Source organism: Miscanthus floridulus, chromosome 19, assembly GCF_019320115.1.
Source record: "Miscanthus floridulus cultivar M001 chromosome 19, ASM1932011v1, whole genome shotgun sequence".
Taxonomy (NCBI): Eukaryota; Viridiplantae; Streptophyta; class Magnoliopsida; order Poales; family Poaceae; genus Miscanthus; species Miscanthus floridulus.
The window spans coordinates 3,821,630-3,893,718 of NC_089598.1; the positions used below are offsets into that span (position 1 = coordinate 3,821,630).

The following is a 72,089-nucleotide window of genomic DNA, read 5'->3' on the forward strand; positions in this document are numbered from 1 at the left end:
ACCAAAACTCGTTCATGTTTATCCAGGGATGTTGTTGGATTCTTGCAAGGAAAAGGAATCAGGAGAATAATCGGTGCTCAACTGCTGCGTCCACACCAAACTATCAAACCATGCCCACTGACAAGACGACCGGAGCTCGACAACCGATATAAATAATATACATACCCAAAAAAAACTCAGGTAAGAATTATGGTCAGTAGTACAATTCTCGGTGGTTTTTTTCCCGTGAACTGAGATACGAAAAGTTTACGGAGAACAAAAAAAAATTCACAAAACCGATTACGGAACCTAGAGAAGTTCCAAGACGCCTACAAAATTCAACCTAGCATATATGCACATTTGCCTCGACTAACAATAACTAATGGTTGCCTTGCTCTTCTGTGGCAAATGTTTATCACAGAAGAGATCCTCAGCTGTAGCAAGGCGCCAAGGCCATGTGTCCCATGCTACGTGTGCAGAGCAGTGAATCAACGAGTGCAATCTAGCAGGGTACACGTAGCAGAGCGAGGTCCCCTCTCGCGTCGAGGTGGGGAGGCGTGTCGTGTGAATGATTGGCGAGGGGGTGAAAATGACACGCGCAATTGGCGAATGCCCCCACGGAATCACCTGCTGCCGTGCTCGCAAGCAAGTTGCACCCAATGGCCGGCCGGGCTGGGGAATATCTTGGTGGTACACGCCTAGACCCCAGCTTACGTCTCGTGGCTTCCATTGCTGGTGGTGTGTCATTCTTTATTCGATTCTTGCACGGCCGTGCACGGCTGCCCAGCTAGTGTCTTGTTGATACATCAGCACACGTGGCAACGCCGCCACGTGGGTCCCATGTACTGGACGATAGAAAGATTTACCGAGATGATGGATTAGTAGTGTAGCGGTATAGCTCTCTTCGGCGTGTCTTCAATCATCTCTTCTTCCAGTCCCAGATTAGATGGCAGTTAATTGTAGTGGCGATCTCACCGTTGTGGATAAGGGAAAGAGTGTAGTCATCCCCCTCCCCCCCCCCCCCCCCCCCCTCCTTTTTATTTTTTGTTCTCTTGTTTTTTCCAAAGAAATACTCTGAGCACTACGCCACAACTTGCATTCACCGCTGGTTCCAAACCAGTTTTTACTCGTAGTGGGTAAATGGCGACGATAGCACTTTCTCTGCCGGATTTTGAAGTGGCCAGTTATAGTCCTGACGTTTCACTATTGGATGTCCACCAGTAGTGATGCCCATTTTCAAAAGGAAAAGAAAAACACCAGCGCGCTCTCGCTGGGGACTCTATCCATCCATATAGGCAGTGGGTGCATATGAGCAAGCAACGAATCGAAAAGCAATGGATCCATACAAAACAATAAACAAATCCATCCATACAAATATTGGAACCACACTAGAAATAAAAGCACGAGTACGTCCATCCACTGATCAAGAAGTGGATCCATAAAAGTAAGCAACGAATTGAGTACCTCTTCAATTTTGAACTACGGAAAACAAGCAAGCAGTTTTTGAACTACAATGACGAATCCATGCGTGCCACCGCTACAAGCCCTTCGCCGACGAGCTGCCAGCTAGGGCTCAAGTGGAGGCCGCTAGGCACTCATGTCGCCGTCGCTGCCAGGCGCTGCACGAGAGAGGCAAGGGATCGAGAGAAGGGAGGAGTGACATGGGAAAGAGAAGGGAAAATAGAGGGCACCAGAATTGACAGCGGTCGGACTTAACCAGTTTGGAGGGCTGGACTTAAGGTCCGAGTAAACTATATTTGGTTTATGTTTCGGTCCGAAGGCAACATCACTGCCGGTTTGGGTTAAACCCCGTCAGGTACTAACAATGTCCACTTTCAACACCAACCTGCCGGTTGACTTCTTCTTCTGTGTGTCCTCCGATAATGGAGCGTACTGTGATAACCTATTTTCGAACCGAGGATTTCTCCATTTCTATTACCAAATACCAGATAACGGAAATACAGCAGAGAGTATAGACACTTTAGAAAGCAAAAGATCGGCCAGACAAGCCGTCAAAGTTAACTGAAGATTAAACTGCCCGCGCGCTCATGAAACCTACCACACAGACAAACTGGAGCCATCTACAACACTGTGTACTGTAATAACCTGAACACTTGTTTTCGATGATGATTTCGATAACCTATACTTGAGTCGCCGCTGGATTAATACAACAGGTCGTAGACGGCCGCCAGAAACTGCAGCGTTTGACAGCTCGAAGTCAAGGGGTTCGCGCTGGAATCCTGTGTGCCTGCAAGACCGATCGACAACACATTGCATGCATGTTTTCGTCGGTCTTCGAGGCACTTTATTTGACGGCTGCGCGCGCGCGTTTTTTTCAAAGCCGGCGGCCAACCGATTCGCCGCCGGACTGGCGACGATAGCGACGGCTGCAGCCGGTCGGCCGGCCATCTGCCAGCACGTCGTCCCGCCGAGGATTTCAGAGGCGTCGGCGATATGATCAATCGGCTGCGGCGTTCGCCTGCTACCTGCTTGCATTGCATGGGCTGCGCGGACAGGCAGCGGTCCTACATGCCGTGTCCCAAGTCGGCAGCAGCTTGGCATGCATGGGGATTATTCGTGCCACAAGTGTGTCACTGGCACATGGTCTGGGAGTCCGTTTCGTCCGGACGCACGTTAGTGAGCCTCGACACCCGTTTAAATGGCCCAACGCTGCCATCCGCACGGACACATCCATCTCACGTTGCTTAAAATAAAAAAAAAATCTCCCTCGAAACGTCGCTGCGCGCACATCCATTCTCAAACCCACTCTCGAATCGTCGGCGTGCCCGCACTGTCACGGCATGCTCCAACACGACCGCGCTGCCAGCGGCCGAAACGCGGCGGCTTGCTGCAGCGTGCCCAAGCGCCGTCGCCTGCCTTCCTATCTCCCCACCGCCACTCACCACTCGTCGTCGAGTTCTTTGAGCCGACGCACAGCGAGGTCCACGACGACTGCTGCGGCGCGGCGTTCTTCACCGTGCCCAGCCGCTTGTCTGTCGCCATCCTCCCTCTCCACTGCACCCGAGCGTCACTTGCTGCCTACCGCAGTTCCCCACCAGGTAGGCCGCGGCTATAGTCGATGGTGTGTTTCAAGTGTTTTCAGGTGTTTTAGAAGTATGTTTTCAAGTATTTTATCTCAATATTGCCTATGTTGCAATGGCTATATGCGCATGTTGCGAGTATATGTTTCAAGTGTTTCAGTTGTTTCAGACGTATGTTTGAAGTGTTTAATCTGGATGTTGCAGAAGTATATCTGTGTGTTGCATAACATGCATGTTGCAAGTGTATGTTTCAAGTGTTTTAGGTGTCTCATATGTATGTTGCAAGTATTTTTCTGTATGTTGCAAAAGTAGATATGGATGTTGCATGTGTTTGCAATGACTTTCAAATGTTTTCGGGTGTTTTGTAACTATTTCAGACGTATGTTGCAAGTGTTTCAATTGTTTCGAACGTATGTTGCAAGTATTTCATTTGAATGTTGCAAAAGTTGATCTGAGGTTGCACATGTTGCAATAAGGCCACCTGTCGCAGCCGCCTGCTGTAGTTGTTGAGGCGCCATCGAGCGGGCGTAGAATGTCCTCACCCACATGCACATGGAAAGCGTACGAGGCACGAGCAGTCTCCACGTGTTGTAAATCGGGTGGGTGGCACGGGCCCGCATGGGCGTACCGGGGTGCAGGTGCGGGAAACAGGATGTTGGCACCGACGTCCGGGGGCAGGCATCCGTGCGCTAGGAATCCCCTTATTTGATGGCCGCGCGTGTTTTTTTCAAAGCCGGCTACCAACCTATTCGCCGCCGGATTGGCGATGATAGCGACGGCTGCAGCCGGTCGGCCGGCCATCCATCCAGCACTTCGTCCCGCCGAGGATTTCAGAGCGTCGTCGATATGATCAATCGGCTGCAGCGTTCGCCTTGCTTGGATTGCATGGGCTGCGCGGACAGGCAGCGGTCCTATATGCCGTGTCCCAAGTCGGCAGCAGCTTGGCATGCATGGGGATTATTCGTGCCACAAGTGTGTCACTGGCACATGGTTTTTGCATGGGCCAGCAGCTAGCAGCTGAGATCCGATCCGAGGGTGCAATTGCATTGCATGCGCCATACTGGTAGCTAGGACGAGGTATGGGAGGAGACGCCACTCTGGTTACCTAGAGTTTCAGAACATGGCAATATTACGTACTCCATGTCTCGTCGGTGTGAGCGAATCGATATATACACCATATATATACAGCGTTTTTCTAAACGTTAAATTGTAAATAATCGGTCATCTACCATTTTGCTATTATTCAGGCTAAACAGCATTTAATCTAGCAAAATGATTCATTAAACATTACAAACGACTGATTAAACAGAAACAGTACGTATACTACTGTGTAGCATTCGGACAATATTTAAATGGGAAAAAACACTACAAATTAAGCTGCTTAAAAAGTATAATAAAAGTTGACAGATTACAAAAGTTTATGACCACTAGTACAGAGACGGGCTTTACTCCCGGTGGGGAACCCCCTCTAGTCCCGGTTCCCCACCCGGGAGCAAGCATCCGGGACTAAAGGGGGGGTCCTTTAGTCCCGGGTGAGGAACCGGGACTAAAGGAGGACCTTTAGTCCCGGTGGGTAACACCAACCGGGACTAAAGGTGCCTCCTGACATGCCACGATGGCCGGCACCTTTAGTCCCGGTTGGTAATACGAACCGGGACTAAAGGTTTTTTTCTTTTTTCTTTTCTTTTCATTTTTTTGTTTTCTTTTCAAAATAGGTTTTCGAAGTCGTATTGTACGCTGCTAATTATACATTTATACGCGCATATAGTATGTTTCGGTTCAAGCACAATGAACGTATTAAATCACACAATTCAAGCATAGAAATATATATATATATATATATGCATGCATGCATCATATATATATTTACATGCATGCATGCATATGTGTATTTTACATTATATTATTTCATGTGCATATATTACAAAAGATTGCATTATAGTTGTTGTGACATAACAAGTTTCTTCTCATCCTCTAGCTTGGCTTCAATGGCAGTGTTGGGTCGAAGTAGAACTCGCCCTTGGAATCGATGACCTGCTCATTAAAAAATCCGGCTATAGACTCTTGAATTGCTTTGATTTGGTCTTGCCGTATGACCTTTTCCTCCAACCATCGAGTCTACAGGTTTGAATTAAAGGAAAATAAATTAATATATGTACATATATATATATATATAAAGACATAGTAACACAATCAATAATAATAATTAAATGAATATATAGTGTATTTTTAACGTACTTTGAGTCTCTCTGTAGGAGTTCTTTGGGAGACCACCTTGATAAACTTGCAAACATAGTAACCACAGTAGTTGTTCCCCTGTTCCTGCCTCAGACACCACTTTACGAGAAAAAGATTTGTCATCCAATCTGGTGATCCGGTGAAAGCTATATGTTTAATTAATAAAGATGATGCGATTCAGGGGACTTACTTTCAATGGGATTACATTCAGTGGCGCTTTGCATTTTTCCATGTGTTGCTTCTCAATAAAGGTTTTCCAAACACTGCCCAATAAAAAATTTGCCACGTCATCAGATATAGTTAATCATCATGTTTGTGTGTATATATAGTTGCTAGAGATCCCGAAATTACCTCTGGATAATATCTATCATATCTTGGTAGTCTTGTTGTGGTTTTCTCATCGAGTCATAGATTATCAAGTGACTTTTCACCAGATCGATGTCCATCAATATCCAGTGATTGCTGCATGTGTTTATAGGATATAACGCATAACACTCATTAATTAACTAGAATCAACATATGAGCCATTAAGGCTATGATCGACATGATTAACACTCACTTGAAGTTATAGGGAAAGAGTATATCCTTCTTGTGGCGTTGGTTCACTAAGAAGTTCATGAGGTTACTCTCTGACTCAGACTTCCAATTAGTCATTGGAGTAATTGGGTCTTTGAATACTATATGGGGATCAACAAAACCAATTTCATTGCAGCCTTCCTTTCTGAGCTCTGTCATTGTAAATCTGCATATATATAGTACTTGTTAGGATAATTTATATGCATATACACACATATGATGAGTTTAATAATAGATCGAAAGAATTATTACTTACAGGCAATAGCAGCTAATGATAACTTTGTCCAGAGAGGTCAGGTGGCATAGTTGATGAAATTCTGCAAAGTCAACATACATAACATCATCGCCACGGAACCAATGTTCGTCTCTAATTCTGACACCAACGCAGAAGTCTCCACTGGTAGACGCCTGCATGTACCACTTGTTTAGCAGGTACATTTGCGTCCCCAGATCAGATAAGGCTTGAGGGTTGTATAGACTCTGGCCTAGTACAAATTTTTTCTTCCAAATATCAACCTCCGCCGCACTCTCAATGTTTCCATCACCAAACATCTGGTAAAGGTCGAGACCAGTCTCATCAAGAAATTCACCAAGGTGATCCAAATCGACATCCGGAGGTATGTTTGCCTGATGCATTAATCCTAAATTCGAACCATATTCATTACCAACAACTAGCGGGGGGATTGATTGGTGCGCTTGTTGTCCGAGTTGGGCAACTCCTTTCCCTGCCCGCTTCTTTTTCTGTGCCGCCTCAATTGACTTGGTGAGAGTGCGGTCATAGTCTGATAACGTTGATTTGGACGGCTTACGAGATTCCCGCTGTTGTTGCTGGTAAGAAGTCACCTTTTTTCTTAAAATATCCGGAGCTACGAAGAAGTACGGTTTCTCTGGGTTTCTCCTTGCTTCTTGATTCATTTTAAGTTTGTCATAGAATCTAGACATGTCTTTTTTATATGCATCAGTACCTTCTTCCTTCTCTTCAGATATTATTTTGGGAATAGCCCTTGGTTTCACGGTGGCTTTCTTTGCAGGCGGGGACTGGTTCTTCGTTTGAGGGGCTAGCCTCTTGCTAGGCTTCTTGGTAGGCGGGGGGCGGGGGAGGCGTTGGAGACCTCCTTGGAGGTGTTGACAGCGGCGTTGGAGACCTCCTTGGAGGTGGCAGCTGCGGCGTTGGAGACCTCCTTGGAGAGGGTGTGGATGCAGCCTCGTCTTCCAACACAATGTCATCGTACAGAGCACTATGATGATCTGGCGATTGAACAATTGGATTTAGGTTGGGGGAGGATCTGCTACAAAAAAAGGAATGACATATTATTATGAGCAGATTGTTAATTATTTAAGCCAATACAAATTAATGATGTAGTGTTTTCATCCGCACGTACCTATGGTGAGGTAGTTCAGGAGGAGGTGGAGCCGACATCCCTGGAATGATGATGTAGCGCTTGCGCCATAGAATGAATGTCTTCTCCGCTTCTCCTAGAGTCTTCTCGCCATCACCTCCAGGAATGTCAAGAGGCAAATCACTAAAACCTTTTTCAACTTTATCTACCGAGATGGTGGCATATCCTTCTTGGATTATATTCCCATGAATCCTTGGTGTCTTGGTTCGGTCGATAGGATTAACAAGACCGATAGCCACCTTGATTGTGGAATTCTCCTTCGGAATGTGTAGCTCACACGTTGTACAAGGTTCAGTGACGTCATCCACAGGGAAGCGCAGTCCTGTGTCCCCTTGATTTGGTATCTCCGTGGAAGCGCAGCTGCTTTTCAACTGAACAGATTGGCTAATGTTGATTCCTGGCTCTGATGCCTGCTTGCTTGCACTCACTGCTATTTGCACTTGCCTTTTGATTTCCTCCTGCATTCTCGCTTCAAGGTTTTTTTCCCGCTCCTGTGCTTCACGCACCGCTTCCTCCAACCTCTGGAGCCGTTGTGCCTCTTCTTCCTTCTTTCTCTGGCGACTTCTGTAGGAAGGTCTGTCCTGAGGGAATCCATGCTCCCACGAGACACTTCCTTTGCCTCTAGTTCGGCCACCATGTTCAATAGTCCCGATGGCGTATATCAGCTCATCCTTCTCTCTGTTGGGCCTGAACGCACCACTAGCAGTAGCTCTCTGAGCATAAAACAATCTTTCTGCTGCTTCTTGCAGTCTTGCGCCATAAACGCACTTCCCTGTCTCCTGGTCTAGTGTTCCCCCATGAGCGAAAAACCAATTCTTTGCACGTTCTCCCCACTCGAGTGATTCTGGTCTGATACCCTTGGCAAGAAGGTCTGCTTCCATTTTGTTCCACTTCTTAATGGCAGTCGGGTAGCCACCTGATCCCAAGGTATGGTGGTATGTCTTCTGTTGGGCATTATGTTGGTTCTTTATCACCCGACTCACACCCTCTTCCGAAGTCTTGTACTGTACAAACTCATCCCAATAGGACCTCTGCTTTGAGATCGGGCCTGGGACAGTAAAATCTGGTGCTATGTTCTTCTTGACATACGTCGTGTATAGGTGTTTCTTCCAAGTCTGAAACTGGGTGGCCATCTTCTTCATTGCCCAATCCCTAACTCGCTCCTTCAATTCATCACCATCTATTATATCATCATAATCATCTGTTTGGAGCGTGAAATGTACCAAGACATCATTCCAAATTAACGCCTTGTCACGATCGGAGACAAAACTGATATGAGGAGCATTGGTCTTCTTCTTCCATTCACGGGTACTAATCGGGAGCCGGTCCCGTACAAGGTAACCACAATGGTGCACAAATTTTATTTTATTCGGCCCCCCCGGTTCTCCTGTATCCACATTGAACTCCGAGATGATGAAGCGACCCTCCAATGGCTTTTTGGGACCTCGAACATTTTTACTCTTCGTTGTAGTTGTTGATGTCGATCCAGAGGGCTACAAAACATAAACATTATTTTTAATGTCATGAGCACACATAAGACATATGATAATATATATATATATAGCTAATAATAAAAAATATATACTTGGCCAATATGTTGTTGCTCATTTTGTTCAAGAGCTAAGTACTGACTCCCGTCATCTACATCCTCTTGCACGTTATTTTTAGCACCATCATCGCCGGCAACTTGAGTGCCAGTGTTGATCAAATTCATCATCAACTCCTCCTCATCCATATTTCTCGGGTCGGCCATCTAGCTTCAAAAAACAAAACCAATATATAGTACGTCAAATCTTTGCTTATTACATGCGTAAAATCTACAAACAATATGCATTATTAAATCTTGCCCCTCGATCACAGACGCAATTCGCCACACTAGGACGAACTACGTCGGTACTAGGGCGAATTAGGGCACGAGAAAGGGCGGTGTGACAAGAGTGGCGGTGCTCCACTCCGCCGTATATATGTCTGTACACATGGGTGAACGAGGGCGGCGGTGCTCCGCCGTATACATAGAAACGCATGGACGAAATGCATATGAATACAAATGACGTATATATACGTGTCGACGCGGTGGCCGATGTGCTGACGACGACGACGTGAGGCGGGCCGGCGTGCTGACGACGACGACGACGTGAGGCGGGCCGGGGCGGTGTCGGTGCGTGATGTTGTGATCCTATGTACCATGTGATCAACCATGTAGTCATTCATCATATGAGAAAATTCTATGTTAATAATATAAGTATAAGTCATTATGAAATGTAAGTATATGTGTCTTATTACTCATATAACCATTACTATTTCCGAAATGATAAGAATTTATTTTCTTCTTCTACAGGCGATCTCTGATGCTATGATATAAAGTTTGAAGATAGTCTTCCCGGAAAAAAATATGTAATGCTCATATTACTTTAGCAACATTAATATATTATATCTGTATATTCAAAGTTCACAAATGAAGAAACATGTGATATTTTTGATAAACTAAAAAACGCTTAGTTTACAAACTGGGTATCAAAATTGAGTTCCTATTTGACCATTATATATCCTACAACAAATCCTTCAAAAAAAAAAGACCCTACATGAATATATTTGGATAAAATTTCGTTAACAAACATTGATATATGAAGATAGAAAAAATTCTTCTATTGAAACTGCATCTTGAAATAATGGCATATCATATAGTGATGAATATATGGCGGTTGATGGGCTGGATCATTAGCGGATGGTTCGTAGCGTTGTTTCCAAATAATATATAGCGTGTTTATTATACAAGCCATGGATTTACATCGATCTAATTAATTTCTAAAGTAATTTCATTGGTGATCCTAAATTATACTTGTCATTTAGAGTTCCAAATATTCAAAACTTGCCTTAAGATATGTTTTTATTTAAAATCATTTAGAGTTCCAAATATTCATTTTTAGTTTCTAGATTTTGTGATTCAAAATTTGGAATTTTCAATCGACCTCGACCGTTGACATGGCTTACACCAAAGTTGTAGTTTTCGACGTGATCTATAACTCGGCAGTGGAGGGCTCGGACGAATGTACAAAGAGATCGACGAATATATCACCTCGAAGCTCGGCAGTGTACGTACTGGAGGGCCTCGGGCCGGCGCGGTGGGGCAACGCGCGGTGGAGGGCCTCGGGCGCGGAAGAGGGCGCGGTGGAGAGCCACGGGCAAGCGCGGAGGAGGGGCACGGGCGCGCGCGGTGGAGGCCGCACGAGGAAGAAGACGGCGGCGCCGGTGTCACGGAAGACGAACGGACGCGGCGCGAGGAAGAAGGGCGGCGGTGTTCGACGAGGAAGAAGACGAGCGGATCGATCTGCCAGGCGCTGGAGGTTATATAGCAGAGGAGAATTACTCCCGGTGCCAGCCACCAACCGGGAGTAAAAACCCTTTACTCCCGGTGCGTATTACCAACCGGGAGTAAAGGTACCTTTACTCCCGGTGCGTGTTACCAACCGGGAGTAAAGGTATACCTTTACTCCCGGTTGGTAACACGCACCGGGAGTAAAGGATTTTTTTTGGCGGGCCACGAAACTGCAGCCCACCTTTACTCCCGGGTGGGCTTCCCACCCGGGAGTAAAGGTGTCCTGCAGTTTCGTTTCCCGCCTGTTTTAAGCAATAGTCTTGTTAAATACAATAGAAATGCAATAGTTTTTATTAAATACATAGTAAATTAAATAAAAGGCATAAAATTATTTTGTTAAAAATATGAATTTTATTTTTGTTTATTGCACATAGGAAAAATCGATAACCTAACTTTTTTTATTTTTTGTTAGAATTATAAAACATAATGTAACTAATATTTATTATTTCGTTAATGCAAAAATGTAGTGTTTAATTAAAATTATTAAAATTATTGGTTTTGGACAGGAAATTTGTTTTCACATCATTTTAACGTTAATATTTTAATATTTCATCACTCAGTATCCTAATTTACCTTTTTGAGAGAGAAATCCCACCAAATCAAACATTGATTTAATTTGAAATATGACATAATAAACATCTGAATTCACAATTATTACATAATATCTCAAACACACACTATATTAAATCACTATATCATCAAGTGGGCACAGCAGTGAACTTCTTCTTTACGTATGTCCCTTGGTTATGATCGCTTCGTAACCATGGAGTGTCCTCATCATTTATCAAGATGCTAGGGTCTTTGTTCACTTTGAAGGGCGGAATTCGGTCATCCTTTTCATATTCTTCTGACATGTCCGACTTGTCCTCAATTCCCACGATGACTCTTTTCCCTGAAAGAACTATGTGGCGCTTTGGCTCTTTGGTTGAGTCATTATCGTTTTTCCCTCTTTTTGGTTTGGTAGACATATCGTTTTTCCCAACTTTTTCTGCCCTGCATCACAAGTTGGGTACAACAATTTCTTGTGATCTTCTAGCATCCGCTCGAACTTGATCTTCTCCTTTTCACTTTCACATTCTCTTTGTGCATCACGAATAACCTGACAAAGATCATCAGCCGGCTCATCTTCTGCGGCTACCTCTTCTTCAGCTTCTCCCATTGCAGTATCATTGAAGCACGCACCATCAGGAATAATATCATTGTCGTCCCATTGTTCTTCTTCATCTTCTTCCATTACAACACCGGTTTCTCCGTGCTTTGTCCAACAAATATAGTTTGGCATGAAACCCGACTTGAACAAGTGTGAATGAAGAGTCCTTGAGCAAGGATATTCCACCGTATTCTTACATATGGCACATGGGTAGCACATGAAACCGTCGCGTTTGTTTGTCTCGGCCGCACGTAATAAAGAATGCACGCCGTCAATGAACTCTTGTGAGCGGCGATCAGCATTATACATCCAATGACGGCTCATCTGCATTACATGACATAAATATCATATTAAAACCTAGATCATAATTAATTATTTATACAACATGCGTGCCACCACAAAAGATACAAATTTATGAAAGCATCGCTACAATGTAGATAATCCCAACTACCACTAAAAGAACTAAAGCTAAAATACATTTCAGGAGCACAAGGATTTCGCGACCAATCTCAACTAAAACAGACAGATCCCCCGATTGTGCAACATCTTTGGGCTTCTTCGGCTGGATCACTGCCTCATTAGCCGCCGTATCTGCCTGTTGTGCAAGATATTTTTGCACGAGTTCAACATACTCTTCCTCCCAGTAGAAGCCTGAACATCGTCCACTGCCATCCCACTGAAATTAAAACAAAAAATTAGAACTTTAATCACAACCATCATGAAAATAGGTATAAACTAACCATAATCATTAAATACGATAAAATAACTCACATTGCGATCCGGACACTTGTAGAAGATACGATCCTTGTTGGGACCCTCCTTCTTCACTCGGTACTCCATCACAATCTTCGTCTCATCACGACACTTGCCGCATGGAATGAGAGGAAGGCCCGGCCTAAGTCGCTTTGGAAACCCATGAGAGGCCGAGGACCCGGAAGCAGTTGCCATCTACTCTCTATACTCATTTTTTAATACACTATAAATTTCTTCTTTTATAAACAAATAAAATTAACAAACTATAAAATTATCTAGATCTCTAAACAATGATATTTTTAATGGTCATTGTGTTCTCGTCTTTTACTGCGGCAGGTAAGTAATTCATATGATATTTCCGCAAATTAACAGAAGAATGGGAATGTACACACATAACAGACTACTACGACGATATCGGGACGTGTGAATAAATAACCATCCGTACTAGTTGACCTTGCTTACGTGATCATCTCGGCGAGCATTTCTCCACCGGACAGCACCGTACTTGGTCAAGGAAGAGCTCCGATTCTATGAGGAAGGGAACACGGTCTCCCACGACCGTTGTCGCTCTCCCTCGTAGAATCAAAGCTCCTCCTTGATGTCCGTTACCGCTCGACAGAGAACATGCTTGCCGAGTTGAACACGGTCCGCAAGTTCAACTAGTACGGATTTTCTATAATTTTCTAACTATTTTCTAAGTTTTTATTTATATATACTACGTTTAGGTACGGTGATTGACAGACTACTACGACGATATCGGGACATGTGAATAAATAACCATCCGTACTAGTTGACCTTGCTTACGTGATCAGCTCGGCGAGGATTTCTTCACCGGACGGCACCGTACTTGGTCAAGGAAGAGCTCCGATTCTACGAGGAAGGGAACACGGTCTTCCACGACCGTTATCGCTCTCCCTCGTAGAATCAAAGCTCCTCCTTGACGTCCGTTACCGCTCGGCAGAGAACATCCTCGCCGACCTGAACACGGTCCGCAAGTTCAACTAGTAAGGATTTGCTATAATTTTCTAACTATTTTCTAACTTTATATTTATATATACTTTAACCTTCTTTCATGTAAATATGCAAGCTTAAAGTGATTTTGAGCTCAAATTGCTTACAAATGAAAAAAAAACCACAATAAAGAACCATAAATATATATAGTGAATAAAATGGCATAAGAAAATGGTAAAAAATGAGAGTATGAGATTGGTAACCTTTACAACTGAAGAATCGACGGAGGAATCGAAGAATGGATGGAGGAACAATGGAGGGAGGGGGGAAGCAAGAACACTACTGCAGTGAGCTTCAAAATATGCTGAGCTCGGGTTCGGGGAGGAAGGAGGAGACGGCCGATTTATAAAGGGAGAACATTTAGTCCCGGTTGATAGATCCAACCGGGACTAAAGGTAACTTTCCAACCCCGGGCGCAGCCACGGCCCGGGAGTAGACCTTTACTCCCGGTTGGAGCCACCAACCGGGAGTAAAAGTATACCTTTAGTCCCGGTTGGTGGCTCCAACCGGGACTAAAGGTCCCTGCCACCTCTGTCTGGCGCAGTAGCCGTTGGGCAGGGACCTTTAGTTCCGGTTGGAGCCACCAACCGGGACTAAAGGTATTTCTAGTCCCGGGCGCAAAAAATTCCAGGACTAGAGCCCATTTTAGCCGAGGATCAAAGGTCTGTTCTCTACTAGTGAACTAATTTAGCTAAGTGAACAGCCCTGGCCCAAGACAGTTTATGGATCCGCCGCCACTGGTGGCGGGCATATGTAATCATTTCGCACAAACCACGATTAATTAATGATTGCACCATGAGACCGTGGCCCGTATTTCCATGGAGTGGACTACGACAGGAGTCCCCGGTGCATGGATTCATCACCAAAAGTGTAAAACCATATGCTGCTAAAGGTTAAATAAATTAGGAGCAAACGCACTTCAGCATTGCAGCTCAAAGGAACATTTGAATTGACAACCACATTGAGGCTCAATTATATGATCATGCATGCATATGACATTAATTATCACATTAATATTGTAATTTGGTGACATCTGAATGAACGAAGAGGGTCCAAATCCTTGATCTGGCCGTGATGTTACAACCTGTTTCGTTTATGTTTCGTTTATGGAGTGATGACATCCGGAATGAGTCGATGCGGAACGAGGTGGTCCGGTAGTCTTTTACAAATGAGTCGGTGACGGACTTGCGCACGAAAATAGACTTACTCGACGAGGGACGGGTTCAACCCATGACAGAAACCAAACGTTGTGGCTAGCTTTCATATCTAAGATCGGATCACTCCACATCGGTACGTGAGAAGATCTTCTTCTTAAGCCGGAATACCCGAGGCTATCTAGCCACCACGGATCAACTTTTTTTTTAACCAAACACGCTGAGAATGTCCAAAGTCCAATCGTCGAAAAATTAAACTTAATTTGGTCGATCGTACACGCCATCTGCCCGGGATAATAAACAATAAAAGCTGGTGCTACTCAAGCTTTTGACGTAGTACCTGAATTTCCACGCGTGGAGCGCATCCGATGAATTTCGCCAAACCTCATTCAAACACAGATTAATTAGTTAGTTCATTCATTTCTTCACCACAAATGTGGACACACAATATAGTGATTGAAAGGGAATAATAAAGGAAGAGATGCATATGGGCCGTAAAGTCATTTTCTCTTGCCAGCCCAGCACGGACGAGCTCGGGTGCTAACAGATGGATTCCACGCTCCGGCCTGGACCGGCTCGCGTGATCCCTACGTGGAGGTGGGCCCTTCGTTGCCACGTGAAACCTTCCATGTCTAGACCAATGTAGCAAAAAATGATTACAGCGAGCTCTTAAGTTTAATTAAGTCATGTTAAGCACCTTCGGAATATTTTTTGTTCTCTATTGTATATTGAGTTCCTCTAGAGGTGTTTAATGACGTGATACTTTTTCTCTCTTTATCATTAAGCATCTCTATAAAAAAACCTATGTATTGTACATACATACCGTAACACATAAATCACAGGTGAAGAATATTACCTTGGGTACAATTTGCCTGTCAGAATGACAACCAAACAAGAGCGAGGTAGCAAAATCAATAGAAAAAAATCAATTAGGCGTAACTTAATTTAGTCATTAACAACATAATCAGCAAAAACCATTTAATCTTGGAGTAACAACATGCAAGAGGGACAAAATGCACTCCATGACTTTCCTATCTGGCTGGCCTACGAATTTGCGCCACGACAACCAACTACAATACTACTTTCGTCCTGAAACATAGTGCATTGTGACTTCTAAAATATGTATTGAAATATAGTGCATCCTACAGGTGTCAATGCCTAGATTTGGCAAAGTTTATTAAAAACGAAACCATAATTTGAAGAGAAACACCTTAATTGGTATTAATCTATGGGTACATACGTTATTTGAGGATTCCTCTTAAATTTTTTGGAATACGCTATATTACAGGACAGATGGAGTACTGTATAGACGAGTGAGGAACGGCCTCACAATAGAAAATCTAGGATCCTTGAGCTATAATTAATTAAATTAAGGAGGTCTATCATTTGTACTCGACACACAGTTGAATGAGTTTCCATCTTCTCCTCACTCTCATTAGTAGAGCTAGGTTAAGGTAGTTAGGATCGGAGTTCAGAGCTAGGTGCCTAGGTTTATGTAGTTAGGATTGGAGGTTCTAGTCAAGCCGAGTCAAGTGTTGCCTTGAGGTTCCAGAGTTTGTCTTTAGGAAGTTATGGTATAATATCTTCTATTATATTATATCCTTTCCTTTTGAAAGAGTTGGAGGCTTGGAGCATTTCAATTCAAGTGTCGTAATCCTTTATTTTGGGTTAAGATTTTATCTTGCATTTACTTTATTCTACTTGCGAAATATTCTAGCCATTCCAAATTATATAATTCACTTTAGGTTTGTTCTAAGTCAAACTCATCTAACTTATTAGATCAAGTTTATACCAAAAAATGCATTGACGTCTACAACATTAAATTAGTTTCATTTGTTTAAAAATTCAAAAATTTAATTTTTTAGTGACTAATAGACCTAAGAAAACTCGGCCTACCCTGAGCCTGACGGGATTGGCCTGACCCGTTCACCTTACTGAACAAGGTATATATCGCTGTCCAGAAACATTTTTCTTGGACCAAAAAAATATTTTCATTTTTTTATACTAAAAACTCACATGTAGCTTGCCTGGGACGGGTCAGGCTCGAACCTTCTAGACCCAAAATCAGTAGGGCTTTTTGCAGGCCTGCGGCTTGGCCTGACTTTTGCTCAGGTCTAGTGACTATCACACGAGCTAGAAATTAGGGTGCTATAGACTAGCCACTTATTGGAAACTCGTAGTCGAATTCACTAGTCTTGGGGCCGGTGAACGAGAGTTCTAAAATCTTCATCAATTTGTGCCTGACTTCCGTCTTCCCAAGTGTTGTTGATGTGTAACATTTCTTCTTTTGCCATGCAGTCTAACCATGTCATTCTGCTATTCTTGTTCATGGCTCTAGGGTTCCATGTCATACTTAAAACTTCTTCGTATCCTTCCCAAATGCTTCACTACACCACAACACCGCTTCACCGTCAGACATCTGACGCTAAAAATTATATTTGGCGATAGATGATCTGACGCTAAAGATAACTCAGAGACCATCTGACGCTAAATCCTCATTTAGAGATTTGTTGTCTGTCGCTATAGATGTTCATGTTTAGCGTTAGCCCGTCTGTCGCTAAAACCAGATATAGCGTTGATCTGTCTGACGCTAAAAAAAATGGGCCCCACGCCCAGCTCACGCGCCCTGTCTCCACAAGCAGTTCATGCGCAAATTTTTGCCTGGCCCACAGTACAGTGACAAACCCTAGACTCTTCCCCAAGAACCCAAATCCAAGAGCGCCGCCGCCTGTTCTTTACCCTCTCCCGTGGGCCGCCGCCCAATCTTTTTCACTCTCCCGCCGTGCTCCGCTCTCTCCCTGTCCTTTAGATTCCAATTCGTGCCGCCAGTCTTCATCCAGCTTGATCGACCGCGCGCCTATCCCTCCCAAATCCGTCGACACCCACCCAAATCCCCTCGCGCCTGCCCCGCCCCCCAGTCCCCACGCCGCTCGCCCTCACTGCTCCCCGCACTGCCCTCACAGCACCGCCCAGCCCTCCGCCCCGACAGCGCCTCGCGCACTCCCAAATCCCCCGCCCCAGCTCGCCCCGCCCTCTAGCTCCCGCTCGCAATCTCCTGTAGCTCGCCCGCTCCGCCCACCTCCTGTTTCACTGCGGCCTGGGCGCACCGGCTAGCGGCTTCGCTGGCGCGGACCCCGCGCGGTGGCACGCCAATTACTGCCTGGTCAGTCCCATGCCCACGCCGTCCTTCCCCTCCGTCCGGTGCCGATGGGTCGAGAATCCCCGTCCCTAGAGTACTCGACGGTGGACAACGCCGCCCCCTAGAGCACGCCACCCCCAAAGCTGACCATGCCACCTGGAGCACGCAAGCAGGAGCGCTTCGACGGTGGAGCGACAGCGCCCACAGGCAGTGCGCCGACGCTTGGTTCAAGATTAGAGGCAACAAGTAAGTCCCAGTCCATGAAACTCTCGGTGATTCAGTCGGATTCAATTAGTTCATTAGGAGCAATGTGCAAATTCATCATTTTCTTTTCCTTCTGAAATTGCCCTCCTAATTTCTAAGTAGGAGATACACAATGCAGACGTAATACATTAAGCGCACGCTAACCAATGCCCACCAGCCCTGCCGGCCTACACCCTACGAACGCAACACAGATTTTCAGGGTTTACTGACGGCAGATATAGGATTTATCTAAAAGGTAATGCTTTTGGTGGTGCATGAACACATGGTTAAGGAATCTTAGCAGGTGGCGGTTGTTTTCGTTCGCTTTAGGTGGCCAAAGGTAAAGGCAGCAGATGGGGGAGGAAAAGGCTAAGTAAATGATTAATTAGTAGGCTTGTAGGATTCCGGAATGTTGAGTTGTTGAAAAGGATAAAGTTAGCATTTATTCTTTCAGTCTGCTTTCTCACAGATTATGTGCATTATCTGTTTGCTCTTGGAGTGCTCTATTTTTTCTTTAAAAATCTGTAGAGCTTATAGAGTGTTGTGTTGACCAAGTGTGCTCTTGATAGATTGACGTGGTCTGGTTTGAGTACTTGTGACATGGGTTTTTTGTTTGGTGCCATAGGGGTAGTGTAGTTGTGTCACTTTGTACTATAGAAGGTATATGCTTTCATAAAATTGTTGTGGGCAGCAGTCAGCAGTCAGCAATCATAAAGTGTCGCTAAGTGCTGAAAAATAAGCTTCTTTAATTTCTTTTGGTGGTGATTGGTGATTCTGTGCAGCGGTTATGTTCGTAACTATTTATTAGAGATTGTTAGTTCTGAATGTATGTATGTATGGTAGCAATTCTGAGGCTGCATCACACGTGCAGCTATGTGCAGCTTTGGCTAGAATCAGTAGCTAGTTTGTGTGTTCTTTTGTTAAAAAATTCTTGTTGAAAACATAATGATCACCAACTTTAGTTGGCTGCTATCTATTTCTGTCAAGTTCAGTTCGGTCACTCTATGCAGCCAAAGTCAAGAGTCAGACATGAGTTTTGTTACTTTGTCCTTCATTGCTGAGACTATTCTCTTCCTATGTGTTGTTTGAGCTATCCTTACATGGTTTTCAGTTTATGCTAATGTTGAGTTATGCTTCCGCTTTCCAATGCAGGTGGCATGGAGTTTTTCGCTGCCAATGCTGTCGACCTTGACCTGAACTCAGAAGCTCCTGATTACCCACACCTATAAACCTACCAAGACATTACTCAGAAGCTGTTGACCTTCTGAATTTTTAGCAAGTCTTGATCTGAATTATACTAGTCTGTATTTTTACAAAGTCATTTTTTTAGTACTGAAAATTAGCAAACTTGTCTCGGTTTTGCATAATCATTTAATTACAAGATAGACCTTACAAGATATACCTTTGTTACATATCGGCCACCATTAATTCCATAATCATTTAATTAATACTAGCTGTTTATTTTGAACTCATGTTGCTTGTCTCGGTTTTGCATTGAATTGGCTTCTTTGTTGGTAGCAGTATGTTCTTTTGCATATGCAGTCTGTATGCACACATGAGTATTTAATTCACTGAAATTTTATAAACCTGACACATGCTTGGATCTGAAATTTTATAAACCCCAAGTGGAGGCTAGTTTTTCATACTGTGAGGTAATTGCATGTCCTCAGCCCTCCCTTGAAGCCTCCCCTTTCTTCTTGCGTGGATCTTTCTTCTTGCATGGATCTGATGACCTCCCCTTTGGCTAAATCAACATACTTTTTAGTGATTAAATAGGAAACCTGAAAAGAGAAGGCTGTGAAGGTATAATTAGTGTTGCTCTTGGGTTTATTTTTCCACATGTTAACTAGCTTTCATTAGCTAGTTAATTAGTTAGCGTTCATTTCCTTAGCTATCAGAAGATTAGCACTAGTCCTTTCATTAGCTTACCAACATGTTTATGCTTCCTTCAGTGATTAAAAGGCTTACAGTGTTCAGTCTCTAAACCATGTGAGCTGTAACTGAACATTATTAGTGGGCTGAATTTTTCTTTATTGTCTTTATAATTTTTTATATTTAATTTTCTAGTCCAATGAGTGAATTCAAAGATGAGAAACATTATCCTGGACGTGAAGATATAATTAGTGTTGTTCGTGGCATGTATAAAAAGGATGGATTATCTGTTCTAGCTAGAGGAAGTAGATTATAATCCAATCCAATATAAAAAAGCTTCTACATTGAACTGGAGAATTATAGAAAATAATATGAACTATTGTAGTTTTTTATTGGAAGTCTATGTGCAGTCAATTTATACTCTATAGCTTTTTGGTGCAGGTTCTTGCACTTATGTAGTCCTGCTGGACTTTAGTTGTGATAAGCTTTTCACTACAAACGAACCGCTACTAGATAAGTAGTTCCAATAAACTATTCAACTGCTACTAGATAAGTTGGAGAATGACGTGTCATTGTTGCTGCATCAGGGTGCCGGATCTGTTCTTGTGGCCCATCCTCATCGTCTCAGGCAATTGCAGTTGACTATTTTTGTATGTAGAAGAGTTGAGAAGTTGTGCTCTGATATGTCTTTTGCTTGCATTATCTCAAAGCACTACCAGCAGTTAACATGGTAAGCTTTTTTCAGAATTACTAAACTAAAAGGTCATTCTGTGCTTGCAAAGGGCTAATGTACTTCCTATATTTGTGTAAACTCATTTGTGGGATACTATTGCTTAGGAAATACTCTAGGTCACTTTGTGGTTCTTATACCTCAATCCTTGCTTATTGATAAACCTAAGAACATAAACTGGGAAAGTTATGCAAGAGGTGCTGTTTATGCACTGCAGAATAATGGTATGTAGTTTACTTGACTTGCAGCTAGGTATCCTAAATGTTTCTCTAGTTTTTTATGCCATATGGTTTTAAAAAAAAATAAAAAATTCAGGCCTTACCAGGACATATTACAATGCATATCATTTACACTTTTATGCCATGATTTAAGATTAGTAAAGAGCTTCTGGTTCATCATTTTTGTTCATAGCAAGTTTATGCCTCCCTTACATAGCTGCCTACTTTCATATCTTTACTATGCTATGTAGCTGTCATATGAAGAACTTGGAAGCCAAATCAAGATTTGATGATGCCTTAGAAGAAAGGAAGACCTAGCATTAGTGGATTCTTACACTAAGGTAACTAAGGGAATGATTTTTTCACATGCAAAGAGTTGTACTGTGATGCCTTACTATGGTCCGTGTAAATTATATATATATCCATCTGTGTTGGAGGACAAGTAAGATGAGGCTCAGACAGTTTGAACAAGTAATTGGATGTATATTTGTAATGCAATGTCTGTTATATCCCTTTAATTTTTAATTTTAATTTTTTTGTGAATTTAAGGATCGGTTCTTTTTTTACTTTGATAATGTAGATTCAGAATCTAGAGACAAGTGATTTTAAGGACAAGTGCTATGTTTTGTTGTTGTTGTTTTTTTTTTGCTACACATACAACCTGCAAGCTTGGGCCTTCCAGCGGTAGGCGCTCGGCCATCACCACACAGAGCTCCTCTTTGTCTCTTACTCTCTGGTACTTCTCTTGTACTCCGGGTTCAGATCCAGCAAGGCAGCAATCCAACAAGAAGTCAAGTGCTCCAAGTGGAGGTATAATGCACTGCTGTTTGGTTTTATAATGGATGAAGCAAGCTGCAAGAAGCAGAAATCCACTTGTTTAGTATTTATTATTAGGTTCCTCACCATACAATAACCTGTTGATGCTAGCTTCCTTTTTGTATTATTATTAGGTTCATGTTTCACAAGTCAGAGAAGACAGTGTCAGTCCAATTGAACAGGTAAGTTACTGAATAATGTTCAATGATATTTATACATGAGAAAATAATTCTTGAAATTAAAATGCATCAGTCGATGTTACATCACATGATCACTGTTGGTCTTATGGTGTAAGACTAGCGTTGTTCCATCACAAACGCCTCCACAAATGCTCCCATCTACACAACTAATAGGTACCATATCCTTCTCTGTGTACCACAGGCTCTGCTTTCAATTTTACACAGATTTGGAACTAACTGCAATCTATATTCTTAGTATGTACCACAGGACTTGCTTGTTTTTGCTTTTGTCAATTTTTCTTCCATGTATTGTGGTCTCAGAATTTTTTGTTTTGTCAATATATGATCTATAAAATATGTTTGATACCAGCTTGTATCTATGAATTCAGTACCTAGCAGATTCGAGTACTGAACATAGCTAGTCTCATTATTCCTTCAGTGATTTAAGTAGTACACTAGCGTTTTCTGCTCATTTGGAATTGAGTAACACATAGTATTGAAGTAGCAGTAACCTGCTCCAGAAATACTATTGTAAAAAAATATGACTTAGGGTAAGTACTTGGTACGCTGTTTGCTATTTGACCAACAACTCATTTTTCACATTGATTCTATATTGTACATTTTCTTCAAAAAAATGTTGGCTTTCTGCTGATCTGTTTACATTATATTTATTCATCTATGCAATACTTGGTTTTTACAAGCAACCCAGATTTTAAAATTGTTGCCAGGCTAATCCTTTGAATGTTACTAATTAATTGAGAAAATTATGAATTGTACCTATACATTTTCATCTGCATAAACAGACCTAGTATAAATCGATAAGTAGCAAATAGTAAGGTTTGAAAGTTTTCATGTTCGAGCAAACTAAATATGTGAATTATATTTGTGAAACTATGTCATCTCATTCTCTCATTGTAAGTTGAAAGTTGCAATTTGTAATCGAGTTATATTTATCATTCTGTTATTGCACTGTAGTAAATCGTAAATCAATTGAAATAGCAGCAGCTCATCTCGCTCTGTTCGGCAGCTTGGTCTTGGCTTGTTTCAGTTCACCAATAGCTCAACCATGTGTTTCAGGTTCTGAATTTTTGAGTAGCTAGAGAAATGACAAGCCATCCTTGCTTTTCATCTAGTCAACTACTTAGACGAAATCAATAATATTTATATCCTGTAGTGAAAGAGTATAGACTTGTTGATTGTGCAGGTTTATAATTTTTACAGGCATGTAACTTTGCTTCTTTTGAAAGCAGTGTTTATATGCATCTAAAATGGAGTGATTCCTACTTTTGTAATAATACATCATACTGAAGCATAATAACTTTATCTGAGCATGGATCTATGTTTCAGGTTCATGAATGAATCTATTTGTTTGATAAATGTGCACAATGATGTTACTTTTGTATTAATTTGCAACCAAATGGTCTTTTATTTTTTTAAATGCATTTAAATGATCTCGTCAAACCATCAGTCGCTAAAAACATTTATAACCTTAAATTGTCTATCGCTATAGAGTACTGGCAGGCTATCTGTCGCTAAAGAGTAGCAGCAGACTATCTGTCGCTAAAAAAATTCAAGGCAACGGACTATTTGTCGCTAAAAGTATTGTCTAACGTTAAAGATTTTTAGCGACAGGACTTACCGCGTCTGCAAAAGTCTGTCGCTATAACTTTTTAGCGTCATATTGTTTGTCGCTGTAGCCGCTTTTAGCGTCAGACCGTCCATCGCTAATCTTGATGTTGTGGTGTAGTGCTTATACCTAAGTTTATATACTCGGTATTGAGGGGGTGAATACTAGAAGGTGGGAATAGGGTTCAATTAGAAGGGTTTTCACGTAGCGCTATTACAGTGCAGCCAAGATAGCAGAATGTATTGGTTTTGTTTGCATTCACTACGTCACGACACCAAGATTGACGATGGACGATCTGACGCTAAAAGTGGATAGAGAGACAGATGATCTGTCGCTAAAAAGTTATAGCGACAGATTTGCTTAGATGGTGTAAGTTCTATCGCTAAAAATCTTTAGCGACAGACTGTATTTTTAGCGACAGATAGTCTGTTGCCCTGAATATTTATAGCGATAGATAGTCCATTTCTACTTTTTAGCGACATATGCTTTGCTACCAAGCATATACCGACAGATCACCCAATAGTTCATGTATTTATAGCGACAGATTATTCAATAGGACAATACAAATATACAAAAAATTACAATTAGAAAACATATAGCACATATCATACCCAGATTCAAACTTAATATAGCGTCCACATGTCACCGGAAGATACACAAACACACATATATATCACATGGAGGTCAATATTTATTACATCAAATTTTTTATCTTGTACAGCAGAGAACATCAATACAGCCAACGTCAATACTTTTGTCTCCTCCATCCTGGAACGTCCCCTCCATTCATGTAACTGTTATTTCCGGCTAGTTTGGCACCTGTTCAGAATTACAACAAAATAGTAAAATATGAAGCAAAATGACAACTACAATTAAACTACAATAAAGCTAGGTAACAACGGTACAATTAAAAGATAGCTACAAAGGTCATGTTCGCTTTGCTGAAAAGTCATGGCTAAAAGTAATGTTCGCTGATTTGTTGTGAGAGAAAAACATTGTTCGTTCGCTGAAATAGTACGGCTCATAAGACAAGCGAACAGGGCCAAATATTCTCAAATGTACAGGTTAGTTGTGCCGAACAGCACCACCCGAACTTTAAATCGAGTAACTGAACATGTGTACAGAATAGTAGGCAACTCAACTTCAAACTCATCAAAAATATCACAATACCTTAAATCAAGTGACTCAGGCCTTGTTTAGTTTCTCTCCCTAAAGTTTACTCCCTATCACATCGTATGTTTGACACGTGCATGGAGTATTAAATATAGACTAAAAATAACTAATTGCACAGATTATGACTAATTTGCTAGATGAATTTTTTAAGACTAATTAGTCCATGATTTGACAATGTGATGCTACAGCAAACATGTGCTGATGACAGATTAATTAGGCTTAATAAATTCATCTCGCGGATTACTGAGGACTTCTGTAATTTGTTTTATTATTATTATCCGAACACTCTCATATAACACCCGGATGTAATACGCGATGTGACATCCTAAACTTTATTCCCTAGATTTAAACACCACCTCAATGATGTACGGATGCAGCTGTAGCTCTACTACTCCTATTCCTGCTGGCACTAATTTATTATTTACTATTTTCAAAACATTTGGAACTAATTTACTATTTTCTATATCTTAAATGAATTTCTACATGCTTTTGAAAAATAACCACAACTTGAACTACACGTCCCATCTAACAATGTCCAAAAATTAGAAAAAAATTCATATAAGTATATATATTCTATTTGAGCTCACATCTCGAGAACCAATGAAAAATTAAGTGTTTTGCTGAACATTACTCAAACTACTATTTTGGTGACTCCTATGAAAAAAATCAATAATATCATAAAGTGGTAAAAAATCTAGGAATTGGTATGTGGTCATAATGTTGGTGTATAAGCTTGTCATGAAAATTTTAAATCCTTTTAACAAAGTAAGAGTATACATTGTTCACAAATAGACATATCCCTCACCTAGTTTCATAAAACTATGTGAGAGATGTATCATTTGTGAGCAATGTATGGTACCTCTTTTTTAAAACCGTTTGAAATTTTTATTGGAACATTATGCACCAAAAACATGTTGTCTAGAGTTTCTGTACTCGTGGGCTAGGCCAAAATTTGCGAGCGAGCTGAATGTAAGTGGCCGCGCGAGTTGACGCGCGTGAGCAGGGTGGGGCCCATTTTTTTTAGCGACAAACAGATTGACAGTATACCTATTTTTAGCGACAGATAGTTCGACGTTAAACATGATTATCTATAGCGACAGATAGTTAATCGCTAAATGGGGAATTAGCGACAGATCATCTGTAAGTTATCTTTAGCGACAGATCCTCCATCGACAAATATATTTTTTAGCGTCAGATGTCTGATGGTGATACGATGTTGTGGTGTAGTGATTGTTGCATCTCTTTCCAACTAACATAAACACCCCTATAACCTCTAGGTGGTCCATCTCGTTTGCATATTCATGTTAGGGTTTAGTATGTTCAGTAGCCAGAAAGGCATTTTGCACTATTTTTATGTGTAGTCCTAATTACATGACATCTTTTTCGTTTCGTAAATATTTTTTATCAACAAAAAAAGGAGAACTTCATATACATTTGGTTTTTCAAAAGAATATATTTAATGAAAAAACTAATTGGATCAACCAATTAGATCCTCTAGAAAAGGTGTGCATTGATCTCATTTTTGCACAATTAACATGAGAATGCCTTGTACATTTAAGTATCACCAAAATGGCACAATTGCACATTGCACAGTCTCTATCAAGTAAGTCCTTTTGAACATTAGTTATGTTTCATAATTTGCAATATTTTTTACCTAAGACCATCAGAATCAAGCAAACGATTTCAATCAAGAAAAAATCCTTAATACCCACTCAATCATTATCTTTGGTTAATCAATCAAACGATTTCAATCAAGAAAATAATCCTTAATACCCACTCAATCATTATTTTTGGTAACCAAAGAACATTTACAATTGAAAAAATGACCCACTCGTTATCATTGTTAACCAAAGAATATTTGCAATCAACCAAAAGGAGCAACATGTATTGACTAATCTTATTACCATACTATTCAAATCTTAACCTTGATACCAATTTGCCATATCAATTCTTAGTTTCCTCTAAAATCTCATACCCTATTGAAAGCTCTAGTTGGGTTTTGGTGAATTGATGAAACCCTAAGTGCTAACCTAGTTTATCAAAGTGATCATGAGATAGGTAGCACATTCCAAGTGGTGAAGCAAATGAAGATCATGATATGATGATGATGATGCCATGGTGATGATCAAGTGCTTGGACTTGGAAAAGAAGAAAGAGAAAAACAAAAGACTTAAGACAAGCTCTTTAGTGTAGCTAGTCGTGAGAGCTTGTTAGTTTGGTTAGTGTTTCTCTTTAGTTTGCCTTTGAGAGCACTCCAACTTAGTGTAGTGACATAGCCATTGTGTGGATAAAGACTATAGAAAATAGAATTGTGGTAGGTGGCTTGCATTTTTAGAAGGCTAGCGCAACACTCGCTTAGCCTCATATTCGTCTAACCAGTTTGCTAAGTGTTGTTGTAGAAATTTTAATAGGCTATTCACCCCCCTCTAGCCATAAGGACCTTTCAAGTGGTATCAGAACCGAGGTCACCGTGGTTTGAGGCTTAACAACCTTCGGTGTAAAAATAGCTCAAATCAACAACACCAAGAAGCCACCCCAATTTGATGGCTTAAATTATCTCTATTAGAAGGCTAAGATGACGATATATATCAAGTCAATCAATAGAAAGGTTTGGAGAGTGGTGGAGACCAAGATTGAGATAGAAGATCCAGAGAATCCCACTGTCGTCGAAGAAGTGCTTCTCTAAAACAATGATATTTCTCATTTGTGTTATCCATTAAACCAAAGAAGATAGATGAAGCATTGAAGGATGTTGATTGGGTGAATGTTATGCATGAAGAATTGAATAACTTCATAAGAAATAAAGTATTAGAATTAGTAGAGAGACCAAATGGACACAATATGATTGGAACCAAATGGGTCTTTAGAAACAAGCAAGATCAAGATGGGATAGTAGAAAGGAACAAAGCAAGATTGGTAGCACAATGATATACACAAATTGAAGGTCTTGACTTTGGAGAAACTTATGCCCCGATTGCTAGATTAGAAGCAATTAGAATCTTGCTAGCCTATGCTTGTGCCCACAACATCAAGCTCTATCAAATGGATGTCAAGAGTGCATTTCTCAATGGTTACATCAATGAAGAAGTATATGTTGAGCAACCTCCCGGTTTTAAAGATGACAAGAAGCCCAACCATGTGTACAAGTTGAAGAAGGCATTGTATGGCTTGAAACAATCACCTAGAGCATGGTATGAGAGATTGAGGGACTTCCTACTCTCTAAATGGTTCATGATGGGCAAGGTTGACACCACTCTTTTCACCAAGAAGATTAGCAAAAACTTATTTATGTTGCAAATCTATATTGATAACATTATATTTGGATCAACCAATCAAGACTTTTATGAAGAGTTTGGAAAGATGATGGCTAATGGGTTTGAAATGTCCATGATTGGAGAGTTAAGTTACTTCCTTGGTCTTCAAATCAAGCAATTGAAGAATGGTACATTTGTGAGTCAAGACAAGTACATCAAAGACATGCTCAAAAAGTTTGGCATGAGTGATAGCAAAGCCATTAGTACACCAATGGGAACAAATGACAATTTGGATAGTGATGTAAGTGGTAATATGGTGGATCAAAAATTGTATCGGTTTATGATTGGAAGCCTACTTTATGTGATAGCATCAAGGTTGGATGTCATGTTTAGTGTGTGCATGTGTGTAAGATTTCAAGCCTCACCAAGAAAAAGTCATTTGAAGGCTACAAAGAGAATATTAGGGTACTTGAAGCATACACAAAATATTAGTTTGTGGTATCCCAAAGGAGCAAAGTTTGAGCTAGTTGGTTACTCCGACTCGGATTATGCGGGATGCAAGGTTGAAAGAAAGAGCACCTCAGGTACATGTCAATTGTTGGAAAGATCACTTGTTTAATGGTCATCAAAGAAGCAAAATAGTGTTGCATTATCAATCGCCGAAGCCGAATACATATCCGCCGGTAGTTGTTGTGCACAAATACTTTGGATGAAGGTCACCTTGAATGACTCTGGAATTAAGTTCAAGAAAGTGCCATTGCTATGTGACAATGAGAGTGCAATCAAGTAAACCAACAACCCGGTTCAACGCGTAAGAACAAAGCACATTAATGTCCGCCATCATTTCATAAGAGATCACCAACAAAAAGGGGACATTTGCATTGAGAGCGTGGGCACCGAAGATCAACTTGCCGATATATTCACCAAGCCATTAGATGAGAAGAGGTTTTGCAAGCTAAGGAATGAGTTGAACATATTGGATTTCTCAAATATGTGTTGATGCACCCCTACTTATATGACATGCCTCTCCTTCGAGCAATCTAAGGTAAAGGTTGATTGACATAGCATACATCCTTACTAAGGACATGTTTAGTGCATCTAGTCATCTTTCATATTTAAAAAGGCTCATTCATGAAAATCAAATGAATTTGATGATTATATGGTACCACTATTGCTTCTATGCTTGACTTGATCTAGTGGTAGCATATGATATGTTTGTGGGCTTGTAAACCTAGTGTTTGATCTAGAAAATGAGCTATAAGTGTTTTAACTCAATATGGTACAAGATAACCCTTATTTGGAGGAGTGAAGAAGCTTGTCCTTGGATCAAACCGAGTTAAATATCTTTGGCAAGTATTCTAGATTGGACCAAATTTGGGAAAATGATCCTCACCCCATTGATTGACATTGATAATCTCAATCTATCTATATTTTGAACATTTGTGGTCATTGATGACAAAGGGGGAGAACTAATGTACAAAGATAGTGAAAAGATAACAAAGGAGGAGAGAAACAAAGATGTAAGTGATAGGAGAAGAATTTGACATAGGGGGGAGATATGACAAAGGAAGGGGATCAATTATCAATTAAAATTTTAAGCACATAAGTAGGGGGAGCAAGCTCATGAACTTGTATGGTGCATTTGAATGTGTGTTTGCTTGCATGGCACAAGTTTTAAATTTCAATATACATGCTTGTGTGGTGTATGCTAGTTGTAGGTCTGAATGATGAAATGAAAAACTAGCATGCATAGGTTATCTCGTGCTTTTATTTCCAAGTGGTATCGAGCTAACCATGGTGCTAAAGATGAACTTAAAGATGCAACTCCAATTGGTATCACGCTTCAAAGGTCCATCTTTTATACCTTAGCATCATTTGGTAAATATTGTCTCCTATATTTTCTATCTAAATATATGTGCAAGCTACAATCCAAACTATTAGCACATATGTAGGGGAAGCAATTGCTACCATATGGAATTCATGAAACTTGTCCATATCCTTTTACACATGGTAAATATGCTTGGGCAAGCAACATGGACTCAATAAAATTCCAATTCATATCTTTGTAAAAGAGTTGTCATCAATTACCAAAAAGGGAGAGATTAAAAGCTCTAGTTTGATTTTGGTGAATTAATGAAACCCTAAGTGCTAACCTAGTTTATCAAAATAATCATGAGATAGGTAGCACATTCCAAGTGGTGAAGCAAATGAAGACATGACATGATGATGGTGATGATATAGTGATGATCAAGTGCTTGGACTTGGAAAAGAAGAAAGAGAAAAACAAAAGGCTCAAGACAAAGGTATAAGTGGCAGTGTGATGCCAATTAGCGCGTGAACCTCCAAGTGAGTGAATCGCCACAACGAGGACTAGCTTACCGGCAAGCAAGTGAACCTCGGTAAAAATCATTGTGTCATTATTTGATTCCGGGGTGATAGGTCTTCATTGGTATTCTTGATTGGTTCATTCCACGACTCGGCGGTATAACCATTCTTACTCTCTCTATACATTACCGCAAACTAGTTGTTAAACTCTTTAGTGTAGCTAGTCGTGAAAGCTTGTTAGTTTGGTTAGTGTGGCTCTTTAGTTTGTCTTTGAGAGCACTCTAAATTAGTGTAGTGATATAGCCATTGTGTGGATAAAGACTATAGAAACTAGAATTGTGGTAGGTGGCTTGTATTTTTAGTAGGCTAGCGCAACACTCGTTTCGCCTCATATTTGTCCAACCGATTTGCTAAGTGTTGTTGTAGAAATTTTAATAGGCTATTCACCCCCTCCCCCCTCCAGCCATAAGGACATTTCACCCATGCGCACGAGTTTCTTTAGGGGAAAAAATGAAATGCTAATTCACCATGAATGTCTAAGGCTGAGTTGCATATCATAAGCTCACGATGCTGCCAAGATATCAAGATATATATTTGAGCCAAATGACCAAAATTTCAGACTAACATAACAAGTTGCACTGATTCTTGAGTGATACAATCTCATGAGCAACGTGGTTGCATAGCATGACCACAAGTAAGAAGAGCTACCATGTCATGCCATGAGCAACACAACTAGCATGAAGAGAATGAAACATAATTGATAAGTGCAACTATAATAACATCAGCTCTATCGATACAGTAAAGCTAAAACCTCAAATGTACTAGTTCTTGTTTGCATGTTTTTTAAATGACATAATAAAAAATATTATCCCAAAACTTCTAGTTCCCTAACCTTTGCATGTTTCGATTAGAGCTTAGTAAGGTTTGTAGCCGGGAAACATTTGCATGTTTGGATTAGTGCTTAGTGAGGTTTGTAGCCCAGGAAATGTTTCCACTTTTTTTTTTGTATGTAGCCACCACAAGCGCACATCATTTTGTTATGAACAACTTAAAATAGTTTTGGTTTAACCAAACCACTTTAAAAAAAAAACTCGACCTGCGGAGGGTATGTCGGCCCCCGGGTTTTTTCCTTTAAGAAGATCTTCTCACACAGATCGAGAAAACCCCCGAACCCCCGCCTGACGCAGTGGTACCGTAACCCTGAGGGCGGGCGAGAGGATTTTTTTAACCTCAGCCTGAAATTCGCTCCCATAGAGAGTCGAACTCAGGACTTGAGGAGTGCCGCCGAGCCACCTAACCGCTTGGACTAGGCGCCCTTTGGCAACCAAACCACTTTTACAAAAAGAAAGAAGAACGAGGACTCATTAAACGCCTTGCATAGTTGCAGGTACAAAATTCCAGCACTGCTGCTCAAACGAGCAGTTGAACTGAGCCAAATTAAGGACCAAATTGCAGATCAGAATGCAAAAAAGCTCAAGGATCAATTATTGGATCGAATATGTTAATGTCAATAAATTTTTGAGAGCATATATCATGGGTATCTAAAAGATTTGGTCTTACACGTCTTCTGATAAAGATACAACAGAAGCAAGCAAATCTTTCTCTAACTGCCGCTCATCCTGTATCGCTAGTCCCACGCGAATGCATGAGTGAATCACAGGGCGTTTATCATCCGCTTCAGTTCCGAAGATCTCCTTGGATCAGGCTCGGCTATAGCCCTCTCAGTCAAGACATGCTTTATCCGGCACATTGATTTTTTTACCTGAAATTATTTAAAGCAAAAAAAAATTGTCAAGTATCAGATGTAAAAAAATAAATAGCATGGGAAAAACATATGCTGGACAAACAATGATGAGAAATGCAGAGCGCATCAACAAGAACACTGGTTTTTTTTTTGGGGTGGGGGGGAGGGGAGCATTTTTCTTTGGTATGTTTTAAAAATGTTAATAATTATTTTGCATGGTGAGGTCACCTTGCACATGTTGCCGTTGCTTCTGAAATTTGTTTTTAATAATTCTCATGTTCCCCAAACAAAATTTAATTCTCAACTCTATCTGTATGTGCTGGGAACTAACAGGATACTATTGTTAGTTATTATGAGCCATTGTCTTTTAACACATGAACTTTACTTGTGGATTACATTGGTTACATGGTTCAGTTATCAGGCACCCAGATTCAAGAATATTATTCACTAACATACAAAATATAACGAGAACCCACTTAGTTTAAGCCTTGTTTAGTTCCTCCCCCTAAAGTTTACTCTCTATCCCATCGAATGTTTGGACACATGCACGAAGTATCAAATATAGACTAAAAAAATAACTAATTGCATAGTTTACTACTAATTTACGAGACGAATCTTTTAAGCCTAATTAGTCCATGATTTGACAATGTGGTGCTACAGTAGCACATGCTAATGGCAGATTAATTAGGCTTACTAAATTCGTCTAGCGGTTTACTGGCGGATTCTGTAATTTTGTTTTTTTATTAGTATCCGAACACCCCATGTGACACCCGATGTGACACCCCAAAACTTTACACCCTGGATTTAAACAAGGCCTTAGTCAAATGTATCAGATTGTGCTTTAGAGCAACTCCAACAGGGCCCCTACTTGAGCCCCCATAGCTAAATATGGGGGCTCAGGCCAAAATACGAGCTCCTGCAGGGCCCCTACTCGGGCCCCGAAATATGTGTGGGCACCAAAATCCACCCTCCAGACCCCATTCCTGTTGGGTCACCCCTCCTGCCCCCATCCCGCGTGCCCATACGGAACGGCGACGTACCTCCAGCCCTGCGCGGGCTTCCTCCGACGACACATGGGCGCGCTGCTCCTCCGCCGAAGCCAAAGAGGAGGCTGGAGAGGTACACGGGGCGATCTCCGGCGAGCGGAGTGGGGTTCGTGGGCACCATGACTGTGGAGGCCAGGAGGAGGAATCAGAGCTATCTCCTAGCAATGGAGGAAGGGGAAGGAGGAGCGTGACCGCCCCGCCACCGGATCCTTCAACTCCCTCGGGTCGGGGTCGGAGGAAGGGGAACGAGGAGGAGCATGCCCCCCGCCCCGCCGCCGGATCCTTCCTCACTCGGGAAGAGAGTAAGGGGAAGCAGGAGCCTGCCCCCGACCCTGGGCCGCCTGCTCCTCCGATACTACGTGCGTGAGTTGCGATAGGTCAGATGGGGAAAGATTGAAGATGACAAGTGAGTCCTAATGGTCAGTGTCTATTAAGAGAATTTGGGGGCTTTGGTTTAGGGGCTTCTGCTGAAGCAAATGAAAAATAGAGGGCCAATAAAAAGGGGGTGAGCACCCAAATCAAAAATGGGGGCTCTGATTTGGGGTCTACTGCTGGAGTTGCTCTTAGACAAGATCAATAGGAAAATAAGTGTTTAGTATGCTATATTTACAATTATACAAGGATAATAAATCAGTAATAACTAGGAAGCTCATGAAAATGAAATCCCAAATGTAAACAGTGAGCAAACAAAAACCAAGGCAGGGCCAGGAAAAGTGGAAAAATATTTCTAAGAAGGAAAAACTTTTGATATGTAGAAGAATTGTAATGGCATGGCTTCACACCAACATATCAAACAACCTATCATCTTACAAAGCATGCCATAGTTATTTGATGAAATCAAAGCTGCTTTAACTATTGTTAGACATGACATCAAAATGATTCTGCAGAAAGCAAATACTGTGCAGTTATTATTGTTGGCAGTCAGATACCTTGGAAATTCGTTCTGGATTTGGAAACCGCATGTTCTCTGAATGCAGCATCTGACGCTGTGTCATTAGCATGTTCTTTTCTTTTAGAAGAACATACCACAGCTTCTGAAGGTCATCCCAAGATTTTATACGCAATTCAGAAGCCTTCCAACTGCGACCTAGCAATTGACGCAACAAAGAAAAGGGGAACAGTAAGCTTTCTAGAGAAGTAGTGTTCAAACTTTAAACAACAAAAATGTGTGGAAACAACAGCACAAAGTATCTAAAGTTATGACTTCCAAAATTTGCCAAGCCATGATTTTGGCTCTTATTTGGTTCGCTACCAAAACTTGCCAATCTCTCACATTTGGCTTGCCAAATCTATGGTTGTTTTGCCATACTTTTGCTTGCCAAATCTTTGGCATGGCAAAAATTTGGTCGCAAACCAAGCAAGCCCGAAATGACCATAAGGAAAGGACCAGCTTGTCAACAGTTACATGAGTAGTATTTGCAGTATGAAGGCAAGCGGGTTCAAACATTTCCATAACACAACCAAAGAAACCGTCTCGATCACATGTTCATATCCTAAGGTTTACTTGAACACAAGCAACAGCGGGCCCATAATTTTTCCAGGGCAAACAAAGCCCATTTGTCAACACCACATTGGGAGTTTCTCACAAGACATAATCTTCAGGCATGTCTAGTGTTTATCAAAGAAATAGATAGAAGCATATGTACTGTCCTAATCGTGACTCGTATGGGGCCTACAACTAATAATCATTCAGATATAAATGTCAGCCAAGTATACAGCAACTTTTACCACTAGTGATTAGATATCAAATGTCAGCCAGGTACACATCAATGTTAATTTCCCAAAGAACAACCTACTAGCATACTTTGTCGCAGACTAGTGCCTATGCAAACGAGTGAGGATTGGCCAATTCGAGCTCATATCAGGAGCAATAGCGCACTTAAATCAACAGCATACGCTCCAATCAACACAATCAATGGGTTGGCTTCGTCGACCATCTGCGCTAGCCACAGTACTAATCAACGAACACTACAAGCCGATGCGCTGCGCGAGGGAGAATGAATACCGTAGTGGGGAGGGGGCTTGTCTTCCTCGGTACTCCGCTCGACCTCGAAGAACTCCTCGAGCGGGTTCTGCGCCTTCCTGACCGCCGACGTCGACGCGGCCGCGGCTGACTCCGACGCGGCGGCGGCAGATGAGAAGAGCCGCCTCCCGAGCGCCCTCGACAGGGACAGCATCACAGCGGCGGCAGTAGCGGCGTCCTGCAGCACAACGGATCGGATCAGGGAATCCGGATTCGGCGGGGGGGGGGCGGGCGGGGCGCGGCGGTAGAAGGAGGAGGCTAGTGAGATACCGGCGGCGGCGAGTGATCCGCTAGAGAGGTGGGGATGAGAAGGGTTTAGATGCGATGCGACACGCGAGAGGGTTTTCGCTTGGAAATCTAGCGCTTCTACTCGAGTAGGCACTGACAGTGTGGACCAACTCCTCTTTCCCTCTGCAGCTCTGCTTTATGCAGCATTCGTTGCAGGGAGACCAGGCCTTTTTTTCCAAAACTTTAGTCCTTATCACGTAGAATGTTTTGACACATATATAAAATATTAAATATAGACTAAAAAATAACTAATTATACAGATTACGACTAATTTGCGAGACGAATTTTTTAAGCATAATTAATCCATGATTTGATAATGTTGTGATACATTAAAGCTACAGTAACATGTACTAATGACGGGTTAATTAGACTTAATAGATTTGTCTCGCTGATTACTGAGGACTTATGTAATTTATTTTATTATTAATATACAAACACTTCCATGTAACACCCGATGTGACACTCCTAAACTTTAGCCCCTGGATTTAAACACCACCTGAATGAGAATATGGATGAAGGAATCATAAACTCATGAACGCATGTCAAATACGGATTACAAACCATAGTTAAATTTTGTTTTAATAAGTGAATAACGTTAACCAATAACAATAGCAACAACATTGAGCAACGATCCGGCCCCGTTCGCTTCGCTGAAAAAACAAGTCAAAACACTATTCCGGCTGATTTGTTGTAAGAGAAAAACACTGTTTCGACAAAAAAAAGAAGCTAAAAAGTACGGATTATAAGAGAAACGAACAGGACCATTACTCCCTTCAACTCAAATAAAGAAATGTAATTCTCGTTTTCAATGGGTCAAACAATTTTAAGTTCAATCAAATTCATCTAAAAGTTATTCGCATTGCTGACACCTAATATGTATCATTAGATTAATCATAAAATATATTTTCAAAGAACTATTTATAGGCATAAATGTTGATGCTATTTTTAAGAAAAGATGAGGTAGGTCATGTACTAATCATGGCTTTGGAGAGCTTTCAGCACTCGAAAATGAAAATGCCAGGGTTGTTCCCTCCTACAAAAATGTTACATCGTACGCAGAGACATCCAGCACACTTTTGCCCAAGCAATAATTTAGAATACACAGCAAGGTCGCCTCGTCGCCTCTGTTTCTTGAGGCAACAATCCGTTACAAGATAGACCATAAGAGATCTAATATTATCTAACAAATTTCTCTTCCCAAAATTTTTGGAGCAACCATCCTCGCTACTCTAGCTCTTGCCTATGTTGTGAAGGAACACACTTTCTACTCACCACATGTCCTGGAGCTTTTGGCCAGTTAAATGTATTCCAGGGAAGTGTCCCCATTTTTGAAGTTTGCCAAAACCCTGCAAGGGCAGGAACGGGGTCAATGGATAGCCATTCATCCTCGGCCCCTGCCCCTACCCCTCCCTCCACCCCTTCCACGACCGCCTCTCCCTCTGCCACGACCGCCTCTACCTCTCCCACGATTTCCACCAAACATATAGAACTCGGCTTTTCCCTGCTTCAAACCCAGGGTCTGTACACCTCTCTTTTTTACATCCTTGGGTTCATCGTCACCAGACGATTCTTCCTCGTGCCTTCTTCGGCTTTTAGAGATAAATGAAATCTCCCGTGAGCCACCAGGCCCATACTTGACTGCATCAAGTGCTTTCGAGTTCTGTTTCCTTTCCAGGGCAGCTATCCTATCCCCAAGGGGAACAGCATCCTCGTTTGATAAAGACACACTATTCACAAATGCTTCAGCATGGTGCTCATCCTTGACCTCGTATAACCTGAAACATATAAAGCAGTAAGGACATCTTCGATGTACCAGTAGAATAGAATGTACATCAAATGAGACACAATAGTATAGCTACTCAAATTTAGAAATGCAATAGGTCAGCACGAGACTGAACTAAGAACTCCATAAATGAGAATTGCAGTTTTTTTTTTTCTGGAAGTTAATAATTTTTCATGTAAGTTCACTTTCCTTATGAATTGGAAATATGCACCGAATATACAAGAAATGATTCAATTTTGAAGGGGTGTTTGGTTCCCCCTACTAAAATTTAGTCCATGTCGCATCGGATGTTTGGACACTAATTTAGAGTATTAATCGTAGACTAATTACAAAACTAATTACTCAGATTGAGACTAATTTACGAGACGAATCTATTAAGCCTAATTAGGCTCATGTTTAGTCTTTCTAATTAGTATACAAATACCCGATGTGACATCTACTAAACTTTAGTCTCCGGATCCAAACACCCTCGCACCTTCTAATACCATAGGCAACATGGCAAAATTTCAAAAGGGAAAATGTGCAGTTCAAGTCATAACCAAAATAAAGCAAAATCTCACCTTATACGCTTTGAATTATGCATGCCATCATCACTGTCAGATTCCGCTGAAGCATCAGATGCATTACCATCAGATTGTTGATCATCCTCACTAACACTATCAAAATGTTCTTCAATAAGGCGAGGCTCCTTTGTAGCTGCTTGAGGATGAAGTGCAAGATATTCCTTTGATTCTACATCAATTTCAAAATCCTGCTCATAAGATCAATGGGATTAGAAATCAAGTATCATGAAAAAAATTAGTACTGATTAGCTTACAATATGATACATGATTAAATAGCACAAGTAGGACAAGATTCAAGCTGGAGTGGTGGCCACAATAAGAGGTTAGATGCAGAAAATGGTTAAATTACAGCTGAAATTCTCCACATTCAGTTTCTCATACACAAGAGTGGATCATGAACAAAAGCTGTACAGCACACATCAGTGACATTAGCAAGAATGTGCACACAAAGTTTCACATGCTAAAATAAACAGCAGCAGCATTGCACAAGCATAAGATCAGGTAAAAATCATGATAAATTGATTGAGATATGCTGTAATTTCTTTTTATATACCACTACCAACATGGACAGTACAAATCCATCTGCAAGACTGCAATCTAATAGCAGTACTGAAAAACAACCAGTAAAATTCCACACCTTATTCTCAAACATTGGTTTGAACCGTTCATCATGCAAAATCGCCTTATTGAGTTCTAGCTTTCTTTTCTTCTTCTTAATACTTGATTTATCAACATTCTCCGTATCAAGATCTATTTCATCTTCCATTATACTGTCCATAATATGCCTGTTAACCTTCGGTATTTTGACGACTTGCTGCACGAGAAAAAAAAAAGTTCATCAGGTTTGTAATATAGAGCCTGTACCACAGATAAGCAGGTGAAAAACATACCGTTATACGAGATTTTCTCTGAGCTTCTATTTTCTTTTTCTTTATCTCTTCTTTAATTGTCTCGTACTCAACAGGAGCAACTTCTGCCCGTTGCTGCAAAGAAATAGAAATCCTGGTAAATACTGTTTCGTGTCATTTCTTTAACCCATCCGACCATACAGAAAAATAATATAAGCAGTCCATAATAGAGATCATTTATACAGTTGATGCCTAACAAAGATCTAATTTACAAAGAACAATCTAGTATGTCAACAAAGGGAAGTGTCTTAATTTCAGGAAATCAAACATCTAGCCGTAACTAAATGAATTGCTAAGTATAATAGAGGAAACAACCAGCACAAGATATATGGCTAAACATTCTAAAGAAATTCTAATGAATTATATGTAAATGTGTAAAAGAAGCCAATTTTACCTTCTTGTATAGTTCATAACGTACGACAAATCCATGTAAATATGCTCTTACAGCACTGCTGCCAATGTATTGAGTAAGGTTCAGTCGCTCCATCTCTTCTTTAGTCAAGAACTTGTACTCATCAAACAGTGTTGTATCTGGTTTCTCTTCCATCTCCTCCTATAAATGGAGGAAGGCAAATGATGAAATGTTCACTTAAGGATTACTAGATCAACTACTAGAAAGCAATGAAGAAGTCTCACGCACAGTTAGGTTATCAAGATGTGAGCACCACTTTGGAGCAGGGCCAAGTGCAGGAATGAAGTGGGCAGGTATCTGGCTATTGTCCAGGGCTAATAGCATTAAACCACTATTCCGGAAGATGCAGACATCGTTTATAGCACCACCATCTGGTTCAATGCTAGTCATGTTATTTCCCTGCAGAAAAGATTGAGGGCATCATGGCATCATCCAACAAAGAACTTCAAATAATGAAAATGCATATTGAAATTGGAAAGATATAAAGGAATGAGTTTCACCAAAGAAATAAAAAGTTAAGAAATTATACAGGTTTATAATGGACTATGGCAGCCCATGAGAGTATTGTTATGTTCTTTAAAATAGCATTGCAAATTATGGTTCAAAAAGACATACACCTTTTCAAGCATTGCTTGGCTAATTTCTAATAAATCGCATTATTTGGTTTGCCTACTAAATGCACAAGAGCTCCCAAGTCCTTGAACTGGGTTCAGAGCAAGAGTCAAGCAGTTATGAAAACCTAAAAATGTCATTTCAGTTTTCCTATCGCTGTGTTGTAAAAAAGGGTCATGTTAGTTCATGTGTAAAATAAATATTCCAGATTATCAAATTTAGTGTTATAAAAAATGGAATAAAGTTAGTGCCATGAGAAACATATTCCTCATAGACATACATGTAGCCTGGAACCACAGATAATTTGGTAAAACTGATAACTCCCATATTCCCTAAGAATTTGCTGATATGTTGGGAGGTACCTGGGTTAAAAGTGCCATGCAAGTATGCAACTACATGCTTCCCAAATAAACCCAAAGTGAAACAAGGGCAAATAAGCAATAAAGTTGTCAGCAGTCAGCACAACCTGATATACAAAATTTGGGTTCTGTTCTAATAACTTCCCTAATCTGCTTCAGATATTGAGGCTAGGGCATGCATTACCAGTACAGATTCAAAAATGTTACAGGAATAATTCATGATACATTCAGACTGCACCATAATAAAAACTAGGTTAAAGCCTTTTAAGGTGTAACCACAGCCATGTTTGACTTCAAGAATGGCAAGCGAGCAAACATCCAATTGATCATAAAATATCAGTATGTCTTAAATTAGAGTTTGTTTTAAATCCATATCAAACCCAATATGGACTGTGTCAAATCACACCATGAATAATGAAGAAAACATTTGAACAAAATGGAAAGGAAAGAACTCACTGTATTAGGATCCCAGACTCTCACTATGTGCTTATCAGCAGTGATCAGTTTAGGTTCAGTAGAATTAAGTGTCTGGTGCCACTTGATATTTAATATTGGGCTACCATACCTGAAACAGATGATAACAGCAACTACATGCTCAGCGAAAGGTACAATATGTAACTCAAAAAGCATTCAACTATTGATTGCAATTCAAACGTAATAGAGATATGGCCCCAATGTTTGCAGCTTATTCTTTCAAGACTCATTAATAAAAACAAACAGTTTTAAAAATCTTATTGCAGCAGTTGTATCTGTTAATTTATTTGAAGAAAACAGGTGGAATGTGTGTGAAATGATATGATATTAGGATGGGGAAATTAGAAAAGGTAAGGCCCCGTTTGCAGGTGGAAATAGAGTAAGAAAAAACCATCTACTTATCTAGTGAGAGAATTCCTTCAGAAGGTTCATATAGAAATGGTCGAATGGCTGGAACTAACTTTTGATGATAATGATTAACAAGTGAAAACCCTTTCTTCATAAGAAGAAACATAGGACTTACATGTGATCCTTAACTCGCAGAGGAGAACACATGCGTAAATCATATATTGATATCTGCAGAAAACCCCAAAATTGTTGAAGCATACTGAGACTAAAACAATTCATGAAACTAATATAGCAATTTTTAAAGGGATAGCTGACATGTTTCTATAGAAGAAAAAAATCTATAAACACCACTAGATTAGCATACAGCACACCGCTGTTAAGTACAATAGCCAAACTGAAGAAATGGGAAGAGGTAGAGCACAGAACTACCGTATTGAGTTTTGCTTAATGTAAAAATAGTTTCCTCAAACCCTGTTGGGATCTGAATCCCTTCACGGTTTGTGGCTGATCGTTGTCATTTGTTGCCTTGCATCATGTTGGTTGCATAAGGCTGTTTAAGACATCTTTTAGTGGTTGCTTTGGTCACGTAAGGTTGTTGTTTTAGTTGTAAGGTCGTGTAAGGTTGTTCTGGTCGTGCATGGTCATGCAAGGTCGTTGTTCTGATCGTTGTGGTCATGTAAGGCCGTCGCACTTTGCTATTTTGGCCTTACTTCTCTCTTAATGCACTGTATGTTCGAGAAAAAAAAAGCTAGATGGCGCTGAGTAAATAAGGTCAATTATTTGAGTGTCCAAAAAACCTGTTGTTAAGAAGACAAAACTTCCCAGTTCTATGTTGGGTATTGAGCACAAATAGGATGGCCCGGGGAGATATCACATAAGGTCCACCCAAGACCCCACTGTCTGAACAACCAGTAACAACAAGAGGTGAATAGAACAAAGGAGGAATGCATGATGCCATTTTCCCCATTTTGCTCCTTAAGTAGAAGGTATTAATACAATACAGATGAAGTTATATTATCCAACTTTGTAGGTGACAACACCAAGGAGCACACTTCAGAAAGAACATAAAGGTCAAACATGCAATAGCCTGTAATGGCACAGTTATCATGGCATAATTTTATCTGAAGTTACAAAGGTCAAACAAAGTAGGCAAGTAGCTATCACAATGTTAATTTACATAGAATTAAAGCAGAAAACAGAGGCATAAATGGAGCAAAACGGATTAAATTGTTGTAAGGATAGAAAAGGCGCAAAATATACTATGCATAATGCAAAACACTGACACATGGTTCCTAGTTTCTGTCATGGTAGTAGGGGAAATAAAAAAAAATAACTAGGCACATTGAGAGAGAGAGAGCAGTGAAAATCAAGCAGGAAAACAGCTAATAACAACATATACCTTTCCTGTACTGGTCCCCACTGCCATAAGGTATCCCTGATCTTCATCAAATTGCAAAGACGTGACCTCCTGCAGTTTCAAACATGAGAGGCAGTTACAAACTTAAGCATCAGCATACTAATTTGCTGTCAAAGTAAAACATGAACCTGATAATAATCTTCAGAAGAAACAACTGGAATATTAATTCTGCCAACAGAAGTTTTTTTCCTCATATCAAAGCACTCAACCGCACCATCCTCACCACCACAACCAACAAGTCCATGGATCTTACTGGGAGCACAGCAATTAATCTTGGGGTTAACAATACTTGATAATCTAGTCACTAAGCAAGCCATGTAATAAGTTAATAAAAAATTATTACCTTCGTGTAACCGCATTTATTGCTGGTGATTGGGAGGAAAGAGAAGCAAGGAATCGTCCCTGCACAAGTGATTGGGAGGAAGTGGATTCAATAAACCAACAGAAGGAATATGTGCATATAATGCAGTCACAACCAGAATTGATACCACCAAAATCAAATCAAGGCATAGTGTAATATAGCTAAGTAGAACACCATTCAAAATAATATGCTTATGTGCTTATGATACATGTGGATCTTTGATTCTGTACTAGGTGTCAAATAAAAGCGTAAAATATGATGCTTTGCTGATGACTAATAAAAGATAAACAAACTATTCATATCTGTACGACTAATTAAGCACTGAAATTAGACCTGCTCTAAGTTGATCCTGTACAGATCTGGTGATGAAGCAGCACATAGCAAGTCGCAGGACCAACAATCGTAGGCCATGTCCCTTCCCATTCTGTCAATGAATCATTATGGGGATTAACAATATGTAAGATAGATATTTGGACAAGCACTGTTTTTACAACCTTTGAAAGGATTCCCTACTACTAGTTGTTATCATTAAAGAATGGACTTCTCTGTTTAAACTCAGAATCTGAGAAGAAATACACTATGTGTTAAATTAGTACAGGATATTTTATAATGCGAAAAAACCTTATATTTTCCTAATCCTAAAGAGGAAGACAACTAAATCCACAGAGGTGAGAAGTTAATATTACTACCTCACAGGCACACCGCACACCACACATCTTAAACTAGAAATGCATATCTATGATCGGTCATCAAGATCAAGACATAAAAGTATGCTATAGTAGAGATGCTAACCTTGGAATTCTCAAGCTATAATGGCTTCCATACTTAGCGTGCAAATTTACAGAACGATCAGCACACAAAAACGCAAGTTTTGAATAGTCGTCACCAAGGATCTGAAGAAACAAACAATCAAGCTTGTTAGATAGGAAATACAAGAGCAGCTCTAGTCGGTAACAAAAGGGAAGGTACAAAATGTCGACATTTTCATAAGCAAATTATTACGAAATTTTGAGCAGTTATCTCCTATGGATGCATCAACTGGTAATAAGACCCATATTGCTTGAGGAAACGTAAACAGGCAACAATTTTAACTAATAATAAAATACTAACTCGCAGTAGGTACTAGATAAACAACCCATGTGTGTTCTCCACCATCCCATCAGTTACTTCTACTGCGCTATGGGGAAAGCTAAAACCACCCTCTATGTATAGAAGTCCAGGTAGTGATCAGGTGCATAAGAGAATGCACCTCTAACCTTATCGACAATTACTTAAAAGTTATTAAAACTCATGAGCCTGGAAATGAGGTTCAATAGGAGTATACCTGGAAAGTTACAATTTCTGAGATCAGGTGCCGCTCGAACTTCATCGACAAGTTCCTTCAACTCATAGACTTTAACTTGCGGGGGGATAAATACCTAGCAAATAAGACAGATATAAGCATGCCGCACTGCCACTCCCTAACATGCACGCGAATTAAGCTAAACATAGGCCATGTGCAAGCTTATAATAGTTAACACACCTGAGGCGATCACGTACTGGTCATCGGGCGTCAGCTTGATCTTGGTGGTGGCAGTCTCGAACCTCAGGTCATGGATCAAATCCAATTTCCGCTGATACTCTACGACCAAAGAAAGCGTAGTTTCCCATCATTGCTACCCCTGACTAAAATCTCCACACACAAAGAAAGGGAACGCCGGCGGGTGGGTTCCGGAGGTACCTTTGTCCTTGCGGAGGGCGCGCTTCTTCTTGGCGACGACCCAGGGGGCGACGTAGCGGCTGCCGGTGAGCGAGTAGAGCTTGACCCCGTTGATGGAGGTGGACTTGAGCGTCCCCGCGCCGTGGCTCGCCGCCATCTCCGACGCGGTCGCCGGAGCCCCTTTACTCCGCGCTCCCCCTCGTCTTCGACGGCGCCGTCGCGGTGGCGGTGGAGGTGGCGGGCGCTGCTGCTGCTAGGGTTTAAGGAATTTGGAGGGAGTCGGAGTCGGCTGCTGTCCCGGCGCTAGTGGTGCGGCAGGAGAGAGGAGACTGCCCGACAGGTCAGGATGCGGCGGCGGCGCGACGAAAGCTCTCGCAGCCGTTGGATGATCATCTCGTCTCATCATCTATTCATCTGTAATAAATGGTTGGGCCTCGTCCCTGCTGTTCGTGGGTCATTCGATATCGGCCCATGAATCCGGACTCCCGTTAGAAAAAAAATGTGTTCTTTCTCGGCTTTCTTCCGGACAGTTGGTCTTTCTCTTCTGTACAATCCAACCTGTTCTCTTCTGTTCTGTTCTACGTCGACCTGAACAGCTTGTGATCTCGTGACCATCTTCAATGCATGCATGGATGGGCCCGTGAGCAGCCGCCATGCACGCAATGTAGTGTACTCACATCCTTGAGTCACATATACTCAAGCTCACCAGGAGGTGAGGAAAAATATCAGGTGCAATTCTGCAAATCACCTTCTCATCATATTTAGGAGTTCTCGAAAAATGTAACTTTTCCTATATAAAAAATTTCACACGGAAATGATAATTGCGTATATGCACTAGAAGACAAAATTTATGAGATTTTTGGGTGCATATATGCAATAGAAGACGAAATTTTTGGGTCCACATTTGCCCTTATGCAGCTGAAATTTGTTCTTTTTTATTTTATGTTTTTTCTAGATGGATGCGGAGTTTTGAATCTCAATGTTTTTCCCCCACATGGTGCACAAGACAGTTGCTTTGAGTCCTGTTGCCGAGTGCAGGCTGCAGCAGGGGGAAAACAGCGCGTATTTGGCAGAGATGCCGCTGGACGCCGCCGATTCCGAGGACTCGGCGTGGCCTGCGGTAAATGATCATAAATTTTTAACCAGAAAAGTATTTTTCTCTCACACAAATCAGTCAGCAGTACTTCTTCATGAACCAGCAATGATACGAACAGAGAACCGAACACGCGGTTGGTCGCCGGTGAGTTTGGCCCTTGTTTAGTTAGGCCTTGTTTAGATCACCTCCAAATTCCAAATTTTTTCACTCTCTCTCCATCACATCAATTTTTGGACGCATGCATGGAGCATTAAATGTAGGTAAACAAAATAACTAATTGCACAGTTTGGTTGTAAATCACGAGACGAATCTTTTGAGCCTGGTTAGTCCATGATCGGACAAAGTTTGTCAAATACAAACGAAACATGCTACAGTGTCCAGATTACAAAAATTTACAATCTAAACAAGGCCTTAGGCCCAGTTTAGTTCCCAAAAAATTTGCAAAATTTTTCACATTCCCCGTCACATCGAATCTTTAGACGCATGCATGAAGCATTAAATATAAATAAAAAATAAAACTAATTACACAGTTTAGACGAAATCCACGAGACGAATCTTTTAAGCCTAATTAGACTATGATTGGACACTAATTACCAAATAACAACGAAAACGCTACAGTGCTCATTTTGCAAAAATTTTTGCATCTAAACAAGGCCTTACCCAAAATCCAAACTTTGGCACTATAAAAAAGAAGATTCCTCGTCACATCAAACTTGCGGTACATGGAGTACTAAATGTTGATGAAATCAAAAACTAATTGCACAGTTTAGTTGTACTTTACGAGACGAACGTTTTAAGCCTAATTAGTCAACGATTGAACAATTATTACCAAATATAAACAAAATGCTACAGTGCACTACGATACTACAGAATTTACGGTGGCGCCGATTCCGGCGGCAACTAAACGCGCCCTTGGATGGATGAAAGATGACCGGCGACAAAATTCGCACGACGTCACTGCACTGGCTCTGCGCCGAGGTCACGGGCTTGGTGCTGTCAGTCACTCAGCCCGACGTACTATCTAGGCATATATATATATATATATATATATATATATATATATATATATATATATATATATATATATATATATATATATATATATATATATATATATATTAAATATACATTAAAAATAATTAATTATATAGTTTGTGACTAATTTACGAGATAAATCTTTTAAGCCTAATTAGTCTACGATTTGACAATGTTGTGCTACAGTAACACTTGTGCTAATGACGGATTAATTATGCTAAATAAATTCATCTCGCGGATTACTGACGAATTCTATAATTTGTTTTTTATTAGTACCCGAACGCCCCATACAATATCTCATGTGACATCTGATATGACACCCAAAACTTTACACCCTGGATTTAAATCAGGCCTTAGCTCTGGCTCAGCGGAAGCGTTGCCGCTCTCGTGCACTGCCTGCAGATCGCGTCACGGTCGACCTCGACCAGCAACAGTGGTCGTGCAGATGTTTAAATACAGGGAGTAAAATTTAGGGATGTCATATCGGGTGTCACATCACAGTGTAAAGTTTTGGTGTGTCACATCGGATGTCACATAGGGTGTTGTATGAGGCGTTCGGATACTAATTAAAAAACAAATTACAGAAGTCATCGGTAATTCGCGAGATAAATTTATTAAACCTAATTAATCTGTAATTAGCATATGTTTACAGTAACACCACATTGTCAAATCATGGATTAATTAGTATTAAAAAATTTGTCTCGCAAATTAGTCACAATCTGTACAATTAGTTATTTTTTCAGTCTATATTTAATACTCCATGCATGTATCCAAACATCTGATATGATATGGAGTAAATTTTAGGGAAAGGACCTAAACAAGGCCAAAATGTCAGTTTTTTCACACTGTTTGTGTTCTTCGTTCCGGTATCGGGGAAAATACAACAACGAATGAAAAAAATGCTTAACTTAGCAGAGAGGGTCGCTTGTTGTCGGTGTTTCGAGTTACCGACTAGTAAATTTCTAGTATTACGTGTCTAGCTTGGATGGTGTATTTAGAGGACACGAGGTTTATACTGGTTCGGGCAAAAAGTCCCTACGTCCAGTTCGTCGCTGCTGCTCGTGTTACTAATACTGAAAGTTTATAGTATAGGTTACAAACGAGCGAGAGAGGGACATGTCCCAAGTCTCTGATATGTGTGTGCTCCTAAGACGTGTTATGACGTGTGTTTTGATGTCTATGGACATGTAGAGTGGTGAACCGCCCCTCTCCTGGGACGTCCTGCTTCCCCTTTTATAGACGAAGGGGAAGAGCAGGTTACACAGAGAGAAAGAGGGAGAAGAGCCAAGGAGAGGAAGGCTTCCAGGACCGCCGGGTCTTTCTTTTCCTTTATGCGGGTCCCGCAGACACTGCAGATGGTGACAGAGATGGCTCCACGCCGGGTGCCTGTTCGCCGCTAATGCCACGCCCCCACGTTGTCAGTGGGTCGTAACGTCCCATTCCGTCCCGACGGGGCGACGCGGTGAACCAGCGTGCTGGTCAGCGGCCGTACAGGAAGTAGGCAGCATAGTGACCACACGCCCGTCACTGTTGGTGATGTGAGTTCCCTGGAGTGACATGTCGCGGGCACGGGTCATGTTGAGATGTGCCCGCTCCCTGCACGATGCCGAAAGTTTGACCTTGGGTTGTACTTTCTGGCCCGTAGTGGTTGACGGCGGTACAGGCTTCTGTTAGGAGCCGCGCCTGAAGGGTCGGGCGAGACGAAGCCCCGAACCCAGAGGTCGGGCGAGGCGGGGGCCCCGACCCAGAGGCCGGGCGAGGCGGAGCCCGCCCTCAAAGGTCGGGCGAGACGGAGCCCCCGACCCAGAGGTCGGGCGAGGCGGGGGTCCCGACCCAGAGGTTGGGTGAGGCGGAGCCCGCTCCCCAGAGGTCAGACGAGACGGAGCCCGCGCACCTGGAGGTCGGTTGGAGCTGTAGTCGCGCTCTTGACTGCTCGGATGAATCAATGTTGATGATCATTAGCTCCTCCTTTTTGGATACCCTACTATTGATCCCCGACACTTGTCTTATGAGTCATAATTTTTTCGTAAAGGAATAGTATTTTTCTCTCACAACAAATCAACGAATAATACTTTTTAGCTCGTCTTTTCAGCGAAGCGAACAGGTTGCTCGAAAAAGACAAGCGGCATGTTCTGCTGGTGGTATTTCGGCTAATTTCAGCTGATTCAATAATGTTTTTGTGACGGAGAATAAGCCGAAATAAGCATAAACCGGCTGAAAAGTAGATGAGCAGACCAGGATAAAAATAAAAAGTACTGTTCGTTGATTTGTTGTGAGAGAAAAATACTATTTTTTATAGAAAAAGTATGGCTCATAGGCTAACGAACAGAGGTGGAACAGAATCCAAGCGAGAGTCAAAGGGCGGTGCAGTATTCCTTGAGTTTTTCGACTGATCCGGTCCTTTTACCCTGAGAATCCTGATGCATGCCGATGCAACATACCAAGTTTTGCCCTCGACATTCCACGTTTGGGGCCCATCAATGACATTTCCAACGCCACCTAAGCAGGTCATGGATGTGGTTTACAGAGGGGGGCAGCCGCAACAACCAGCTGTTGACAGCTGCTTTGTCAAACTACTGCTCCGTACTTCCTCCGTTCTAAATTATAAATTATAAGACGTTGGATTTTTTTGACATCAAATTTAATCACTCGTCTTATTCAAAAATTTATGCAAAATGTTACTTTTTTTTGTTGTGGCTGGCTTTATTAATAAAAGTTCTTCAAAAATGATTTAAACTTGGCTATGTTTACATATTTTTTTTTTTGAATAAAACGAGTGATCAAAATTAGAGTAAAAAAGAAGGTCAAACGTGGATGGAGGAAGTATTTGTTAACAACGTCCGCTGCTGGCGCAATCGCAACCCATTACTTCAGATGATGCTAATAACGCTGGGTATGCCGTGGCTGGAACAAACTGGTTTTCACTATAGCTAACATGCAAAACCAACCAAGCATAGATGCCGGGGGATTCATCTGACAAAAATCCTTCCAAAACTTGAACTGAAAGCAAGGCCGCGTTTAGTTCGCGGCAGAATCGGCGCCGCCGGAATTCGCCGGCACTGTTTCGGCACTGTAGCATTTCGTTTGTATTTGGTAATAATTGTCCAATCGTGGACTAATTAGGCTCAAAACGTTCGTCTCGCAAAGTACAACCAAACTGTGTAATTAGTTTTCGATTTCGTCAACATTTAGTACTCCATGCATGTACCACAAGTTTGATGTGACGGGGAATCTTCTTTTTATATAGTGCCAAATTCTAGAAAATGGGGGAACTAAACAAGGCCCAATACGTGCACTACTCACCTGCTGCCATCAAGTCATCACCAACACCAACCGCCTGACCTCCAGCTCCAGGTCAAGTCCCAATCTGAGAGCCGCAAAAGCTCCAACCATGCCAATTGCCAACTCCGGACCGGACGAGACGAGACCCTGCACGGCTGTCCGCTGTGCTCTCAGTCTGAGGTGGCCAGGTCCAACACGATCACCACCAGTGTCGCCTGTTTTTTTTCTTCTTCGCTTTTTTCATTGGTATATGCAACACTTAATCGTCTTGTTCGCTTCGCTTATAAACCGTACTTTTTCAGCTAACAAATAATATTTTTTTCTCATAATAAATCAGCCAACAGTATTTTCAGTCATGGCTTATCAGCCCAGCAAACATGACAAATCATAGAAATTACTCCTACAAAAATAGTATTATACAGTACGCCAAATGTGCGAAAATTCAAAAATAGCATACTGTCGTACTCCCATCGAACGACTTTGCAGCATCGTCATACCGGTAGTAGTACGAAAAAGCTTAAAGTCTTATGTATAAACCCTGTTTAGCTCTAGAGAACCCTAGTCATATCTATCTAGCTCTAAAATTCTGAATCTGGAACTGTTCGGTGCATTTAATGACTTATTTCGTTTACATATTTTTTACTTTAATTTAACCTGCAAACTACAGAGCTAAAGCTATGCTAAACGGACCCATGCTCAAAGATGATTTTGATTAATTTTGTTCCGTGAGGAAATGACATTGCTTTTTGGCAAATAAAAATGATGACTTGTACAACTTTATTTCCAATGCCATTCATAAGATTGTTTTTAAGTAATTACTTGGATTGAGAAAGAGAAAATGTTATTTTGTGTGCCTATCCGGGTTATATTGATTGATTGATTGAGAAGGTGTGTGATATTTATCGATTGAGAAGGCAGCGAGTCACACCGTATTCTGCATTGGTGTCACACCGTATTTTGCAAAACCAATATAGTAGATGCAAACCTCGTTCGCATATGACACTTTCCTTACAAACACACCCACGCTTGTAAAAGCACGCCAAACCCTATGAGTGTTTTCGAGAGACTGAATTGGACCGACATGTGTAGAGGTTGATGAAGTCATTATGGACCATGGGAGCATAGGCCAAGTTAGACATGTTTAGTTGCTGAACACGCCTTGTAGCCAGCCCACGTAAGCCAAACCGGCCTCCTAGCCATAGCCAGGCTCCGAAAGAACGCAGAGAAGGGTTCTGGGGCCAAGCTTGAGCCAGCTCCCGCAGAGATTCTCGTCACCACCTCGCGCAGCTCCCCCCGCCGAACGTCAGCATCTTCCTCACGGGGCCCGGCGTCGGCGGGGGGGGGGGGGGGAGCATGCGGTGGCAGCGGCACTGCATCTACTGCCTGCTGGCAGCGACGGAGGCAACGGTGGGGCGGGGGGGGGGGGGGGGGCTCGAGCCCTCCCTACCGATCCCGGGCACGTGGAGCCCTCCTAAGCCCATCTCTTAAAATTTTATGCATATATGTATTAGCTAGGAGGGTCTAAGGTTAGGAGAAGATAAAAAACCTCTATTCTTTGTTGGGCCGAAAGGGAAAATAGCTCAGTTGGTTAGAAGTTAGAAGCCCAACCCGAATCGACGACTCCCGAGACCCAGAGGCGGCGGCCTGCTTCTACATGGCTCCTCGGCGGCTCCAGCACGCCGCATGCCGCAACGAGCAGCGAGCAACATCACAGCGTCTGGCGGCAGTGAGCAGGTTGTAGGCGCCAGGCGGCACAGTCCGCATCAGCGTCGGCTCCGGCGCCAGATCTCGAACCGCGAATCGGTGCGGCGGTCCTGTACCCGCAAGCAGCGACACCTGGAGGAGCTCCGGGGCCGCGCCGCCCGCCTCCGCGCCGGCAACCGCGACCTCGCCGCGTGGCTCCACGGCGTGCAGGCCCGCGCCGCGCTGGTCCGCCTCACCAACGCCCGCCTGCGCGCCGAGGCCGGCGCCCTCGCCCGCCGCCAGCCGCGCCCTCGCGCTGCGCCAGATCTATGCCGCGTCCACGTCTGGAGACTGGAGCTGCGGTACCGGCGGCTTCTTCGAGCTGTAGGCGCTCGCCTCGCTGATTGCGTAGCCGACCGGACATCGAACGTCTGAGCAGAGCAGGTGCGGATCATCTTTTTGACTCGGTAGGAGCAGCCGAGCAGCGTCGGAGCAGGTGATTTTTTAATTATGAAATTAAGTCTGTGACTGTGATTGAACGATGGAAGGTTTGATTCTTGATGGATTTTAATTTTCAAATTTTCAGCATGTCGTCGAAAAGAACTCTGCGCAGTTACTTTTCAAGTTCTAGTGGTAGTGGTCCATCAACTAATGAGAGCACAACTCAACCAAAGAAACCTAGAGCAGAGTTTAGTCAATCGAACATGATTGCAGACCCTGAAAATCGCAAACCAATTGATGATTATGAACCTGAAATTAGAGACCAAGTAAAGAGAGCATATGCTTTGAGTGGTCCAATCCAACCTCGTGAATTTCAATTTCCTAGTAAATGGATTGGTGGTCAATGGAGATCATTTCAAAAGACTTTGTTTCATGAATTTGATTGGCTAGAATATAGTGAGTCCAAGGATGCAGTTTTTTACTTATATTGTTATCTCTTCTTTAATTCGGGAAAGCCTGAAAAAACTGGGAGTTCTGTCTTTGCACATCAAGGTTATGTGAATTGGAAAAAAGCTAAGGATACTTTTAGTAAGTACAATGCTTGCAAGACTCATGTAGAGGCTAGGCTGAAGTTTGATGACTTTATGAACCAAAGGACAAGTGTGGGTCGAAAATTAGTTGAGGTAAGCACGGAGGAAGAAAAGCAATATGAGATTCGTTTGACATCTTCTTTAGATGTTGCAAGATTTCTCATATCACAAGGGCAACCTTTTCGTGGAGATGATGAGAGTTCTACTTCCCTCAACAAGGGTACATTCAGAGAGATGATTGATTGGTATAAAGATAAGGTTGAGATTGTGAAGGACGCATATGACAAAGGTTCTAAAAATTGCCAAATGTTATCTCTTGATATACAAAAGGACCTTGCAAAAGCTTGTGCAGAGGAAGTCATAGCTGTCATTATGGATGAGATTCGAGGTAGAAAATTCTCGATGCTTATTGATGAGTCTCGAGATGTATCAATAAAAGAGCAAATGGCAGTGATTCTAAGGTTAGTACTTTACAATTGCAATTTTGTGCATAGATTTTTATAATTATTTCTACAATTATACTAACACATAAACAAATGTGGCGTGCAGGTTTGTCAATGATGAAGGAAAAGTGGTGGAGAGATTTCTTGGACTTCAGCATGTTCAGAGTTGTGCAACTATTGCACTGAAAGAAGCTTTGGTTAGTATGCTTTCAAGTCATAATTTGTCTATCTCTATGCTCCGTGGGCAAGGGTATGATGGAGCTTCTAATATGAGAGGTGAATTTATAATGGGGGTGCAAAAATTGATTCGCGATGAAAATCCTTATGCTTTCTATGTGCATTGTTTTGCCCATCAATTGCAACTAGTGGTTGTTACCGTTTCGACTTCTAGTGCAGACATTGCAGATTTCTTTAACTATATTCCTTTAATAATCAACAATGTGGGTGCAAGTTGCATGAGAAAAGATGCCTTGCTTACAAAGCATCATGATATGTTGCTAGAAAAGATTGAGAATTGTGAGATTATGACTGGAAGAGGTTTAAATCAAGAAAGCAGCCTAGCTAGGCCTGGAGATACTAGATGGGGTTCACATCTTAAAATTTTGCTTCGCATTTTAGTCATGTGGGAGGCTATCATAGATGTCCTTAAGATAGTAAAGAAAGATTCTATTAAACCAACATGTAATGGTGGAGCTTTAGGTTTAATTGGAAAAATAGAGAGCTTTGATTTTGTGTTCATCCTGCATTTGATGATAGAATTGTTGAGCATGACAGATATTTTGCCACATGCTTTGCAAAGGAAGGATCAAGACATAGTTGAAGCAATGCATTTGATCGCGGATGTGAAAGATAGCTTGCAGGATATGAGAGGAAATGGATGGGAGCCATTACTCAAAAAAGTGAAAACGTTCTGTGAGAAGAATGAGATTGAAGTGCCAGATATGGGTAAGAAAATAAATGTTAGAGGGACATCTAGACGAAGAAAACAAAAGGTAACAAACATGCATTACTATCATGTTAAGATTTTTCTTGTCGCCATTGATGCCATCTTGACTGAGTTGAATCATCGGTTCAGTGAAATTAGTTCAGAGTTATTAGTATGTATGGCTGCTTTTAAACAAAGGAACTCCTTCTCTAATTTTGATATGAACAAACTTGTGAGGCTTGCTGAAATTTATGCTGAGGATTTTGATATTGGTGAACTTGTTGTTTTGCCAAATCAACTTAGACAGTTTATGAACCGTGCTAGAAGAACTCCAGAATTTCTTGGATGCACTGAACTTGGAAAAGTTGCTAAAATTATGGTAACAACTAAAATGCATGAATCTTATAAATTGGTTTATCGTCTAATTGAGCTAACCTTGATACATTATCGCCTAAAAAATTAGTGGTATGCTCTATTCTCTTCTAAATTCATAATTTGGCGGTCCATATATGTTTGACTAATCAATTATGTCTATTTGTGTAGATTGCTACTTCGGATGAATAATGTGTGTCAACGTCAAGCGCCGTCTATTAGTTTCGTAATTTGGCCTTTCGGTATGAATGAACTGCTCCCTTTATTTTTCATGATGTATTTTGTGAATTTCAGCGTTAACCAATGTTTTTAATATAAGACTACTTCTGGCTATCATATTTGTCTATTGTGAGAGATCATAGTAGAGCTAAGTCGTTGTAGCACTTTTGTTCAGCCCCTCCTAAATTTTTTCCCGGCTTCGTCCCTGCGTGCCGGTGTGCATCAAGGACCTCAAGCGCAAGGCGTACAAGCCGCAGGTGGTGTTGCTGGGCCCCTTCTACCACCGCGACGGCGAGCTGCTCTGCTCCCCATGGAGGAGCACAAGCGCCGGGCGCTGCGGCACCTGCTGCGCCACGCTAAGCTGCCGCTGGAGGAGTTCATGGCGGTCGTGGAGGAGATCGCGGAGCCGCTGCGCGTACCTGGACCTCGGCGATGAATGGGCCAGCGCCGACGGGAGGGAGCGGTTCCTGGAGATGATGATTGTCAACGGCTGCTTCCTGCTAGAGGTGATGAAGGCCACCGAGCAGGACGAGAGGAATAATGTCAGCGAGTAGTGGTAGGCACTAGGCAGGCGGTCAGCAGGACAGGCATTATGGCGGATGGAATGACAGGGAGGGCATGCACAACAGCACTAGTGAGGTGGTGACTCCATCGGTTTTCTTCTCGGCGGTGAAGGGGCGTCTCGTTATCGATGGTAACGTTGTCTTCCATTAAAACATAGAATTGGTTTGTTTTCCCGTAAAACAGAATTGGTTTAAACATTTTCGTCCTATTGTAAAACGATTTTCCAAAGTTGTCTTTGGGAGTACGATGATATGTTATTTTTGAGTTTCATATATTAATTAATTAAGTGTATTAAATACGTAAATAAATAAATAAGATAAATGAAAGAATAAAAAATCCTGTCGCCTGCGCCCAAAAGGAAAAAAAAAACACTCACCGCCGCCCGCCGAAAAAAAAAGAGGCGTGCGCTGGCCGGCTGACCCCAACAACTCCGTCCGCTCCCACAGGCGGAACCCAACCAAACCCACCCCCACCCCGACCAAACCGCCCGAGCCGGCGCCAGCCTAGCCCACGCTGTAGGCCTCCTCTGCATCTCCCAGTCGCCTCGCCCCCGTCCCTTTCCCCCTAGGCGTCGTCAACCCACCGCACCGCACCCTCACCCGCTGCTGCTCGCCCGCAGGCCGCAGCTCCCTCCCTCGCTTCCTGCACCCACCGCCCGCGGCGCTGCCCAGATCTCGCTCGCCGGTGGTGGCCCCTCACCCCCCGCCGCTGGCGCCGCCGGAGCGAGGGGGACTGCGCAAACCCTAGTAGGACTAGCAGTCGGAAGCGGAGGGGCGCGAGATCCGGCGGCGGACGCCCCGATGGGGGACTTCAACGTGGCGCTGGTGATCGTGGCGGCGGTGGTGAGCGTGCTGGTGCTGCTCGTCAGCGTCTACCTGCTCGTCAACTACCAGCACCCCGACGACGCCAACCAGGCCTACTTCCCCAAGCTCGTCGTCGTGCTCGGCCTCACCGTCGCCGTCCTCTCCATCCTCATGCTCCCCGCCGACGTCGCCAACCGCCAGGCCTGCCGCAAGGCCGTCTACAACGGGGCTTGCAACCTCACGCTCCCCATGAAGACGCTCTGGCTCGTCGTCTACATCGTCGACGCAGTCCTCGTCTTCCTCGTCATACCCTTCGCCATGTTCTACTACGAGGGCGACCAGGACAAGTAACCTGCTCCCCCTCGCCGCTTCCCTCCTTTGCTGAAATGCATCTCTATCTCTTCTTCCGTCCGTCCGCCGATGATTGGATCCGCCTTGCTCTCTGCCCTGCAGGTCCGTCGGGAAGAGGCTCAGGACTGCTCTCATGTGGGTCGTCGCGTCCGCGGTGGTGTGCGGCCTCGTCCTCGGCATCCTATACGGTGCGCGCGGATCAATCCATGCTTCCCCCATTGCTCTCCTCACCCCTCCCTCCAGGATTGGAGTGAGATTCTGAATACTACTAGCATTTTAGTGTAGTTCAGTTCAAAAAAATGTGGCATCTTTTGCCCGAATCTTGTGGTGGATTCCAGCGTGTCCCTGCATTTGGGTTCGAATTCAAGCGACAGCTTTGAGCTCTGAACCTTATTTTTTTCTTGAGTTACCAATCTTGTATCGCTACAACTGCACAGATCCGGAATTCAGTTCCCCTTGTTGCTGCCCCTCCGTGGATGGTTCTTCCTGTGCTTCATGAGCTTAGTTTAGATTTCTTTCTACTGTGTATATGTGTTGTGGATTACATAGGCATTCCTTTACACGGGGATTTTATTTAGTTTACACAACAAAAGATTAGTTTGTCTCCTTTGGTTTTACATTACAGTCATATGACTATGGGAGAAAACTGTACTGCTTTTTTGATAGTTACATTGCATAGAATGGGTATACCTTGATACAAACCTTATTTACCCTCTATTCTATACAGATCCTATTGCACAAATTACTGACCATTAACAACATGAGATGTTTACGGCTAAAATTTTATGTCATCTAGTGATCACCAGATATCATCAAGTTCCTAAGTTTCTGCAATGTCGAACCTTTTCAGTCTCGTGATGGTGTGTGTTTACCTAAGTAGGCTGATCCCATCTCCATTTTGTCGCTTCAGGACTTGTTGGTAAAGTGGACTTCACTGTCAGGCACCTATCTTCAACGGTCCAGACATTTCCAAACTCATTTTCTGGACTCTCAAGTGGCCAGCCTTGCTTTAGTCAATTGCCTCGTGTGGTTAGTCATTGATGGAAATATGGAATTACCCTTTTCGTTATTGATGACTTTTAGTCTGTTTCTGCTCTCTGTCTTTACGTTTCACTGAACGAGTACTAGTCTCTGACTCCATCTATTTTTCAGTGTGCGGCTTCAACTGCACCGGCTAACTCGCAAACAACTTGGACAATGCGTGCTACCTTCCCTGAATATGTGGTTGCTCTTACTACAATCGTTGGATCTGTGCTTTTCACGGTGAGTTTAGTTTAAACTTAATGGCTTGTGTTATGGTCATTTTTTATATGTATTGCTTTGTTCAAATTTGCCATATTTTTTTAGATATGGTAAGTTGAATCTGAAATATGAACACTGTGCTCTCCCCACCATTTAGTACTGCTGTAACCTGTAATCATGCTGTCATCTTTCTGCATTTTTTTTCTTCCATTTTGCTGACTATACTTTTGTTTGGTAGATATTTGGTGGTGTCGGAATTGCCTGCCTTCCATTGGGACTTATATTCTCATTTATCCGGCGTCCAAAAGCTGTAATTACACGCTCACAATATATAAAGGTGGGCCTACATTCTCATGTACACCATTTTGATCATAAAGGATGCTTGCCTCACTTGTGATCAATCTTTCTGTTGCTAGTAATTATTTGGATATCAATGCTTCCTCGAGGTTAAACATGTGCCCTGCAGGAAGCAACTGAATTGGGAAAGAAGGCCAGGGAGTTGAAAAAAGCGGCTGAAGCTCTTCACCAAGAAGAAAGAAGTGGGAACAAGGGCCGGAAATGGCGCAAAAACGTGAAGGCTTTAGAAAAGGTACACATTTTTTTTTATTGAAATTGCTCTTTCCAGGCATTGATAATGTTTAGCTATTACTTCCACAAAAACAACAAACCACCATATTTAGCCTTTTACGTGTGGTGTTATAAAGTAACCCCAAAAGATTAGTTAATGGCATGTCCTTTCCTTTACAGATGTAGTCATGCTACTTCAAATACGTAAAAGCTACGTACTTAGCTATATATTTAGTGTAATGATAACAACTTAGGTTCTTGAGGGTCTCTGCCTCCCTTTTAGCTACTGGGAACTCTGCAGTTTGCAATACTTAGTCTCATGTCTGTCAATGCTCAGAATAAAGAAGATATCAATTTCAAATATTTGGTTTAAAGAAAAGTTGAAAGTATTTTTAACATGTATTTATAGAAGTCATCTCATTTTGGAGTTTTGGTGATTAGCAAGTTCTCTCGTTAAGTTGGTGTCCATGTGCATGCCACATGATGTTGTTCATATGATACTTGGTCCCTGATTATTGTAGTGTAGACCTTTTTCCCAACGTTCCTGTCATGCCTTCTTGTGTATTGTAGTGACACTAACTGCTAAGTTCAATCTTTCAAATATCAGGAGTTATTACTTCTGGAAGATGACATGAAGGCTCTAGAAGAGATGTATCCTCAAGGAGAAAAGGTAATCCGACATAAATTATCATGTCATACGTTTTTTTATGTTTAAGATCCTCTCCTTGACACCTGTTATGGTACAGGCTGAGGCTACTTGGGCATTCACAGTCCTTGGGTACATTGGAAAACTTATATTCGGTGTTGTTGGGTGAGTGCAAAACTTTTGTCCTGTATCTTAATCAAGTGCACTTTCCAAAGTGATCTCTTCAAAACGTTGTTGTGCTTGCAGGTTAATTGTTTCAATAGCTTGGGTTGCACATATCGTCATATACTTGTTGATTGATCCTCCTCTATCTTCTTTCCTGAATGAAGTCTTCATAAAGTTGGATGGTGTTTGGGGTATCTTCTGATCTTCCATTCTTTGTCAACTTATGCTGCTGATGAGAACAATCCAATTAATCTTCTGATTTATGTACCAGGTCTCCTTGGGACTGCTGCTTTCGCGTTCTTCTGCTTCTATCTCCTTATTGCAGTGATTGCTGGGGAGATGATGCTTGGTTTGAAACTTGTTTTCATCACAATTCACCCGATGAAGTAACCAGCTCATACCTTGGCATACTATTTTTTTCTGCAGTTTTACTTATTATAAATCTCATTAACACAAACAAATCAATTTGTTTTAGATGGGGAGGCACTTTAATGAACTCCTTCCTGTTTAATGTTGGGCTCATACTACTTTGCTCCATCAGGTATGCCATCAATGCCTTCCTTACATAACATGTTATGAATTGTCAAAGGGTTTAATTTTCATTTTCACTGAACATTACAGGGTAATGGATATTTATTACATTTCTGCAGCATGATTTGTATCTTCTCCACAACAGTTGAAACCCAATTTCATTACCAAACATGCATGATTTGTATCTGAAATTGTTTTTAAGCTTTCATTTGGAAAGACAATCGTAGTCAATTAGAATGATCATATTGGAATGTTCCTCAATCTACCATGGTGAATGGAATTAGAATTGTTTGTCTTATGTTGAGTTTTGTTGATTTACTTGGTTTAAAGAAATGTCATAACCCTTCCATGAGTATTGACTGCCTATTTTTGTTTACTTCGTATTTCATGATTTAAAACCCCTAATCTAATTATCATAATTTCCTGCTATTCTATGTGCAGTGTGATTCAGTTCTGTGCCACGGCTTTTGCCTACTATGCACAAGCAACTGCTGCTCAAGAGATCTTTGGCCACACATTGCAATCCCTTCGTGGAATTAAGTATCTTTACAAGTGAGTCTCTCAAATGAAGAGTGAAGTTAGTTGCTTTGTTTACAGGTGTTGCTGACATTTAAAACTTGAATGTATTTTGATACTTAAACCACAAAATATGCAGGTACAATGTTTTCCAGTATGGCTTTGTTGCTCTTGCCATCCTTACACTCTTCTACTATGCTATATTTGTAAGTCTTCTTCATCAAGTGCTTAGTCATTTACATTAATAACTATAAAAGAAATCAAGTTTGACTGTGTGTTATTCCCAATACTTGTTAGGGATGGAGAAAGAGGAAACCAACAGGAAGGTTCCAGCTCTCAAATTGATTTGCTCTGTAAGTGAAGCTTGACGGATTCATCATATTTGCCCCCTGAGTGATAGTTCAGTTAGCGTCTTTAGGGATGTATATGATCAACCAAACGAAACCAAATCATCTTCTCAAAGAGTTGAGGAACTGCAAATGGTGTAAATTATCAGCTATGAGACCTCGAAGGCGAGAATGGGGGAACTGTTGGTTACCACGGACATGGATGTTAAAGTAGAACCCAGTTGACTTTGCAGTGTACACATTTCTCGTATCGGCTCTTCATTTACGTCTGTATTATTGCTTTATGATTGGCTGGTGATGTTATTCATGAGAGATGTTTGGTGTGTCTGGGGGCGCTGTGCCCCCCTTTGATATTCATTTCTTGGCTGTGTCTGGAGTTAGGTCAGTTCATTGCTTTCATATGTATTATATACTGTGATTACAACACAAGGTTCTAGGTTGTATTAATGATGTCTTGATCATCCTTGTGTCTGTCTGTGATCCCTGCTTGCGTGTCAACTATAACCTTATCCATTCTTGGCTGTTGCCACTGCCAAACAAGGCTGTTTATCAGTTCTATTGTGAAGCCAGCTATCGCGAAGAATTGCCCGCGTTTGTCTCTTGCTATTGCCACTGGATATGGATGTCTCATCTGTAACGCCTTGAATGTGCAAAGTTTTTTTTTCTTTTTATAATAACTTGTTATGTGTTATTATATGGGGGGATAGTGTTATTATCTGTTGGAAGCAGCGTTACAAAATCATCTGCAAAGGAGATGGTTAAGAGAAAAAGCTTTGCCAATTTATACTTTTAGGGAAGAGCCAAATATACCCCCTCTACAGACAAAATGCACAACCTCGTATTTCTATCAAATATCTACTGATAGGGAAGAGTCAAACATACACTATCAAATTTTGTTATACGGAAGGGCCAAATATACACAAATTTTACTGATATAGGCTATACAACTACTAGCAAACTTGTACTGACAGGGAAGGACCAAATATACAACCACTAGGTACAATGGTACAAAGTGTACAGATGTAGCAAACTTGATTGTAGAAAAAATGGTACAAAGTGTACAGGGCAGTGGCGGAGCTGGTGAAAATCCATGCCTGGAGCCACTAAGCGCCTAAGCAATTCATAATGGGCTCTCCTTATAGTTCACATAAGCAACGGATAAAATAATAAATTTCTGGTAACACAGACCCTGCAAGATTTTAATATTTCCATACAATAGAGTTGGAGCTCTCATTTTTATCTTTCCAATGGCTCTATTTTCACTTGAATCGAATTAACTGTTTAGGAGTAATGGCCAAAACGGTGCTGTTGTCCTGTCCAGCTAGAATTTGCACGTGCAGAATCTTTCAACTATTTATAGACCTATTGAGAACCAAAATTTGCCCTAGTCACTTAAACGAAAGTTGTAGGAATTTTTTAGATTTCCGAGATGTATTTATTTGCCCCAATTAGTTAAGCGGATTCAGAGTTATGTTTAAAACAGTTGGAAACTCAGAAACTTGACCAAATTATTCCGAAAAGTTGAGAACAAGCGATTCATGGTTTGAGTGTTTATGAAATAGGTTCTGGATCATCGTGGTCTAGTTCTCAAGTTAGTTTATTCTACAGGTTTTAGGAGTACTGATCCTGAGGGTGTGATGCCGGATTCTTGCCAAAGCTAAGGCAAGTGCATGATCAACCTATGTGCGGCCTTGTGCCTATTGTTTGAGATTTCAATTGAATCAGTTGTTTCATGTGCTATATTTCTGTTCCGTGTGATTCAAGTGTTTCTTCACATTCACTTCATGTTCTGGTGGATCCGGATATGGAATTTGGTTTATTCAAGTTCAAGTTTTCATTTACAATCAATTCCGGTGCCGATTTATCCAGAGGTATAATTTGGTTATTATATTCAGGTACTGGTAAATGTTAAGGATGTATTCAGGTTGTACACCGTTGTGTTTATCTGGCTTTTAGGTACTACTTGGTCGCGACACACAAGGAATTGGGAGTAGCACCTCCATGAGCATCAAATCTTAGTTTAAATATATGTCTATTTCTCCAACTCAAAGTTTTTTTTTCCAACTGTAATAGTTTAATTAAAGATCGTTTAAAGGTTGTTTTGGGTGAGATGGCCTTTGCAATTGGGATAGTCCTTTTATTCTGTTATTGGGTTGGGTTGTGATGATTATGTCTTTACTTATGAGGTTACATCATCTAGGTTGTATGCTAGGTCCAATTTATTGGGGAGACTCTGTGAAATTTTTTAATAATTTCTAAAACTTACTAGAATTTAAATGTTGTTTGGTAGCCTTTGGTGGCATTTCTAGCCGGGGTGTTACACACACCTCACGAACAACTGAGCTACACTTCATGCTTCTGTTAAGTATTCCTCGTTCTACATCAAGTTTGTAATAACATGAAAGATACCTTCTGCATCAAGTTTGTAATAGTATGAAAGATACCAAATCTTTTTGTTTAACCAAATAAAACAATTTATCATTAGAAGTTTTTCAACTCTTCTCTTTGACAGATGAAGAATACAATTCATAAGGTAATAATGTTTGGTATTTTGTATGGATTACTTAAATCAAACAACACAACTTTCATGTTTGTTTCTTCAATGAATTGTTATGATGATATTAGTGGTTATGGTCATAACCATCTTTTTTTTTGACCGAAAAGACTGTGGGGGAGATCCCTACAGTGAGCAACTTTTTAATTAATTTAAAACAGGAGAGATGGTCTTACATTGGTCATAACCATCTTGAGATTCAGAATAACAATTACGAACCGTCACATAACTTTGTGACTATAGATGCACAACGATGTTAGTAGATGAAGTTAAACAGCAATGCTAGATAACATTGCCCCTCCTGCTGTGGAGCTGCACCTGTGACAACATACATTTTCTGTTCCCTTAACATCTCATTTTTTTTTGGATAAGCTATATCTCAAGTACCGATGGAAACAAGACAAAACACGCGTAGCGAAGACATGTAAATATATATGGAGGCATCGAGGAGCCAAGGAACCAATTCAGTTAAGCCAACAACATAGAAGGAACATGAGTGGGTAAAATAATTCATAAATGATGTGTGGTTAAATAGCATGAGCGCATGACTATCAAGTATGAAGAGCATCACAACTTTCATGGTAGAGATGGATAAATTATAGTAAATTGGCTAATAAAATTCATCCGTACCACTAGCCACAAAAGTTACATGAAAGTGAATCACTGATGGTCAATTGGTCATGCATGTAGTTATGGGCTGCCATGGTGCTCATTCACACCACGTTCTTCTAGATTGGCTTCCCACGAAGGCTGGCCATGGTGCAGTGACATTGGTCGAACCTTTGATCACGTTGCGGCATTGCACACCCTTCCCACCTTACCATACTCTGTGAATCCCAAACCCAAGGCCGCCAAGCCACAACCCTCAACGCATAGCCGCCTCCTACCCCTGCCTCTAAACACCACCCACACCGTCATCCAAGTAATTTTTTTGAGGCCAAGTCGGATCACGTTGCGGCATTGCACACCCTTCCCACCTTACCATACTCTGTGAATCCCAAACCCAAGGCCGCCAAGCCACAACCCTCAACACATAGCCGCCTCCTACCCCTGCCTCTAAACACCACCCACACCGTCATCCAAGCAATTTTTTGAGGCCAAGTCGGATCACGTTGCGGCATTGCACACCCTTCCCACCTTACCATACTCTGTGAATCCCAAACCCAAGGCCGCCAAGCCACAACCCTCAATGCATAGCCGCCTCCTACCCCTGCCTCTAAACACCACCCACACTGTCATCCAAGCAATTTTTTGAGGCCAAGTCAGAAAATTACTAGGGTTTTTTTGGCATACCGGATGTCCAAGCAATTTTTTTCAGGCTAAGTCTGAAAATCACTAGAGCCTGTCAACCTACACGAAGTTGTGGAGGTGGCGTTAAGGTAGAGCGCACATCTACTTGTTTATGAGGAATTGTTGTTCAAGGCCGTGCGGGACATGACGGCAGTGTCAATGAGATCAGAAGGAGATATTCACGTATATCAAGGAGAGGACGATGCAATCATTGCGCACCCATTCTTCGTCATCGCGATAGTGAAAGGTCCTTGTTTGGTTTTGGTAATTGAGTGACAACCTAGGTGGACTAATTGTGTTTATGTGAGATACACAGGTGATTAGTCCACAGGTACATGTGTGTGAGCAACATATGCCATGGAGGTGAAAATGGCTTGGAGATGTTGCAAAGCTCACACATGTGATGATGAAGGAGCTTATTGCACATGAGACATGACATTGAGTCATGTGATCAAGGTAGAGAAGATCAAGACAAGACTTGGCTTGATGGACCGGTTGCAAGCGTGAAGGGCAAGTCGAAGGCTTTGGAGTGATGGACCACGTGGCGGTGAAGCTTGAGCAAGACTTGGCGCCGATGGACGATGGTAACGGTGAAGAGCAAGCAAAGTCAAGATCGATGAACCAATATGATCACGTGATGATATGAAGTGGATCATATCATTGTTGATCGTGTTGGTGCATGTGTTGCATCGACATTGGAGGAGATGGAATGGAATGCGCAAGGCAAAGGTATAACCTAGGGCATTTTATTTCACCGGTCATAGGTGTGTAGAGAAGTTTATGACCGGGTTTAGGATAGATGGCCGTACTATCAAGAGGGGTAAACTTGTTTGCATATCGGTCATCTAGTGCCACTCGAGTGATCTAACTTTGCATCGTCGCTAGGATCGAGTGGCGTGGCAAGTTGAGTGGCTAACATCCTTTGGAAAATGATTGTGAAAAGCTAACACACATACACATGGTGGTGTACACTTGGTGGTGTTGGCACATTTATAAAGGAGGTGGTGTTTGCAGGGTTGAGATGGGTTTGGGTCCCTCTCGCTTTCGGGAAAATAGAATGCATATTTTCTATTGCGCCGGATGCAAATTCTTGTGGTTAGCACATTGGAGCAAGAGTGAAGAAGTTAGAAGTGAAAACGAGTTGATCGCGAAGACGCTGGCGTCGATCAACTGACCGGACGCTGGGTCTGAAAGCACCAGACGCTGGCAGGGTGCGTCCGGTCAGGCTGACGTACGGTGACACAGAAGCTGGAGTGTGACCGGACGCTGGGCTGCGTCCGATCACGTGCGACCGGACGCGTCCGGTCGAAGAATTACGCCTCGGGTACCTTACTGGAAATGACCGGACGCTGGGGTCCAGCGTCTGGTTAGTTGAAGCTGCTGCGTCCGGTCAGGTCAAGTGACCGTTGGAATCAGCACACGTGGCCGTCTGTGGGCGACCGGACGCTGAGGTCCAGCGTCTGGTCAACACGACCGGAGCGTCCGGTCGACCCGACAGTTGCCCAGTGAAAGGGTAACGGCTAGTTTAGCCCTTGGGGCTATAAATAGAAGTGGCCTTCGGCCATGGCTGGTGCTGAGTACCTTGGGGGACTTTGTGTCCATGCTTGAGAGTGCTTAGGAGCCCTCCATCTCCATCTCACACATACTTGATAGCGATCATCCGATTGTGTGAGTGAGCGATTCTAGTGCGATTGCATCGTGAGGTTGCATCGAGTGGCACTAGGTGATCGAGTTGCGAGCCGGTGGTGCTTGTTACTCTTGGAGGTTGCCACCTCCTAGATGGCTTGGTGGTGGTCTCCGTCGAAGCCCGCAAGAAGCTTGTGCGGCGCTCCGGAGAAGTGCTTGTGAGGGGCATTGTGCTCGCCCCGCGGGAGTCGCGAAGAGCAACTCTAGTAAAGTGTGTCATTGAGCTACCCTCACTCAAGGGGTAGGTTCTTGCGGCGCCCGACGTGCGGGCTTAGCGGGTGATGCTAATTAGCCGCCGAACCACCAAGTGAGCGGTCGACACAATGGGGACTAGCGTGTTGACAAACACGTGAACCTCAGGAGAAAAATCATCGCGTCAACCTTTGTTCTTCCCGTTGGTTTGCATCCCCGTTACACAAGCTCGCAATTACTTTCATATACATTGAGCTTATGTTGTTGCTTTAGTAATTAGTTAGTTTGTGTAGCTTGCTAATTATCTTCTTGCTTGTGTAGCATAGAAGTAGCTCCCTTGCGTGGTTAATTTTGTTTGTGTAACCTTGTTAGTCACATTACTTAGTTTGTGTAGCTAAGTAATTGAGCTCTATAATTCGGCATTGGTTGCCTTGTTATTGAGCGTTGCTAGTGAGCTTAGTTGGCTTTGTGCTTTTGCTTACTAGCATGTGTAGGAGCTCCCTTGTTGCTTAAAGTACTAGTGGCATAGGTTTGTGTGACCTTGCTCCTAAAATTGATTAGGTGAGCTCTAGCTAGCCCGGCACCTTTATTGCTTGATTAGTATCTTTGCAAGGTGCTAGTGAACATAGATAGATGGGTGTAGTCTTGGCTAGATCGATAGTTCTAATTCCGCACTTGTTTCGGTTAGCCAACGTGATTAAGTTTTAAAAAGGACTATTCACCCCGCTCTAGTCGTCATCTCGACCCTTTCAGATAGCCGGCGTCAGAGAAGCCATACCTGCCAAGCGCATTGAGAAGGGTAGACCACTTGCCGTAGTTGGCCTAGTGACACCCTGGGCATGCAAGGCAGCACCGGCCTCGGGGAGGTCTCTTTGGCAGGCTTGGTGCCTTGGCGGCACGCCTCAGCACATGGTCTTGGGTGGGACTTGAGCCGTGCCGTGATGACATGGCCGCGCCCTCTCGTGCTTTGTACTACTCCGGATTATGACCTCTAGCACGCGAGACAGGTCCGGCCGTGCTGGTAATATATAGCATGGCAAGTATTTGTTTTGGTCCAAACACGGCTAATGGCATGCTGGCAGTCTGGCATGCCTACGTATGATCCGGTCCAAGCACGACTCAAAAAATATCTTTGATAGTTTTCTTTGCCTGCTTGTAACATACAAAAAAAAATATATTGTACGCATCGTTTTCATGAAAGTTTCAAAGATTTTCATAATCCACTCAAGAATTATTTTCATGACAGTTTCAATAATTTTCATAATCCATTCAAGAATTAGATGAGAGGTGGCCTAGTAAATACTAGAAAATTATATTATAGCATTATATATGTGCTTACCTACCATTTACACGCCGTGCTGACTCAAGCATGGTCCAAAATAGGGGCCGTGCTTTCAGCAGTTACCTTCGAACCCATCGTCGTCTCCATCACCGTCGGACGGAGACCACAACAAAGATTTCACAGACTAGGAGGGCGGCGTGTAGTACGAGGAAAAGCGGCGGAACTGAGAACGTTCACGAACTCTTAATCGTCGGTTACGGCGGCATGCTGAATGATGGCGGCTAGCTCTACCCCCAGATGGATCGGATAGTGATGCATTTTCAGTTCCCTCTAACATCTTAACTCTTTTTGGATAAGCTATTTCTCAAGTTTCGGTGGAAACAAGACAAAACACGCTTAGCAAAGACATGTAATTAAATATATATCGTGGAGGCAAGTAACCAATTTCAGTTAAGCCAACAACATAGAAGGTACATGAGTGTGTAAAATAATTCATAGATGATGTGGTTAAATAGCATGAGCGCATGACTATCAAGTATGAAGAGCATGACAACTTTCATGAATTGGTTACTAAAATTCATCCGAACTACACTAGCCACAGAAGTTACATGAAAGTGAATGACCGATGGTCAATTGGTCATGCAAGAGTTATGGGCCGCCATGGTGCTTATCCACACCACACTTTCCTCTAGATTGGCTTCCCACACCAACGCCAAGGTGCAGTGACATTGATCGAACCTTTGATCACGTTGCGGCATTGCATACCCTTCCCACTTTACCATACTCTTTGATGAATACCAAACCCGTCTACCAAGCCTCAGCCCTCAACGCATAGCCGCCACCTGCCCCTGCCTCTGAAGTCTGAACACCACCCACTAAAATCGAAAAACCTTACTCAGACATGTCGTGGGCCGGCCATGCCCCAAGTAAGAAGAGGCAGTGCCACAGGACACGAATCCCCATAGTGCTGCGCTGGGATGAATTCGACCTAGTTGGACCATAATATCTCATCCATACAACAAACAACATCAGCAAAATCACTTTTAACAAATTGCCAGGGAGCTAGAGGGCATTAATTGTTGAGCACAGCCGCCTCGTTGATCACACAATGAATCGAACAGGCATTAATTGGAGACCAAAATAAAGCAGGAGATTTATATCAAAAGATCAAACTAGTGCTCAACATTTCCAGATCAAAGTTGAATGAATCCAAGTCTCCCAAAGAGAGACATATGATACTCCTGCTACTAAAATATAATACTCCTTTGTTTTCAGATTTATTTTGGGAATTAGTAGTACATACTTCCACCAAAATAATATCATACTTCCTTTTATTGTAGAACAGTGGTATATCTATCCCTAATAATAAAGAGACAAAATTTCTGCCATATTTTTTACGTCCAACCTACCGCTCCCGCGTTTGATAATAAGGAAGTTTCGATTTCCAGCGTCCTCCCTCTGGTCTTTGTATCCGTGTCCATATCCTCTACTTTCCAATCCAAATGCGGTGTCCATGTCCATATCCTCTACAAACTCTTTCTTTTCGGATCATAATAAAATCAAATAGGCAAGCGCTAGGCCTAATTAATAATATCCTATATATATACGTATCAATTACAATAGGACGAAACACCCAACCAAACAATCAAATTACTCGAGCGAATCAAATATTCCAAACAGCTAGACCCGTCGTGGAATCGACCTCACCGGCCTCGAATCGAGCATGGCGGGGGCGGCGACAGCGAGTAGGCCGAACACGGCACCGTATGTGACGCAGGCTAGAGCGTGGTAGGCCAGGCGAGCGCCGCTGAGGTGGAGGCGAAGCCGCAGAGGAGGCGGCGTAGTGCCAAGCACGCGGACGGAGGCGGGCAGGGACCAGGAGGAGGGGAGCAGGCGAGCAGCGTGGCGTACACAACAAGGAAGAGCATCACCCAGATCCGTCACCGACTAAACACCCGTAGTAGGAGAGACGTCCACAGGGGCCACGCCGTCGGTTTTCGGCCGCCCCCGCCGCCGGATCCATGGATGGACGGAAAGCGAGGAGCAGAGTTGAACTGAGCAGCGGGGGATTCTCAGCCTCGAATCTAGTTTGACATGAGCAGCTTGTGTGAGGTGAGGCAAGTGTCGGCAAGAGAAGCGAACGCCCCTTGGAAGCTGGACTCTTTCAGCCTGTTCGCTTGTTGGTTTCAGCCAGCCCAAACCAGCCAGCCAATAGTGTTTTCCTCTCACAACAAACCAGCACCAACCAGCCCAAACCAGCCCAGAAACCAACCAGCGAACAGACCGTTTGTTGGACGAGGCCAAGCGGGTGAGGCGAGGCGAGAGGCGGTGAAGGAACCAAACAGGCTCTGGCTCGAGCCTTCGAGGTGAGGAAAGAAACAGATTTACAGTAGCCGCACACAACTTTTACGGAGAAAATAAGGTTCGTGCATGAACTTTTGTAACTGACCCGAATAAATACCATAACTTTTCACTACCTTTAAGTTTTTTCCCGTTCCCGTTATTAAGTAGGAGTATGGGACAGTTTTCCCTCTTTTGCTTTTTTGTCCCATGCATCCGTGAATGGAGTTCTTATTTACTCCCTGCATTCCAAATTATAAGTCGTTTTGATTTTTTAGTACATCAATTTTGCTATGCAGCTAGATAAATAATATGTCTAGATACATAATAAAATAGATGAACCATAAAAGTCAAAGTGACTTGTAATTTGGAACAGAGGAAGTATTTTTCTTATTTGTTTCCCATAAATACTAAAGAAAAAAATCATAAATACAATAATAAAAGACCTTTGAACTATTGACCCATTTCTATATAATAAAGATTTTCACCTCCAGATTGCAGTACAATTTTGATTAAGAGCAAGACTTTTCTTATTGGAACATGGTCCAATCAATTACCACATGGTCCAATCGATGGTCCGATTAATTAAACTGTAAATTAAAATATTGGGTAATTTATTGCCCAATCCAGTCTAAATGAATACACCTCTACATGCAATAGTGTAATCCACGATGAGTGTTGCCACGTGGATAATAAAGAGATCATAATGACCATCAGACAGACAAATACTTAACTTATTGTCGGCTTAAATAAAAAAAATAAAATTATAGATTTTTATAGATCCTCAAATATTGTCAATATTAACATCTTATATATTATGGATGTCATGATCATCATAAATAAATTGTAGTTTTAAAATTTTATAGAAGAATAATATACAAGTTGCTATATAGCATTCGTGTTCACATTTTCCATGAATATTATAGCTTACTTTCTCAGCATTCTTATTCTCATTTTGTATGAATATTCGATAGCTTATCTGCTCTTGTTGCAATGCATGGGCATATTTGGTAGTACTCCTAATACAACAATATATACTATTCATGACCCAATTTTGTTATCTAAAATATACTCTTTCTCTCATTTTTTGGTTAACCAATCAAATGTCAGTGATCTTTTAATTGGCTACCGAGAATTTCCAAGGTTTCTCAAGAACAACGTGAAAGCGAACTTTTTTTTAAGAAAGATGCAAGCAATTTGTGGATTACTGATTATGAGAGAAAAGATAGGTGGTAGGTAAATTCTTGCGATATTAATTATATTTCTTTATGCATGTGTTGATCTTCACAAAGATTTGTTACTTGACTTTTCAAACGCTGCATGGAAGAAGAAACTATTCATCACCTCTTCGTAAAGTGTGTTGTGGCTAAGCAGATGGGTGCATTGGACATCCAGAAAATCATGCGCCAGTTAATTGGCAGCTCCGAGGGCGGCTTCTGAATGTAGGGATTTGGTTATAGATGTGACCACTAATGTTGAAAACTGTTATTAGTCATATTTTGATCAAGTAAGATGGACTTCTTTTTAGTTTTTGTGGCAAAACGAAAACTATCACTACTGGAGGCGGGCTCTTTGCCGAGTGCCTGTTGCACTCGGCAAAGGCAGCTTTGCACTCGGCAAAGCCTTTGCCGAGTGCAACACTCGGCAAAGAGCCTCCATCGAATCCCCTTCCGGTAAAGGCTGCTTTGCCGAGTGCCGGCAAAGATTTGACGCCGTCGGCCGACGGCCGACGCCGTCTATTTTTTTTAAAAAACTCTTTGCCGAGTATCACAGCTCCGGCACTCGGCAAAGGAATCTATTTTTTTAAACCTCTTTGCCGAGTGCCACAGCACCGACACTCAGCAAAGGGTGTTTTTATTTTATTTTTTTAATTTTCTTTGCCGAGTGCAATGACCATTGCACTCGGAAAGCGTGTTTTTATTTTTTTAAATTTTCTTTGCCGAGTGCAATGGTCATTGCACTCGGCAAAGCCACCTCTAAATTTCTTTTTTTTGTTTTTTGCTTTTCCATTTAAACAACAATGCATATATATATATATATATATATATATATATATATATAATAGAAACCACAATTCAACAACAATAAATTACAAACCATATTTATATATTACAAACGACCAAATTTGTCTGAAATCCACAATTTATTACAAACCACAAGTTCATAGTCCACAAGTTCACAAGTTTGATACATAGAAACTACCCCGCAAGCGGCTCACGGCGACTGCGCCCCAGCGTGCGATCCCGGCGACGGTCCGGGTGTGGATGGCCTGACTTGCGATGCCGGCGACCCTCCGAACTGGTTCAACGCCGCCCCCGATGTCCGCTGCACAAAAAAGAAGATATTGCACGTGAGTGACAAGATAAAAATGTAAGGAGTTTAAAGAAAAGTTGAAAATTTTGGCAGCACCTCCCCTGCACGGGGAGGTTTTCAAAACCTGTAAGAAAAACCGTCGGCACGATGGCCGATGTCCACATTTGGGGCACGATGGCCAACACAACCACAAACCCGGAACGAAGGCCGTCAACGACATAAACGGCGCGATGGCCGACAACCCTACGGCTTTACCTTCTCCGGCGAGGGCGGGGATGACGGCGTGGACGAACGTTCGTCCCCTCCACCTCGGCTTCCTCCCC

General features: G+C 42.1%; 3 protein-coding genes, 1 long non-coding RNA gene and 2 pseudogenes across 4 annotated transcripts; 4 read left to right on the forward strand and 2 right to left on the reverse strand.

The window, feature by feature from the left end:
* Positions 1-20,382: 20,382 nt before the first annotated feature.
* LOC136526797 (uncharacterized) lies at positions 20,383-21,932 on the forward strand. Its single transcript, XR_010776584.1, has 4 exons — positions 20,383-20,662; positions 21,132-21,221; positions 21,549-21,690; positions 21,831-21,932. It is a non-coding gene; the product is annotated as an uncharacterized lncRNA (long non-coding RNA).
* A 9,798-nt stretch (positions 21,933-31,730) lies between these two features.
* On the reverse strand, positions 31,731-35,450 carry LOC136529623 (uncharacterized). Its single transcript, XM_066522699.1, has 4 exons — positions 35,338-35,450; positions 35,050-35,245; positions 33,974-34,131; positions 31,731-32,016 (listed from the first exon to the last, which is right to left on the reverse strand). Exons 2-4 carry the CDS (start codon positions 35,219-35,221, stop codon positions 31,909-31,911), a joined length of 438 nt encoding a protein of 145 aa, XP_066378796.1. The 5' UTR covers positions 35,222-35,245; positions 35,338-35,450; the 3' UTR covers positions 31,731-31,908.
* An 871-nt stretch (positions 35,451-36,321) lies between these two features.
* LOC136527840 (uncharacterized) lies at positions 36,322-44,617 on the reverse strand (annotated as a pseudogene).
* A 6,770-nt stretch (positions 44,618-51,387) lies between these two features.
* Positions 51,388-51,799, forward strand: LOC136525399 (ocs element-binding factor 1-like; annotated as a pseudogene).
* Positions 51,800-51,974: 175 nt separating this feature from the next.
* LOC136525401 (uncharacterized) lies at positions 51,975-54,931 on the forward strand. The gene is made up of 4 exons (XM_066518401.1): positions 51,975-52,879; positions 52,968-53,137; positions 53,258-54,165; positions 54,605-54,931. Exons 1-4 carry the CDS (start codon positions 51,975-51,977, stop codon positions 54,929-54,931), a joined length of 2,310 nt encoding a protein of 769 aa, XP_066374498.1.
* Positions 54,932-55,425: 494 nt separating this feature from the next.
* On the forward strand, positions 55,426-60,570 carry LOC136527179 (LIMR family protein Os06g0128200-like). The gene is made up of 14 exons (XM_066519798.1): positions 55,426-56,091; positions 56,198-56,283; positions 57,006-57,124; positions 57,248-57,358; positions 57,576-57,674; positions 57,804-57,926; positions 58,512-58,574; positions 58,651-58,715; positions 58,797-58,906; positions 58,987-59,101; positions 59,191-59,256; positions 59,688-59,798; positions 59,902-59,968; positions 60,060-60,570. Exons 1-14 carry the CDS (start codon positions 55,742-55,744, stop codon positions 60,105-60,107), a joined length of 1,533 nt encoding a protein of 510 aa, XP_066375895.1. The 5' UTR covers positions 55,426-55,741; the 3' UTR covers positions 60,108-60,570.
* The last annotated feature ends 11,519 nt before the right edge of the window (positions 60,571-72,089 follow it).

What these genes read in the sequence shown, in the direction of transcription:
- LOC136529623 (XM_066522699.1), bottom strand. Translation starts at nt 35,221, where the DNA reads ATGCTGTCCCTGTCGAGGGCGCTCGGGAGGCGGCTCTTCTCATCTGCC. An exon ending in CAAGCCCCCTCCCCACTACG is followed by an intron (nt 34,132 to 35,049) that starts GTATTCATTCTC and finishes GTCAATTGCTAG; the next exon opens with GTCGCAGTTGGAAGGCTTCT. An exon ending in ATCCAGAACGAATTTCCAAG is followed by an intron (nt 32,017 to 33,973) that starts GTATCTGACTGC and finishes AAATAATTTCAG; the next exon opens with GTAAAAAAATCAATGTGCCG.
- LOC136525401 (XM_066518401.1), top strand. Translation starts at nt 51,975, where the DNA reads ATGTCGTCGAAAAGAACTCTGCGCAGTTACTTTTCAAGTTCTAGTGGT. An exon ending in TGGAGCTTCTAATATGAGAG is followed by an intron (nt 53,138 to 53,257) that starts GTGAATTTATAA and finishes CTTCTAGTGCAG; the next exon opens with ACATTGCAGATTTCTTTAAC. An exon ending in GAAAAGTTGCTAAAATTATG is followed by an intron (nt 54,166 to 54,604) that starts GTAACAACTAAA and finishes GTGTGCATCAAG; the next exon opens with GACCTCAAGCGCAAGGCGTA.
- LOC136527179 (XM_066519798.1), top strand. Translation starts at nt 55,742, where the DNA reads ATGGGGGACTTCAACGTGGCGCTGGTGATCGTGGCGGCGGTGGTGAGC. An exon ending in AAAGTTGGATGGTGTTTGGG is followed by an intron (nt 58,907 to 58,986) that starts GTATCTTCTGAT and finishes TTTATGTACCAG; the next exon opens with GTCTCCTTGGGACTGCTGCT. An exon ending in GGAATTAAGTATCTTTACAA is followed by an intron (nt 59,799 to 59,901) that starts GTGAGTCTCTCA and finishes CAAAATATGCAG; the next exon opens with GTACAATGTTTTCCAGTATG.